This window comes from Vicugna pacos, unplaced genomic scaffold (assembly GCF_048564905.1).
Source record: "Vicugna pacos unplaced genomic scaffold, VicPac4 SAC-SAT, whole genome shotgun sequence".
Taxonomy (NCBI): Eukaryota; Metazoa; Chordata; class Mammalia; order Artiodactyla; family Camelidae; genus Vicugna; species Vicugna pacos.
In genome coordinates this window covers 35267185-35336978 of record NW_027328721.1, presented here as the reverse complement: position 1 = coordinate 35336978, position 69794 = coordinate 35267185, and positions in this window count along the sequence as shown.

The following is a 69794-nucleotide window of genomic DNA, read 5'->3' as shown; positions in this document are numbered from 1 at the left end:
AATGGTTCCGGAATCCTGAGCGTGGGGAGGTTCCACCAACGGTCGGCAGCGCGTGGGTTCTAACGGGATGCCTGAGCTCGCCTCCCCTGAGTGTTTTCCTAATGTCTCTGTGAAAGGGAATGCTAGGGGGGTTTTGCAGGAAGTCCCAGTGACAGAGGCTGCCTCCCCAAGGTCAGGGAAGGTATTTCTCGGACTTCCCCGAAGAGGGAACACCTGTGACTGAAGAGAGCTGCGTGGAGTTGTCTCTCGACCTACCCCACTCACTGACAATGTTTCCGGAATCCTGAGCGTGGGGAGGTTTCACCAACGGTCGGCAGCGCGTGGGTTCTAACGGGATGCTTGAGCTCGTCTCCCCTGAGGGTTTTCCTAATGTCTCTGTGCCAGGGAATGCTAGGGGGGGTTTGCAGGAAATCCCAGTGACAGGGGCTGCCTCCCCAAGTTCAGGGAACGTATTTCTCGGACTTCCCCGAACAGGGAACACCTGTGACTGAAGAGAGCTGCGTGGAGTTGTCTCTCGAGCTCCCCCACGCACTGACAATGGTTCCGGAATCCTGAGCGTGGGGAGGTTCCACCAACGATCGGCGGTGCGTGGGTTCGAACGGGATGCCTGAGCTCGTCTCTCCTGAGGGTTTTCCTAATGTCTCTGTGCCAGGGAATGCTAGGGGGGGTTTGCAGGAAATCCCAGTGACAGAGGCTGCCTCCCCAAGGTCAGGGAAGGTATTTCTCGGACTTCCCCGAACAGGGAACACCTGTGACTGAAGAGAGCTGCGTGGACTTGTCTCTCGAGCTCCCCCACGCACTGACAATGGTTCCGGAATCCGGAGCGTGGGAAGGTTCCACCAACGCTCGGCAGCGCGTGGGTTCTAACGGGATGCCTGAGCTCGTCTCCCCTGAGGTTTTCCCTAATGTCACTGTGCCAGGGAATGCTAGGGGGGTTTGCAGGAAATCCCAGTGACAGAGGCTGCCTCCCCAAGGTCAGGGAATGTATTTATCGGACTTCCCCGAACAGGGAACACCTGTGACTGAAGAGAGCTGCGTGGAGTTGTCTCTCGAGCTCCCCCACGCACTGACAAAGGTTCCGGAATCCTGAACGTGGGGAGGTTCCACCAACGGTCGGCAGCGCGTGGGTTCAAACGGGATGCGTGAGGTCGTCTCCCCTGAGGGTTTTCCAAATATCTCTCTGCCAGGGAATGCTAGGGGGTGTTTGCAGGTAATCCCAGTGTCAGAGGCTGCCTCCCCAAGGTCAGGGAAGGTATTTCTCGGACTTCCCCGAACAGGGAACACCTGTGACTGAAGAGAGCTGCGTGGAGTTGTCTCTCGAGCTCCCCCACGCACTGACAATGGTTCCGGAATCCTGAGCGTGGGGAGGTTCCACCAACGGTCGGCAGCGCGTGGGTTGTAACGGGATGCCTGAGCTCGTCTCCCCTGAGGGTTTTCCTAATGTCTCTGTGCCAGGGAATGCAAGGGGGGGTTTGCAGGAAATCCCAGTGACAGAGGCTGCCTCCACAAGGTCAGGGAAGGTATTTCTCGGACTTCCCCGAACAGGGAACACCTGTGACTGAAGAGAGCTGCGTGGAGTTGTCTCTCGAGCTCCCCCACGCACTGACAATGGTTCCGGAATCCTGAGCGTGAGGTGGTTCCACCAACGTTCGGCAGCGAGTGGGTTCGAACGGGATGCCTGAGCTCGTCTCCCCTGAGGGTTTTCCTAATTTCTCTGTGCCAGGGAATGCTAGGGGGGGTTTGCAGGAAATCCCAGTGACAGAGGCTGACTCCCCAAGGTCAGGGAAGGTATTTCTCGGACTTCCCCGAACAGGGAACACCTGTGACTGAAGAGAGCTGCGTGGAGTTGTCTCTCGAGCTCCCCCACGCACTGACAATGGTTCTGGAATCCTGAGCGTGGGGAGGTACCACCAACGGTCGGCAGCGCGTGGGTTCTAACGGGATGCCTGAGCTCGTCTCCCCTGAGTGTTTTCCTAATGTCTCTGTGCCAGGGAATGCTAGGGAGGGTTTGCAGGAAATCCCAGTGACAGAGGCTGCCTCCCCAAGGTCAGGGAAGTTATTTCTCGGACTTCCCCGAACAGGGAACACCTGTGAATGAAGAGAGCTGCGTGGAGTTGTCTCTCGAGCTCCCCCACGCACTGACAATGGTTCCGAAATCCTGAGCGTGGGGTGCTTCCACCAACGTTCGACAGCGCGTGGGTTCGAACGGGATGCCTGATCTCGTCTCCCCTGAGGGTTTTCCTAATGTCTCTGTGCCAGGGAATGCTAGGGGGGGTTTGCAGGAAATCCCAGTGACAGAGGCTGCCTCCCCAAAGTCAGGGAAGGTATTTCTCGGACTTCCCCCAACAGGGAACACCTGTGACTGAAGAGAGCTGCGTGGACTTGTCTCTCGAGCTTCCCCACGCACTGACAATGGTTCCGGAATCCTGAGCGTGGGGAGGTTCCACCAACGGTCGGCAGCACGTGCGTTCTAACGGGATGCCTGAACTCGTCTCCCCTGAGGGTTTTCCTAATGTCTCTGGGCCAGGGAATGCTAGGGGTGGTTTGCAGGGAATCCCAGTGACAGAGGCTGCCTCCCCAAGGTCAGGGAAGGTATTTCTCGGACTTCCCCGAACAGGGAACACCTGTGACTGAAGAGAGCTGCGTGGAGTTTTCTCTCGAGCTCCCCCACGCACTGACAATGGTTCCGGAATCCTGAGCGTGGGGAGGTTCCACCAACGTTCGGCAGCGTGTGGGTTCTAACTGGATGCCTGAACTCGTCTCCCCTGAGGGTTTTCCTAATATCTCTGTGCCAGGGAATGCTAGGGGGGTTTTGCAGGAAATCCCAGTGACAGAGGCTGCCTCCCCAAGGTCAGGGAAGCTATTTCACGGACTTCCCCGAACAGGGAACACCTGTGACTGAAGAGAGCTACGTGGAGTTTTCTCTCGAGCTCCCCCACGCACTGACAATGGTTCCGGAATCCTGAGCGTGGGGAGGTTCCACCAACGGTCGGCAGCGCGTGGGTTCTAACGGGATGCCTGAGCTCGTCTCCCCTGAGGGTTTTCCTAATGTCTCTGTGCCAGGGAATGCTAGGGGGGGTATGCAGGAAATCCCAGTGAAAGAGTCTGCCTCCCCAAGGTCAGGGAAAGTATTTCTCGGACTTCCCCGAAGAGGGAACACCTGTGACTGAAGAGAGCTGCGTGGAGATGTCTCTCGAGCTCCCCCACGCACTGACAATGGTTCCGGAATCCTGAGCGTGGGGTGGTTCCACCAACGGTCGGCAGCGCGTGGGTTCTAAAGGGATGTCTGAGCTCGTGTCCCCTGAGGGTTTTCCTAATGTCTCTGTGAGAGGGAATGCTAGGTGTGGTTTGCAGGAAATCCCAGTGTCAGAGGCTGCTTCCCCAAGGTCAGGGAAAGTATTTCTCGGACTTCCCCGAACAGGGAACACCTGTGACTGAAGAGAGCTGCGTGGAGTTGTCTCTCGAGCTCCCCCACGCACTGACAATGGTTCCGGAATGATGAGCGTGGGGAGGTTCCTCCAACGGTCGGCAGCGCGTGGGTTCTTACAGGATGCCTGAGCTCGTCTCCCCTGAGGGTTTTCCTAATGTCTCTGTGCCAGGGAATGCTACGGGGGGGTTTGCAGGAAATCCCAGTGACAGAGGCTGCCTCCCCAAGGTCAGGGAAGGTATTTCTCGGACTTCCCCGAACAGGGAACACCTGTGACTGAAGAGAGCTGCGTGGAGTTGTCTCTCGTGCTCCCCCATGCACTGAAAATGTTTCCGGAATCCTGAGCGTGGGGAGGTTTCACCAACGGTCGGCACCGCGTGGGTTCTAACGGGATGACTGAGCTCGTCTCCCCTGAGGGTTTTCCTAATGTCTCTGTGCCAGGAAATGCTAGGGGGGGTTTGCAGGAAATCCCAGTGACAGAGGCTGACTCCCCAAGGTCAGGGAAGTTATTTCTCGGACTTTTCCGTACAGGGAACACCTGTGAATGAAGAGAGCTGCGTGGAGTTGTCTCTCGAGCTCCCCCACGCACTGACAATGGTTCCGGAATCCTGAGCGTGGGGAGGTTCCACCAACGGTCGGCAGCGTGTGGGTTTTAACTGAATGCCTGAACTCGTCTCCCCTGAGGGTTTTCCTAATGTCTCTGTGCCAGGGAATGCTAGGGGGGGTTTGCAGGAAATCAGAGTGACAGAGGCTGCCTCCCCAAGGTCAGGGAAGGTATTTCTCGGACTTCCCCGGACAGGGAACTCCTGTGACTGAAGAGAGCTGCGTGGAGTTGTCTCTCGAGCTCCCACACGCACTGACAATGGATCCGGAATCCTGAGCGTGGGGAGGTTCCAGCAACGGTCGGCAGCGCGTGGGTTCTAACGGGATGCCTGAGCTCGTCTCCCCTGAGGGTTTTCCTAATATCTCTGTGCCAGGGAATGCCAGGGGGGGTTTGCAGGAAATCCCAGTGACAGAGGCTGCCTCCCCAAGGTCAGGGAAGGTATTTCTCGGACTTCCCCGAACAGGGAACACCTGTGACTGAAGAGAGCTGCGTGGACTTTTCTCTCGAGCTCCCCCACGCACTGAAAATAGTTCCGGAATCCTGAGCGTTGGGAGGTTCCACCAACGGTCGGCAGCGCGTGGGATCTAACGGGATGTCTGAGCTCGTCTCCCCTGAGGGTTTTCCTAATGTCTCTGTGCCAGGGAATGCTAGGGGTGGTTTGCAGTAAGTCCCAGTGTCAGAGGCTGCCTCCTCAAGGTCAGGGAAATTATTTCTCGGACTTCCCCGAACAGGGAACACCTGTGACTGAAGAGAGCTGCGTGGAGTTGTCTCTCGAGCTCCCCCTCGCACTGACAATGGTTCCGGAATCTTGAGCGTGGGGAGGTTCCACCAACGGTCGGCAGCGCGTGGGTTCTAACGGGATACCTGAGCTAGACTCCCCTGAGGGTTTTCCTAATTTCTCTGTGCCAGGGAATGCTAGGGGGTGTTTACAGGAAATCCAAGTGACAGTGGCTGCCTCCCCAAGGTCAGGGAAGGTTTTTCTCGGACTTCCCCGAACAGGGAACACCTTTGACTTAAGAGAGCTGCGTGGAGTTGTCTCTCGAGCTCCCCCACGCACTGACAATGGTTCCGGAATCCTGAGCGTGGGGAGGTTCCACCAACGGTCGGCAGCGCGTGGGTTCTAACGGGATGCCTGAGCTCGTGTCCCCTGAGGGTTTTCCTAATGTCTCTGTGCCAGGGAATGCTAGGGGGTGTTTGCAGGAAATCCCAGTGACAGAGGCTGCCTCCCCAAGGTCAGGGAAGGTATTTCTCGGACTTCCCCGAACAGGGAACACCTGTGACTGAAGAGAGCTGCGTGGTGTTGTCTCTCGAGCTCCCCCACGCACTGACAATGGTTCCGGAATCCTGAGCGTGGGGTGGTTCCACCAACGTTCGGCAGCGCGTGGGTTCGAACGGGATGCCTCAGCTCGTCTCCCCTGAGTGTTTTCCTAATGTCTCTGTGCCAGGGAATGCTAGGGGGGGTTTGCAGGAAATCCCAGTGACAGAGGCTGCCTCCCCAAGGTCAGGGAAGGTATTTCTCGGACTTCCCCGAACAGGGAACACCTGTGACTGAAGAGAGCTGCGTGAAGTTGTCTCTCGAGCTCCCCCACGCACTGACAATGGTTCCGGAATCCTGAGGGTGGGGAGGTTCCACCAACGGTCGGCAGCGCGTGGGTTCTAACGGGATGCCTGAGCTCGTCTCCCCTGAGGGTTTTCCTAATGTCTCTCTGCCAGGGAATGCTAGGGGGTGTTTGCAGGTATTCCCAGTGTCAGAGGCTTCCTCCCCAAGGTCAGGGAATGTATTTCTCGGACTTCCCCGAACTGGGAACACCTGTGACTGAAGAGAGCTGCGTGGAGTTGTCTCTCGAACTCCCCCACGCACTGACAATGGTTCCGGAACCCTGAGCGTGGGGAGGTTCCACCAACGGTCGGCAGCGCGTGGGTTCTAACGGGATGCCTGAGCTCGTCTCCCCTGAGGGTTTTCCTAATGTCTCTGTGCCAGGGAATGCTAGGGGGTGTTTGCAGGTAATCCCAGTGACAGAGGCTGACTCCCCAAAGTCAGGGAAGATATTTCTCGGACTTCCCCGAACAGGGAACACCTGTGACTGAAGAGAGCTGCGTGGAGTTGTCTCTCGAGCTCCCCCACGCACTGACAATGGTTCCGGAATCCTGAGCGTGGGGTGGTTCCTCCAACGTTCGGCAGCACGTGGGTTCGAACGGGATGCCTGAGCTCGTCTCCCCTGAGTGTTTTCCTAATATCTCAGTGCCAGGGAATGGTAGGGGGGGTTTGCAGGAAATCCCAGTGACAGAGGCTGCCTCCCCAAGGTCAGGGAAGGTATTTCTCGGACTTCCCCGAACAGGGAACACCTGTGACTGAAGAGAGCTTCGTGGAGTTGTCTCTCGAGCTCCCCCACGCACTGACAATGGTTCCGGAATCCTGAGCGTGGGGAGGTTCCACCAACGGTCGGCAGCGCGTGGGTTCTTACGGGATGACTGAGCTCGTCTCCCCTGAGTGTTTTCCTAATGTCTCTATGCCAGGGAATGCTAGGGGGGGTTTGCAGGAAATCCCAGTGACAGAGGCTGCCTCCCCAAGGTCAGGGAAGTTATTTCTCGGACTTCCCCGAACAGGGAACACCTGTGACTGAAGAGAGCTGCGTGGAGTTGTCTCTCGAGCTCCCGCACGCACTGACAATGGTTCCGGAATCCTGAGCTTGGGGTGGTTCCACCAACGGTCGGCAGCGCGTGGGTTTTAACGGGAAGCTTGAGCTCGTCTCCCCTGAGGGTTTTCCTAATATATCTGTGCCAGGGAATGCTAGGGGGGGGTTTGCAGGAAATCCCAGTGACAGAGGCTGCCTCCCCAAGGTCAGGGAAGGTATTTCTCGGACTTCCCCGAACAGGGAACACCTGTGACTGAAGAGAGCTGCGTGGACTTGTCTCTCGAGATCCCCTACGCACTGACAATGGTTCCGGAATCCTGAGCGTGGGGAGGTTCCAACAACGGTCGGCAGCGCGTGGGTTCTAACGGGATGCGTGAACTCGCCTCCCCTGAGGGTTTTCCTAATATCTCTGTGCCAGGGAATGCTAGGCGGGTTTTGCAGGAAATCCCAGTGACAGAGGCTGCCTCCCCAAGGTCAGGGAATGTATTTCTCGGACTTCCCCGGACAGGGAACACCTGTGACTGAAGAGAGCTACGTGGAGTTTTCTCTCGAGCTCCCCCACGCACTGACAATGTTTCCGGAATCCTGAACGTGGGGAGGTTCCACCAACGGTCGGCAGCGCGTGGGTTCTCACGGGATGCCTGAGCTCGACTCCCCTGAAGGTTTCCCTAATTTCTCTGTGCCAGAGAATGCTAGGGTGATTTTGCAGTACATCCCAGTGACAAAGGCTGCCTCCCCAAAGTCAGGGAAGGTATTTCTCGGACTTCCCCGAACAGGGAACACCTGTGAATGAAGAGAGCTGCGTGGAATTGTCTCTCGAGCTCCCCCACGCACTGACAATGGTTCCGGAATCCTGAGCGTAGGTAGGTTCCACCAACGGTCGGCAGCACGTGGGTTCTAACGGGATGCCTGATCTCGTCTCCCCTGAGGGTTTCACTAATTTCTCTGTGCCAGGGAATGCTAGGGTGGTTTTGCAGGAAATCCCAGTGACAGAAGCTGCCTCCCCAAGTTCAGGGAAGGTATTTTTCGGACTTCCCCGAACAGGGAACAGCTGTGACTGAAGAGAGCTGCGTGGAGTTGTCTCTCGAGATCCCAAACGCACTGACAATGGTTCCGGAATCCTGAGCGTGGGGATTTTCCACCAACGGTCGGCAGCGCGTGGGTTCTAACGGGATGCCTGAGCTCGTCTCCCCTGAGGGTTTTCCTAATGTCTCTGGGCGAGGGAATGCTGGGGGGGGTTTGCAGGAAGTCCCAGTTACAGGGGCTGCCTCCCCAACATCAGGGAAGGTATTTCTCGGACTTCCCTGAACTGGGAACACCTGTGACTGAAGAGAGCTGCGTGGAGTTGTCTCTCGAGCACCCCCACGCACTGACAATGGTTCCGAAATCCTAAGCGTGGGGAGGTTCCACCAACGGTCGGCAGCGCGTGGGTTCGAACGGGATGCCTGAGCTCGTCTCCTCTGAGGGTTTTCCTAATGTCTCTGTGCCAGGGAATGCTAGGGGGGGTTTGCAGGATATCCCAGTGACAGAGGCTGCCTCCCCAAGGTCAGGGAATGTATTCCTCGTAATTCCCCGAACAGGAAACACCTGTGACTGAAGAGGGCTGCGTGGAGTTGTCTCCCGTGCTCACACACGCACTGACAATGGTTCCGGAATCCTGAGCGTGGGGAGGTTCCACCAACGGTCGGCAGCGCGTGGGTTCTAACGGAATGCCTGAGCTCGTCTCCCCTGAGTGTTTTCCTAATATCTCTTTGCCAGGGAATGCTAGGGGCGGTTTGCAGGAAATCCCAGTGACAGAGGCTGCCTCCCCAAGGTCAGGGAAGCTATTTCTCGGACTTCCCCGAACAGGGAACACCTGTGACTTAAGAGAGATGCGTGGAGTTCTCTCTCGAGCTCCCCCACGCACTGACAATGGTTCCGGAATCCTGAGCGTGGGGAGGTTCCACCAACGGTCGGCAGCGCGTGGGTTCTAACGGGATGCCTGAGCTCGCCTCCCCTGAGTGTTTTACTAATGTCTCTGTGAAAGGGAATGCTAGGGGGGTTTTGCAGGAAGTCCCAGTGACAGAGGCTGCCTCCCCAAGGTCAGGGAAGGTATTTCTCGGACTTCCCCGAACAGGGAACACCTGTGACTGAAGAGAGCTGCGTGGAGTTGTCTCTCGACCTCCCCCACTCACTGACAATGTTTCCGGAATCCTGAGCGTGGGGAGGTTTCACCAACGGTCGGCAGCGCGTGGGTTCTAACGGGATGCTTGAGCTCGTCTCCCCTGAGGGTTTTCCTAATGTCTCTGTGCCAGGGAATGCTAGGGGGGGTTTGCAGGAAATCCCAGTGACAGGGGCTGCCTCCCCAAGTTCATGGAACGTATTTCTCGGACTTCCCCGAACAGGGAACACCTGTGACTGAAGAGAGCTGCGTGGAGTTGTCTCTCGAGCTCCCCCACGCACTGACAATGGTTCCGGAATCCTGAGCGTGGGGAGGTTCCACCAACGATCGGCGGTGCGTGGGTTCGAACGGGATGCCTGAGCTCGTCTCTCCTGAGGGTTTTCCTAATGTCTCTGTGCCAGGGAATGCTAGGGGGGGTTTGCAGGAAATCCCAGTGACAGAGGCTGCCTCCCCAAGGTCAGGGAAGGTATTTCTCGGACTTCCCCGAACAGGGAACACCTGTGACTGAAGAGAGCTGCGTGGACTTGTCTCTCGAGCTCCCCCACGCACTGACAATGGTTCCGGAATCCGGAGCGTGGGGAGGTTCCACCAACGCTCGGCAGCGCGTGGGTTCTAACGGGATGCCTGAGCTCGTCTCCCCTGAGGTTTTCCCTAATGTCACTGTGCCAGGGAATGCTAGGGGGGGTTTGCAGTAAATCCCAGTGACAGAGGCTGACTCCCCAAGGTCAGGGAAGATATTTCTCGGACTTCCCCGAACAGGGAACACCTGTGACTGAAGAGAGCTGCGTGGAGTTGTCTCTCGAGCTCCCCCACGCACTGACAATGGTTCCGGAATCCTGAGCGTGGGGAGGTTCCACCAACGGTCGGCAGCGCGTGGGTTCTAACGGGATGCCTGAGCTCGTCTCCCCTGAGGGTTTTCCTAATTTCTCTGTGCCAGGGAATGCTAGGGGGGGTTTGCTGGAAATCCCAGTGACAGAGGCTGCCTCCCCAAGGTAAGGGAAGGTATTTCTCGGACTTCCCCGAACAGGGAACACCTGTGACTGAAGAGAGCTGCGTGGAGTTGTCTCCCGAGCTCCCCCACGCACTGACAATGGTTCCGGAATCCTGAGGGTGGGGAGGTTCCACCAACGGTCGGCAGCGTGTGGGTTCGAACGGGATGCCTGAGCTCGTCTCCCCTGAGGGTTTTCCTAATTTCTCTATGCCAGGGAATTCTAGGGGGGTTTTGCAGGAAATCCCAGTGACAGAGGCTTCCTCCCCAAAGTCAGGGAAGGTATTTCTCGGACTTCCCCGAACAGGGAACACCTGTGATTGAAGAGAGCTGCGTGGAGTTCTCTCTCGAGCTCCCCCACGCACTGACAATGGTTCCGGAATCCTGAGCGTGGGGAGGTTCCACCAACGGTCGGCAGAGCGTGGGTTCTAACGGGATGCCTGAGCTCGTCTCCCCTGAGGGTTTTCCTAATGTCTCTGTGCCAGGGAATGCTAGGGGGGGTTTGCAGGAAATCCTAGTGACACAGGCTGCCTCCCCAAGTTCAGGGAAGGTATTTCACGGACTTCCCCGGACAGGGGACACCTGTGACTGAAGAGAGCTGCGTGGAGTTGTCTCTCGAGCTCCCCCACGCACTGACAATGTTTCCAGAATACTGATCGTGAGGAGGTTCCACCAACGGTCGGCAGCGCGTGGGTTCTAACGGGATGCCTGAGCTCGTCTCCCCTGAGGGTTTTCCTAATATCTCTCTGACAGGGAAGGCTAGGGGGTGTTTGCAGGTAATCCCAGTGTCAGAGGCTGCCTCCCCAAGGTAAGGGAATGTATTTCTCGGACTTCCCCGAACAGGGAACACCTGTGACTGAAGAGAGCTGCGTGGAGTTTTCTCTCGAGCTCCCCCACGCACTGACAATTGTTCCGGAATCCTGAGCGTTGGGAGGTTCCACCAACGGTCGGCAGCGCGTGGGTTATAACGGGATGCCTGAGCTCGCCTCCCCTGAGGGTTTTCCTAATGTCTTTGTGCCAGGGAATGCTGGGGGGGGTTTGCAGGAAATCCCAGTGACAGAGGCTGCCTCCCCAAGGTCAGGGAAGGTATTTCTCGGACTTCCCCGAACAGGGAACACCTGTGACTGAAGAGAGCTGCGTGGAGTTTTCTCTCGAGCTCCCCCACGCACTGACAAAGGTTCCGGAATCCTGAGCGTGGGGAGGTTCCACCAACGGTCGGCAACGCGTGGGTTCTAACGGGATGCATGAGCTCGTCTCCCCTGGGGGTTTTCCTAATATCTCTCTGCCAGGGAATGCTAGGGGGTGTTTGCAGGTAATCCCAGTGTCAGAGGCTGCCTCCCCAAGGTCAGGGAATTTATTTCTCGGACTTCCCCGAACAGGGAACACCTGTGACTGAAGAGAGCTGCCTGGAGTTGTCTCTCGAACTCCCCCACGCACTGACAATGGTTCGGGAATCCTGAGCGTGGGGAGGTTCCACCAACGGTCGGCAGAGCGTGGGTTCTAACGGGATGCCTGAGCTCGTCTCCCCTGAGGGTTTTCCTAATGTCTCTGTGCCAGGGAATGCTAGGGGGGGTTTGCAGGAAATCCTAGTGACACAGGCTGCCTCCCCAAGTTCAGGGAAGGTATTTCACGGACTTCCCCGGACAGGGGACACCTGTGACTGAAGAGAGCTGCGTGGAGTTGTCTCTCGAGCTCCCCCACGCACTGACAATGTTTCCAGAATACTGATCGTGAGGAGGTTCCACCAACGGTCGGCAGCGCGTGGGTTCTAACGGGATGCCTGAGCTCGTCTCCCCTGAGGGTTTTCCTAATATCTCTCTGACAGGGAAGGTTAGGGGGTGTTTGCAGGTAATCCCAGTGTCAGAGGCTGCCTCCCCAAGGTAAGGGAATGTATTTCTCGGACTTCCCCGAACAGGGAACACCTGTGACTGAAGAGAGCTGCGTGGAGTTTTCTCTCGAGCTCCCCCACGCACTGACAATTGTTCCGGAATCCTGAGCGTTGGGAGGTTCCACCAACGGTCGGCAGCGCGTGGGTTCTAACGGGATGCCTGAGCTCGCCTCCCCTGAGGGTTTTCCTAATGTCTTTGTGCCAGGGAATGCTAGGGGGGGTTTGCAGGAAATCCCAGTGACAGAGTCTGCCTCCCCAAAGTCAGGGAAGGTATTTCTCGGACTTCCCCGAACAGGGAACACCTGTGACTGAAGAGAGCTGCGTGGAGTTTTCTCTCGAGCTCCCCCACGCACTGACAAAGGTTCCGGAATCCTGAGCGTGGGGAGGTTCCACCAACGGTCGGCAACGCGTGGGTTCTAACGGGATGCATGAGCTCGTCTCCCCTGGGGGTTTTCCTAATATCTCTCTGCCAGGGAATGCTAGGGGGTGTTTGCAGGTAATCCCAGTGTCAGAGGCTGCCTCCCCAAGGTCAGGGAATTTATTTCTCGGACTTCCCCGAACAGGGAACACCTGTGACTGAAGAGAGCTGCCTGGATTTGTCTCTCGAACTCCCCCACGCACTGACAATGGTTCGGGAATCCTGAGCGTGGGGAGGTTCCACCAACGGTCGGCAGCGCTTGGGATCTAACGGGATGCCTGAGCTCGTCTCCCCTGAGGGTTTTCCTAATGTCTCTGTGCCAGGGAATGCTAGGCGGAGTTTGCAGGAAATCCCAGTGACAGAGGCTGCCTCCCCAAGGTCAGGGAAGGTTTTTCTCGGACTTCCCGAACAGGGAACACCTGTGACTGAAGAGAGCTGCGTGTACTTGTCTCTCGAGCTCCCCCACGCACTGACAATGGTTCCGGAATCCTGAGCGTGAGGAGGTTCCACCAACGGTCGGCAGCGCGTGGGTTCTAACGGGATGCCTGAGCTCGTCTCCCCTGAGGGTTTTCCTAATGTCTCTGTGCCAGGGAATGCTAGGGGGGGTTTGCAGGAAATCCCAGCGACAGAGGCTGCCTCCCCAAGGTCAGGGAAGGTATTTCTCGGACTTCCCCGAACAGGGAACACCTGTGACTGAAGAGAGCTGCGTGGAGTTGTCTCTCGAGCTCCCTCACGCACTGACAATGGTTCCGGAATCCTGAGCTTGGGGAGGTTCCACCAACGGTCGGCAGCGCGTGGGTTCTAACGGGATGCCTGAGCTCGTCTCCCCTGAGGGTTTTCCTAAAGTCTCTGTGCCAGAGAATGCTAGGGGGGGTTTGCAGGAAATCCCAGTGACAGAGGCTTCCTCCCCAAGGTCAGGGAAGGTATTTCTCGGACTTCCCCGAACAGGGAACACCTGTGACTGAAGAGAGCTGCATGGAGTTGTCTCTCGAGCTCCCCCACGCACTGAAAATGGTTCCGGAATCCTGAGCGTGGGGAGGTTCCACCAACGGTCGGCAGCGCGTGGGTTCTAACGGGATGCCTGAGCTCGTCTCCCCTGAGGGTTTTCCTAATGTCTCTGTGCCAGGGAATGCTAGGGGGGGTTTGCAGGAAATCCCAGTGACAGAGGCTGCCTCCCCAAGGTCAGGGAATGTATTTCTCGGACTTCCCCGAACAGGGAACCACTGTGAATGAAGAGAGCTGCGTGGAGTTGTCTCTCGAGCTCCCCCACGCACTGACAATGGTTCGGGAATCCTGAGCGTGGGGAGGTTCCACCAACGGTCGGCAGCGCTTGGGATCTAACGGGATGCGTGAGCTCGTCTCCCCTGAGGGTTTTCCTAATGTCTCTGTGCCAGGGAATGCTAGGGGGGTTTTGCAGGAAATCCCAGTGACAGAGGATGCCTCCCCAAGGTCAGGGAAGGTATTTCTCGGACTTCCCCGAACATTGAACACCTGTGAGTGAAGAGAGCTGCGTGGAGTTGTCTCTCGAGCTCCCCCACGCACTGACAATGGTTCCGGAATCCTGAGAGTGGGGAAGTTCCACCAACGGTCGGCAGCGCGTGGGTTCTAACGGGATGCTTGAGCTAATCTCCCCTGAGGGTTTTCCAAATGTCTCTATGCCAGGGAATGCTAGGGGAGGTTTTCAGGAAATCCCAGGGCCAGAGGCTGCCTCCCCAAGGTCAGGGAAGGTATTTCTCAGACTTCCCCGAACAGGGAACACCTGTGACTGAAGAGAGCTGCGTGGACTTGTCTCTCGAGCTCCCCCACGCACTGACAATTGTTCCGGAATCCTGAGCGTGGGTAGGTTCCACCAACGGTCGGGAGCACGTGGGTTCTAACGGGATGCCTGAGCTCGTCTCCGCTGAGGGTTTTCCTAATGTCTCTGTGCCAGGGAATGCTAGGGGGGGTTTGCAGGAAATCCCAGTGACAGAGGCTGCCTCCCCAAAGTCAGGGAAGGTATTTCTCAGACTTCCCCGAACAGGGAACACCTGTGACTGAAGAGAGCTGCGTGGACTTGTCTCTCGAGCTCCCCCACGCACTGACAATTGTTCCGGAATCCTGAGCTTGGGGAGGTTCCACCAACGGTCGCCAGCGCGTGGGTTCTAACGGGGTGCCTGAGCTCGTCTCCCCTGAGGGTTTTCCTAATTTCTCTGTGCCAGGGAATGCTAGGGGAGGTTTGCAGGAAATCCCAGTGACAGAGGCTTTCTCCCCAAGTTCAGGGAAGTTATTTCTCGGACTTCCCCGAACAGGGAACACCTGTGACTGAAGAGAGCTGCGTGGACTTGTCTCTCGAGCTCCCCAACGCACTGACAATGCTTCCGGAATCCTGAGCGTTGAGACTTTCCACCAACGGTCGGCAGCGCGTGGGTTCTAACGGGATGCGTGAGCTCGTCTCCGCTGAGTGTTTTCCTAATGTCTCTGTGCCAGGGAATGCTAGGGGGGGTTTGCAGGAAATCCCAGGTAAAGAGGCTGCCTCCCCAAGGTCAGGGAAGGTATTTCACGGACTTCCCTGATTAGGGAACACCTGTGACTGAAGAGAGCTGCGTGGAGTTGTCTCTCGAGCTCCCCCACGCACTGACAATGTTTCCGGAATCCTGAGCGTGGGGAGGTTCCACCATCGGTCGGCAGCGCTTGGGTTCTAACGGGATGCCTGAACTCGTCTCCGCTGAGGGTTTTCCTAATGTCTCTGTGCCAGGGAATGCTAGGGGGGGTTTGCAGGAAATCCCAGGTACAGAGGCTGCCTCCCCAAGGTCAGGGAAGTTATTTCACGGACTTCCCTGATTAGGGAACACATGTGACTGAAGAGAGCTGCGTGGAGTTGTCTCTCGAGCTCCCCCACGCACTGACAAAGTTTCCGGAATCCTGAGCGTGGGGAGGTTCCACCAACTGTCGGCAGCGCGTGGGTTCTAACGGGATGCCTGAGCTCGTCTCCCCTGAGGGTTTTCCTAATGTCTCTGTGCCAGGGAATGCTAGGGGGGGTTTGCAGGAAATCCCAGTGACAGAGGCTGCCTCCCCAAGGTCAGGGAAAGTATTTCTCGGACTTCCCCGAACAGGGAAAACCTGTGAATGAAGAAAGCTGCGTGGAATTGTCTCTCGAGTTCCCCCACGCACTGACAATGGTTCCGGAATCCTGAGCGTGGGGAGGTTCCACCAACGGTCGGCAGCGCGTGGGTTCTAACAGGATGCCTGAGCTCGTCTCCCCTGAGGGTTTTCCTAATGTCTCTGTGCCAGGGAATGCTAGGGGGGGTTTGCAGGAAATCCCAGTGACAGAGGCTGCCTCCCCAAGGTCAGGGAAGGTATTTCTCGGACTTCCCCGAACAGGGAACACCTGTGACTGAAGTGAGCTGCGTGGAAATTTCTCTCGTGCTCCCCCAGGCACTGACAGTTGTTCGGGAATCCTGAGCGTGGGGAGGTTCCACCAACGGTCGGCAGCGCGTGGGTTCTAACGGGATGCCTGAGCTCGTCTCCCCTGATTGTTTTCCTAATGTCTCTGTGCCAGGGAATGCTAGGGGGGTTTTGCAGGAAATCCCAGTGAGAGAGGCTGCCTCCCCAAGGTCAGGGAAGGTATTTCTCGGACTTCCCCGAACAGGGAACACCTGTGAGTGAAGAGAGCTGCGTGGACTTGTCTCTCGAGCTCCCCCACGCACTGACAATGGTTCGGGAATCCTGAGCGTGGGGAGGTTCCACCAACGGTCGGCAACGCTTGGGATCTAACGGGATGCATGAGCTCGTCTCCCCTGAGGGTTTTCCTAATGTCTCTGTGCCAGGGAATGCTAGGGGGTTTTTGCAGGAAATCCCAGTGACAGAGGATGCCTCCCCAAGGTCAGGGAAGGTATTTCTCGGACTTCCCCGAACAGGGAACACCTGTGACTGAAGAGAGTTGCGTGGAGTTGTCTCTCGAGCTCCCCCACGCACTGACAATGTTTCCGGAATCCTGAGCGTGGGGAAGTTCCACCAACAGTCGGCAGGGCGTGGGTTCTAACGGGATGCCTGAGCTAATCTCCCCTGAGGGTTTTCCAAATGTCTCTATGCCAGAGAATGCTAGGGGAGGTTTTCAGGAAATCCCAGGGCCAGAGGTTGCCTCCCCAAGGTCAGGGAAGGTATTTCTCGGACTTCCCCGAACAGGGAACACCTGTGACTGAAGAGAGCTGCGTGGAGTTTTCTCACGAGCTCCCCCACGCACTGACAATGGTTCCGGAATCCTGAGCGTGGGGTGGTTCCACCAACGGTCGGCAGCGAGTGGGTTCTAACGGGATGCCTGAGCTCGTCTCCGCTGAGGGTTTTCCTAATGTCTCTGTGCTAGGGAATGCTAGTGGCGGTTTGCAGGAATTCCCAGTGACAGAGGCTGCCTCCCCAAGGTCAGGGAAGTTATTTCTCGGACTTCCCCGAACAGGGAACACCTGTGACTGAAGAGAGCTGCGTGGAGTTGTCTCTCGAGCTCCCCCACGCACTGACAATGTTTCCGGAATCCTGAGCGTGGGGAGGTTCCACCAACGGGTGGCAGTGCGTGGGTTCAAATGGGATGCCTGGCCTCGTCTCCCCTGAGGGTTTTCCTAATTTCTCTTTGCCAGGGAATACTAGTTGGTGTTTGCAGGAAATCCCAGTGACAGAGGCTGCCTCCCCAAAGTCAGGGAAGTTATTTCTCAGACTTCCCTGAACAGGGAACACCTGTGACTGAAGAGAGCTTCGTGGAGTTGTCTCTCGAGCTCCCCCACGCACTGACAATGGTTCCGGAATCCTGAGCGTGAGGAGGTTCCACCAACGGTCGGGAGCACGTGGGTTCTAACGGGATGCCTGAGGTCGTCTCCGCTGAGGGTTTTCCTAATGTCTCTGTGCCAGGGAATGCTAGGGGGGGTTTGCAGGGGATCCCAGTGACAGAGGCTGCCTCCCCAAAGTCAGGGAAGGTATTTCTCAGACTTCCCCAAACAGGGAACACCTGTGACTGAAGAGAGCTGCGTGGACTTGTCTCTCGAGCTCCCCCACGCACTGACAATGTTTCCGGAATCCTGAGCGTGGGGAGGTTCCACCAACGGTCGGCAGCGCGTGGGTTCAAACGGGATGCCTGAACTCGTCTCCGCTGAGGGTTTTCCTAATGTCTCTGTGCCAGGGAATGCTAGGGGGGGTTTGCAGGAAATCCCAGGTACAGAGGCTGCCTCCCCAATGTCAGGGAAGGTATTTCACGGACTTCCCTGATTAGGGAACACCTGTGACTGAAAAGAGCTGCGTGGAGTTGTCTCTCGAGCTCCCCCACGCACTGACAATGTTTCCGGAATCCTGAGCGTGGGGAGGTTCCACCAACGGTCGGCAGCGCGTGGGTTCTAACGGGATGCCTGAGCTCGTCTCCCCTGAGGGTTTTCCTAATGTCTCTGTGCCAGGGAATGTTAGGGGGGGTTTGCAGGAAATCCCAGTGACAGAGGCTGCCTCCCCAAGGTCAGGGAAAGTATTTCTCGGACTTCCCCGAACAGGGAAAACCTGTGAATGAAGAGAGCTGCGTGGAATTTTCTCTCGAGCTCCCCCACGCACTGACAATGGTTCCGGAATCCTGAGCGTGGGGAGGTTCCACCAACGGTCGGCAGCGCGTGGGTTCTAACAGGATGCCTGAGCTCGTCTCCCCTGAGGGTTTTCCTAATGTCTCTGTGCCAGGGAATGCTAGGGGTGTTTTGCAGGAAATCCCAGTGACAGAGGCTGCCTCCCCAAGGTCAGGGAAGGTGTTTCTCGGACTTCGCCGAACAGGGAACACCTGTGACTGAAGAGAGCTGCCTGGAGTTGTCTCTCGAGCTCCCCCACGCACTGACAATGGTTCCGGAATCCTGAGCGTGGGGAAGTTCCACCAACGGTCGGCAGCGCGTGGTTTCTAACGGGATGCCTGAGCTAATCTCCCCTGAGTGTTTTCCAAATGTCTCTATGCCAGGGAATGCTAGGGGGGGTTTGCAGGAAATCCCAGGGCCAGAGGCTGCCTCCCCAAGGTCAGGGAAGGTATTTCTCGGACTTCCCCGAACAGGGAACACCTGTGACTGAAGAGAGCTGCCTGGAGTTGTCTCTCGAGCTCCCCCACGCACTGACAAATGTTCCGGAATCCTGAGCGTGGGGAGGTTCCACCAACGGTCGGCAGCGATTGGGATCTAACGGGATGCCTGAGCTCGTCTACCCTGAGGGTTTTCCTAATGTCTCTGTGCCAGGGAATGCTAGGCGGTGTTTGCAGGAAATCCCAGTGACAGAGGCTGCCTCCCCAAGGTCAGGGAAGGTTTTTCTCGGACTTCCCGAACAGGGAACACCTGTGACTGAAGAGAGCTGCGTGTACTTGTCTCTCGAGCTCCCCCACGCACTGACAATGGTTCCGGAATCCTGAGCGTGAGGAGGTTCCACCAACGGTCGGCAGCCCGTGGGTTCTAACGGGATGCCTGATCTCGTCTCCCCTGAGGTTTTTCCTAATGTCTCTGTGCCAGGGATTGCTAGGGGTGGTTTGCAGGAAATCCCAGTGACAGAGGCTGCCTCCCCAAGGTCAGGGAAGGTATTTCTCGGACTTCCCCGAACAGGGAACACCTGTGACTGAAGAGAGCTTCGTGGAGTTGTCTCTCGAGCTCCCCCACGCACTGACAATGGTTCCGGAATCCTGAGCGTTGGGAGGTTCCACCAACGGTCGGCAGCGCGTGGGTTCTAACGGGATGCCTGAGCTCGTCTCCCCTGAGTATTTTCCTAATGTCTCTGTGCCAGGGAATGCTAGGGGGCGTTTGCAGGAAATCCCAGTGACAGAGGCTGCCTCCCCAAAGTCAGGGAAGGTATTTCTCGGACTTCCCCGAACAGGGAACACCTGTGACTGAAGAGAGCTGCGTGGACTTGTCTCTCGAGCTCCCCCACGCACTGACAATGGTTCGGGAATCCTGAGCGTGGGGAGGTTCCACCAACGGTCGGCAGCGCTTGGGATCTAACGGGATGCCTGAGCTCGTCTCCCCTGAGGGTTTTCCTAATGTCTCTGTGCCAGGGAATGCTAGGGGGGTTTTGCAGGAAATCCCAGTGACAGAGGATGCCTCCCCAAGGTCAGGGAAGGTATTTCTCGGAGTTCCCCGAACAGGGAACACCTGTGACTGAAGAGAGCTGCGTGGAGTTGTCTCTCGAGCTCCCCCACGCACTGACAATGGTTCCGGAATCCTGAGCGTGGGGAAGTTCCACCAACAGTCGGCAGCGCGTGGGTTCTAACGGGATGCCTGAGCTAATCTCCCCTGAGGGTTTTCCAAATGTCTCTATGCCAGGGAATGCTAGGGGAGGTTTTCAGGAAATCCCAGGGCCAGAGGCTGCCTCCCCAAGGTCAGGGAAGGTATTTCTCGGACTTCCCCGAACAGGGAACACCTGTGACTGAAGAGAGCTGCGTGGAGTTGTCTCTCGAGCTCCCCCACGCACTGACAATGGTTCCGGAATCCTGAGCGTTGGGAGGTTCCACCAACGGTCGGCAGCGCGTGGGTTCTAACGGGATGCCTGAGCTCGTCTCCCCTGAGGGTTTTCCTAATGTCTCTGTGCCAGGGAATGCTAGGGGGGGTTTGCAGGAAATCCCAGTGAGAGAGGCTGCCTCCCCAAGGTCAGGGAAGTTATTTCTCGGACTTCCCCGAACAGGGAACACCTGTGACTGAAGAGAGCTGTGTGGAGTTGTCTCTCGAGGTCCCCCACGTACTGACAATGGTTCCGGAATCCTGAGCGTGGGGAGGTTCCACCAACGGTCGGCAGCGCGTGGGTTCTAACGGGATGCCTGAGCTCGTCTCCCCTGAGGGGTTTTCATTATGACTCTGTGCCAGGGAATCTTAGGGGGCGTTTGCAGGAAATCCCAGTGACAGAGGCTGCCTCCCCAAGGTCAGGGAAGGTATTTCTCGGACTTCCCCGAACAGGGAACACCTGTGACTGAAGAGAGCTGCGTGGAGTTTTCTCTCGAGCTCCCCCACGCACTGACAATGGTTCCGGAATCCTGAGCGTGGGGTGGTTCCACCAACGGTCGGCAGCGAGTGGGTTCTAACTGTATGCCTGAGCTCGTCTCCGATGAAGGTTTTCCTAATGTCTCTGTGCCAGGGAATGCTAGGGGGGGTTTGCAGGAAATCCCAGTGACAGAGGCTGCCTCCCCAAAGTCAGGGAATGTATTTCTCAGACTTCCCCGAACAGGGAACACCTGTGACTGAAGAGAGCTGCGTGGAGTTTTCTCTCGAGCTCCCCCACGCACTGACAATGGTTCCGGAATCCTGAGCTTGGGGAGGTTCCACCAACGGTCGGCAGCGCGTGGGTTCTAACGGGATGCCTGAGCTCGTCTCCCCTGAGGGTTTTCCTAATGTCTCTGTGCAAGGGAATGCTAAAGGGGGTTTGCAGGAAATCCCAGTGACAGAGGCTGCCTCCCCAAGGTCAGGGAAGGTATTTCTCGGAATTCCCTGAACAGGGAACAACTGTGACTGAAGAGAGCTGCGTGGAGTTTTCTCTCGAGCTCCCCCACGCACTGACAATGGTTCCGGAATCCTGAGCGTGGGGTGGTTCCACCAACGGTCGGCAGCGAGTGGGTTCTAACTGTATGCCTGAGCTCGTCACCGCTGAGGGTTTTCCTAATATCTCTGTGCCAGGGAATGCTAGTGGGGGTTTGCAGGAATTCCCAGTGACAGAGGCTGCCTCCCCAAAGTCAGGGAAGGTATTTCTCGGACTTCCCCGAACAGGGAAAACCTGTGACTGAAGAGAGCTGCGTGGAATTGTCTCTCGCGCTCCACCACGCACTGACTATGGTTCGGGAATCCTGAGCGTGGGGAGGTTCCACCAACGGTCGGCAGCGCTTGGGTTCAAACGGGATGCCTGAGCTCGTCTCCCCAGAGGGTTTTCCTAATGTCTCTGTGCCAGGGAATGCTAGGGGGGTTTTGCAGGAAATCCCAGTGACAGAGACTTCCTCCCCAAGGTCAGGGAAAGTATTTCTCGGACTTCCCCGAACAGGGAACACCTGTGACTGAAGAGAGCTGCGTGGAGTTTTCTCTCGAGCTCCCCCACGCACTGACAATGGTTCCGGAATCCTGAGCGTGGGGTGGTTCCACCAACGGTCGGCAGCGAGTGGGTTCTAACTGTATGCCTGAGCTCGTCTCCGATGAGGGTTTTCCTAATGTCTCTGTGCCAGGGAATGCTAGGGGGGGTTTGCAGGAAATCCCAGTGACAGAGGCTGCCTCCCCAAAGTCAGGGAAGGTATTTCTCGGACTTCCCCGAACAGGGAACACCTGTGACTGAAGAGAGCTGCGTGGAGTTTTCTCTCGAGCTCCCCCACGCACTGACAATGTTTCCTGAATCCTGAGCGTGGGGAGGTTCCACCAACGGGTGGCAGTGCGTGGGTTCAAATGTGATGCCTGGCCTCGTTTCCCCTGAGGGTTTTCCTAATTTCTCTTTGCCAGGGAATACTAGTTGGTGTTTGCAGGAAATCCCAGTGACAGAGGCTGCCTCCCCAAGGTCAGGGAAGGTATTTCTCAGACTTCCCCGAACAGGGAAGCCCTGTGACTGAAGAGAGCTTCGTGGAGTTGTCTCTCGAGCTCCCCCACGCACTGACAATGGTTCCGGAATCCTGAGCGTGGGGAGGTTACACCAACGGTCGGCAGCGCGTGAGTTCTTACGGGATGCCTGAGCTCGTCTCCCCTGAGGGTTTTCCTAATGTCTCTGTGCTAGGGAATGCTAGGGGGGTTTTGCAGGAAATCCCAGTGACAGAGACTTCCTCCCCAAGGTCAGGGAAAGTATTTCTCGGACTTCCCCGAACAGGGAAAACCTGTGACTGAAGAGAGCTGCGTGGAATTGTCTCTCGCGCTCCACCACGCACTGACTATGGTTCGGGAATCCTGAGCGTGGGGAGGTTCCACCAACGGTCGGCAGCGCTTGGGTTCAAACTGGATGCCTGAGCTCGTCTCCCCAGAGGGTTTTCCTAATGTCTCTGTGCCAGGGAATGCTAGGCGGAGTTTGCAGGAAATCCCAGTGACAGAGGCTGCCTCCCCAAGGTCAGGGAAGGTATTTCTCGGACTTCCCCGAACAGGGAACACCTGTGACTGAAGAGAGCTGCGTGGAGTTTTCTCTCGAGCTCCCCCACGCACTGACAATGGTTCCGGAATCCTGAGCGTGGGGTGGTTCCACCAACGGTCGGCAGCGAGTGGGTTCTAACTGTATGCCTGAGCTCGTCTCCGATGAGGGTTTTCCTAATGTCTCTGTGCCAGGGAATGCTAGGGGGGGTTTGCAGGGAATCCCAGTGACAGAGGCTGCCTCCCCAAAGTCAGGGAATGTATTTCTCAGACTTCCCCGAACAGGGAACACCTGTGACTGAAGAGAGCTGCGTGGAGTTTTCTCTCGAGCTCCCCCACGCACTGACAATGGTTCCGGAATCCTGAGCTTGGGGAGGTTCCACCAACGGTCGGCAGCGCGTGGGTTCTAACGGGATGCCTGAGCTCGTCTCCCCTGAGGGTTTTCCTAATGTCTCTGTGCAAGGGAATGCTAAAGGGGGTTTGCAGGAAATCCCAGTGACAGAGGCTGCCTCCCCAAGGTCAGGGAAGGTATTTCTCGGAATTCCCTGAACAGGGAACAACTGTGACTGAAGAGAGCTGCGTGGAGTTTTCTCTCGAGCTCCCCCACGCACTGACAATGGTTCCGGAATCCTGAGCGTGGGGTGGTTCCACCAACGGTCGGCAGCGAGTGGGTTCTAACTGTATGCCTGAGCTCGTCACCGCTGAGTGTTTTCCTAATGTCTCTGTGCCAGGGAATGCTAGTGGGGGTTTGCAGGAATTCCCAGTGACAGAGGCTGCCTCCCCAAAGTCAGGGAAGGTATTTCTCGGACTTCCCCGAACAGGGAACACCTGTGACTGAAGAGAGCTGCGTGGAGTTGTCTCTCGAGCTCCCCCACGCACTGACAATGTTTCCTGAATCCTGAGCGTGGGGAGGTTCCACCAACGGGTGGCAGTGCGTGGGTTCAAATGTGATGCCTGGCCTCGTCTCCCCTGAGGGTTTTCCTAATTTCTCTTTGCCAGGGAATACTAGTTGGTGTTTGCAGGAAATCCCAGTGACAGAGGCTGCCTCCCCAAGGTCAGGGAAGGTATTTCTCAGACTTCCCCGAACAGGGAAGCCCTGTGACTGAAGAGAGCTTCGTGGAGTTGTCTCTCGAGCTCCCCCACGCACTGACAATGGTTCCGGAATCCTGAGCGTGGGGAGGTTACACCAACGGTCGGCAGCGCGTGAGTTCTTACGGGATGCCTGAGCTCGTCTCCCCTGAGGGTTTTCCTAATGTCTCTGTGCTAGGGAATGCTAGGGGGGTTTTGCAGGAAATCCCAGTGACAGAGACTTCCTCCCCAAGGTCAGGGAAAGTATTTCTCGGACTTCCCCGAACAGGGAAAACCTGTGACTGAAGAGAGCTGCGTGGAATTGTCTCTCGCGCTCCACCACGCACTGACTATGGTTCGGGAATCCTGAGCGTGGGGAGGTTCCACCTACGGTCGGCAGCGCTTGGGTTCAAACGGGATGCCTGAGCTCGTCTCCCCAGAGGGTTTTCCTAATGTCTCTGTGCCAGGGAATGCTAGGCGGAGTTTGCAGGAATTCCCAGTGACAGAGGCTGCCTCCCCAAGGTCAGGGAAAGTATTTCTCGGACTTCCCCGAACAGGGAAAACCTGTGAATTAAGAGAGCTGCGTGGAATTGTCTCTCGAGCTCCCCCACGCACTGACAATGGTTCGGGAATCGTGAGCGTGGGGAGGTTCCACCAACGGTCGGCAGCGCGTGGGTTCTAACGGGATGCCTGAGCTCGTCTCCCCTGAGGGTTTTCCTAATGTCTCTGTGCCAGGGAATGCTAGGGGGTTTTGCAGGAAATCCCAGTGACAGAGGCTGACTCCCCATGTCAGGGAAGGTATTTCTCGGACTTCCCCGAACAGGGAACAAATGTGAATGATGAGAGCTGCGTGGAGTTGTCTCTCGAGCTCCCCCACGCACTGACAATGTTTCCGGAATCCTGAGCGTTGGGAGGTTCCACCAACGGTCGGCAGCGCGTGGGTTCTAACGGGATGCCTGAGCTCGTCTCCGCTGAGGGTTTTCCTAATATCTCTGTGCCAGGGAATTCTAGGGGGGGTTTGCAGGATATCCCAGTGACAGTGGCTGCCTCCCCAAGGTCAGAGAAGGTGTTTCTCGGACTTCCCCAACAGGGAACACCTGTGACTGAAGAGAGCTGCGTGGAGTTGTCTCTCGAGCTCCCCCACGCACTGACAATGGTTCCGGAATTCTGAGCGTGGGGAGGTTCCACCAACGGTCGGCAGCGCGTGCGTTGTAACGGGATGCCTGAGCTCGTCTCCCCTGAGGCTTTTCCTAAAGTCACTGTGCCAGGGAATGCTAGGGGGGGTTTGCAGGAAATCCCAGTGAGAGAGGCTGCCTCCCCAAGGTCAGGGAAGGTATTTCTCGGACTTCCCCGAACAGGGAACACCTGTGACTGAAGAGAGCTGCGTGGAATTGTCTCTCGAGCTCCCCCACGCACTGACAATGGTTCCAGAATCATGAGCATGGGGATGTTCCACCAACGGTCGGCAGCGCGTGGGTTCTAACGGGATGCCTGAGCTCGTCTCCCATGAGGGTTTTCCTAATTTCTCTGTGCCACGGAATGCTAGGGGGGGTTTGCAGGAAATCCCAGTGACAGAGGCTGCCTCCCCAATGTAGGGAAGGTATTTCTCGGACTTACCCGAACAGGGAACAGCTGTGACTGAAGAGAGCTGCGTGGAGATGTCTCTCGAGGTCCCCCACGCACTGACTATGGTTCCGGAATCCTGAGCGAGGGGAGGTTCCACCAACGGTCGGCAGCGCGTGGGTTCTTACGGGATGCCTGAGCTCGTCTCCCCTGAGGGTTTTCCTAATGTATCTGTGCCAGGGACTGCTAGGGGGTGTTTGCAGGAAATCCCAGTGACAGAGGCTGCATCCCCAAGGTCAGGGAAGGTATTTCTCGGACTTCCCGGAACAGGGAACACCTGTGACTGAAGAGAGCTGCGTGGAGTTGTCTCTCGAGCTCCCCCACGCACTGACAATGGTTCGGGAATCCTGAGCGTGGGGAGGTTCCACCAACGGTCGGTAGCGCTTGGGTTCTAACGGGATGCCTGAGCTCGTCTCCCCTGAGGGTTTTCCTAATGTCTCTGTGCCAGGGAATGCTAGGCGGGGTTTGCAGGAAATCCCAGTGACAGAGGCTGCCTCCCCAAGGTCAGGGAAGGTATTTCTCGGACTTCCCCGAACAGGGAAAACCTGTGACCGAAGAGAGCTGCGTGGACTTGTCTCTCGAGCTCCCCCACGCACTGACAATGGTTCCGGAATCCTGAGCGTGGGGAGGTTCCACCAACGGTCGGCAGCGCGTTGGTTCTAACGGGATGCATGAGCTCGTCTCCGCTGAGGGTTTTCCTAATGTCTCTTGCCAGGGAATGCTAGGGGTGGTTTGCAGGAAATCCCAGTGACAGAGGCTGCCTCCCCAAGGTCAGGGAAGGTATTTCTCGGTCTTCCCCGAACCGGGGACACCTGTGAATTGAGAGAGCTGCGTGGAGTTGTCTCTCGAGCTCCCCCACGCACTGACAATGGTTCCGGAATCCTGAGCGTGGGGTGGTTCCACCAAAGGTCGGCAGCGCGTGGGTTCTAACGGGATGCCTGAGCTCGTCTCCGCTGATGGTTTTCCTAATATCTCTGTGCCAGTGAATGCTAGGGGGGGTTTGCAGGAAATCCCAGTGACAGAGGCTGCCTCCCCAAGGTCAGGGAAGGTGTTTCTCGGACTTCCCTGGACAGGGAACACCTGTGACTGAAGAGAGCTGCGTGGAGTTGTCTCTCGATCTCCCCCACGCACTGACAATGGTTCCGGAATCCTGAGCGTGGGGAGGTTCCACCAACATTCGGCAGCGCGTGGGTTCTTACGGGATGCCTGAACTCGTCTCCCCTGAGGGTTTTCCTAATGTCTCTGTGCCAGGGAATGCTAGGGGTTGTTTGCAGGAAATCCCAGTGACAGAGACTGCCTCCCCAAGGTCAGGGAAAGTATTTCTAGGACTTCCCCGAACAGGGAACACCTGTGACTGAAGAGAGCTGCGTGGAGATATCTCTCGAGCTCCCCCACGCACTGACAATTGTTCCGGACTCCTGAGCGTGGGGAGGTTACACCAATGGTCGGCAGCGCGTGGGTTCTAACGGGATGCATGAGCTCGTCTCCCCTGAGGTTTTTCCTTATGTCTCTGTGCCAGGGAATGCTAGGGGGGGTTTGCAGGAAATCCCAGTGACAGAGGCTGCCTCCCCAAGGTCAGGGAAGGTATTTCTCGGACTTCCCCGAACAGGGAACACCTGTGACTTAAGAGAGCTTCGTGGAGTTGTCTCTCGAGCTCCCCCACGCACTGACAATGGTTCCGGAATTCTGAGCGTGGGGAGGTTCCACCAACGGTCGGCAGCGCGTGGGTTCTTACGGGATGCCTGAGCTCGTCTCCCCTGAGGGTTTTCCTAATGTCTCTGTGCCAGGGAATGCTAGGGGGGGTTTGCAGAATATCCCAGGGACAGAGACTGCCTCCCCAAGGTCAGGGAAGGTATTTCTCGGACTTCCCCGAACAGGGAACACCTGTGAGTGAAGAGAGCTGCGTGGACTTGTCTCTCGAGCTCCCCCACGCACTGAAATTTTTCCGGAATCTTGAGCGTTGTGAGGTTCCACCAACGGTCGTCAGCGCAAGGGTTCTAACGGAATGCCTGAGCTCGTCTCCGCTGAGGGTTTTCCTAATCTCTCTTTGCCAGGGAAGGCTAGGGGGGTTTTGCAGGAAATCACAGTGACAGAGGCTGCCTCCCCAAGGTCAGGGAAGGTATTTCTCGGACTTCCCCAATTAGGGAACACCTGTGACTGAAGAGAGCTGCGTGGAGTTGTCTCTTGAGCTCCCCCACGCACTGACAATGATTCCGGAATCGTGTGCGTGGGGAGGTTCCACCAACGGTCGACAGCGCATGGGTTCTAACGGGATGCCTGAGCTCGTCTCCCCTGAGTGTTTTAATAATGTCTCTGTGCCAGGGAATGCTAGGGGGGGTTTGCAGGAAATCCCAGTGACAGAGGCTGCCTCCCCAAGTTCAGGGAAGGTATTTCTCGGACTTCCCCGAACAGGGAACACCTGTGAATGAAGAGAGCTTCGTGGAGTTGTCTCTCGAGCTCCCCCACGCACTGACAATGGTTCCGGAATCCTGAGCGTTGGGAGGTTCCACCAACGGTCGGCAGCGCGTGGGTTCTAACGGGATGCCTGAGCTCGTCTCCCCTGAGGTTTTCCTAATGTCTCTGTGCCAGGGAATGCTAGGGGGGGATTGCAGGAAATCCCAGTGACAGAGGCTGCCTCCCCAAGGTCAGGGAAGGTATTTCTCGGACTTCCCCAGACAGGGAACACCTGTGACTGAAGAGAGCTGCGTGGAGTTGTCTCTCGAGCTCCCCCACACACTGACAATGGTTCCGGAATCCTGAGCGTGGGGAGGTTCCACCAACGGTCGGCAGCATGTGGGTTCTAACGGGAAGCCTGAGCTCGTCTCCCCTGAGGGTTTTCCTAATGTCTCTGTGCCGGAAAATGCTAGGGGGCGGGTTGCAGGAAATCCCAGTGACAGAGGCTGCCTCCCCAAGTTCAGGGAATGTATTTCTCGGACTTCCCCGAAAAGGGAACACCTTGATGGAAGAGAGCTGCGTGGAGTTTTCTATCGAGCTCCCCCACGCACTGACAAATTTTCCGGAATCATGAGCGTGGGGAGGTGCCACCAACGGTCGGCAGCGCGTGGGTTCGAACGGGATGCCTGAGCTCGTCTCCCCTGAGGGTTTTCCTAATGTCTCTGTGCCAGGGAATGCTAGGGGGTTTTGCAGGAAATCCCAGTGATAGAGGCTGCCTCCCCAAGGTCAGGGAAGATATTTCTCGGACTTCCCCGAACAGGGAACACCTGTGACTGAAGAGAGCTGCCTAGAGTTGTCTCTCGAGCTGCCCCACGCACTGACAATGGTTCCGGAATCCTGAGCGTGGGGAGGTTCCTCCAAAGGTCGGCAGCACGTGGGTTCTAACGGGATGCCTGAGCTCGTCTCCCCTGAGTGTTTTCCTAATGTCTCTGTGCCAAGGAATGCTAGGGGGTGTTTGCAGGAAATCCCAGTGACAGAGGCTGCCTCCCCAAGGTCAGGGAATTATTTCCCGGACTTCCCCGAACAGGGAACACCTGTGACTGAAGAAGCTGCCTAGAGTTGTCTCTTGAGCTGCCCCACGCCCTGACAATGGTTCCGGAATCCTGAGCTTGGGGAGGTTCCTCCAACGGTCGGCAGCACGTGGGTTCTAACGGGATGCCTGAGTTCGTCTCCCCTGAGGGTTTTCCTAATATCTCTGTGCCAGGGAATGCTAGGGGGTGTTTGCAGGAAATCCCAGTGACAGAGACTGCATCCCCAAGGTCAGGGATGGTATTTCTCGGATTTCCCAGAACAGGGAACACCTGTGACTGAAGAGAGCTGCGAGGAGTTTTCTCTCGAGCTCCGCCACGCACTGACAATGGTTCCAGAATCCTGAGCGTGGGGAGGTTCCACCAACGGTCGGCAGCGCGTGGGTTCTAACGGGATGCCTGAGCTCGTCTCCCCTGAGTGTTTTCCTTATGTCTCTGTGCCAGGGAATGCTAGGGGGGTTTTGCAGGAAATTCCAGGGACAGAGGCTGCCTCCCCAAGGTCAGGGATAGTATTTCTCGGACTTCCCCGGACAGGGAACTCCTGTGACTGAAGAGAGCTGCGTGGAGATTTCTCTCGAGCTCCCCCACGCACTGACAATGGTTCCGGAATCCTGAGCGTGATGAGGATCCACCAACGGTCGGCAGCGCGTGGGTTCTAACGGGATGCCTGAGCTCGTCTCCCCTGAGGGTTTTCCTAATGTCTCTGTGCCAGGGAATGCTAGGGGGGGTTTGCAGGAAATCCCAGTGACAGAGGCTGTCTCCCCACGGTCAGGGAAGGTATTTCTCGGACTTCCCCGAACAGGGAACTCCTGTGACTGAAGAGAGCTGCGTGGAGTTGTCTCTCGCGCTCCCCCACGCACTGACAATGATTCCGGAATCGTGTGCGTAGGGAGGTTCCACCAACGGTCGACAGCGCGTGGGTTCTAACGGGATGCCTGAGCTCGTCTCCCCTGAGTGTTTTAATAATGTCTCTGTGCCAGGGAATGCTAGGGGGGGTTTGCAGGAAATCCCAGTGACAGAGGCTGCCTCCCCAAGGTCAGGGAAGGTATTTCTCGGACTTCCCCGAACAGGGAACACCTGTGAATGAAGAGAGCTTCGTGGAGTTGTCTCTCGAGCTCCCCCACGCACTGACAATGGTTCCGGAATCCTGAGCGTTGGGAGGTTCCACCAACGGTCGGCAGCGCGTGGGTTCTAACGGGATGCCTGAGCTCGTCTCCCCTGAGGTTTTCCTAATGTCTCTGTGCCAGGGAATGCTAGGGGGGGGATTGCAGGAAATCCCAGTGAAAGAGGCTGCCTCCCCAAGGTCAGGGAAGGTATTTCTCGGACTTCCCCGGACAGGGAACACCTGTGACTGAAGAGAGCTGCGTGGAGTTGTCTCTCGAGCTCCCCCACGCACTGACAATGGTTCCGGAATCCTGAGCGTGGGGAGGTTCCACCAACTGTCGGCAGCGTGTGGGTTCTAACGGGAAGCCTGAGCTCGTCTCCCCTGAGGGTTTTCCTAATGTCTCTGTGCCGGAAAATACTAGGGGGCGGGTTGCAGGAAATCCCAGTGACAGAGGCTGCCTCCCCAAGTTCAGGGAATGTATTTCTCGGACTTCCCCGAAAAGGGAACACCTTGATTGAAGAGAGCTGCGTGGAGTTTTCTATCGAGCTCCCCCACGCACTGACAAAGTTTCCGGAATCCTGAGCGTGGGGAGGTTCCACCAACGGTCGGCAGCGCGTGGGTTCGAACGGGATGCCTGAGCTCGTCTCCCCTGAGGGTTTTCCTAATGTCTCTGTGCCAGGGAATGCTAGGGGGTTTTGCAGGAAATCCCAGTGATAGAGGCTGCCTCCCCAAGGTCAGGGAAGATATTTCTCGGACTTCCCCGAACAGGGAACACCTGTGACTGAAGAGAGCTGCCAAGAGTTGTCTCTCGAGCTGCCCCACGCACTGACAATGGTTCCGGAATCCTGAGCGTGGGGAGGTTCCTCCAAAGGTCGGCAGCACGTGGGTTCTAACGGGATGCCTGAGCTCGTCTCCCCTGAGTGTTTTCCTAATGTCTCTGTGCCAGGGAATGCTAGGGGGTGTTTGCAGGAAATCCCAGTGACAGAGGCTGCCTCCCCAAGGTCAGGGAATTATTTCTCGGACTTCCCCGAACAGGGAACACCTGTGACTGAAGAGAGCTGCGTGGAGTTGTCTCTCGAGCTCCCCCACGCACTGACAATGGTTCCGGAATCCTGAGCGTGGGGAGGTTCCACCAACGGTCGGCAGCACGTGGGTTCTAATGGGATGCCTGAGCTCGTCTCCCCTGAGGGTTTTCCTAATATCTCTGTGCCAGGGAATGCTGGGGGGGTTTGCAGGAAATTCCAGTGACAGAGGCTGCCTCCCCAAGGTCAGGGAAGGTATTTCTCGTACTTCCCCGAACAGGGAACACCTGTGACTGAAGAGAGCTGCGTGGACTTGTCTCTCGAGTTCCCCACGCACTGACAATGGTTCCGGAATCCTGAGCGTGGGGAGGGTCCACCAACGGTCGGCAGCGCGTGGGTTCTAACGGGATGCCTGAGCTCGTCTCCCCTGATGGTTTTCCTAATGTCTCTGTGCCAGGGAATGCTAGGGGGGTTTTGCAGGAAATCCCAGTGACAGAGGCTGCCTCCCCAAGTCAGGGAAGTTATTTCTCGGACTTCCCCGAACAGGGAACTCCTGTGATTGAAGAGAGCTGCGAGGCGTTGTCTCTCGATCTCCCCCACGCGCTGACAATTTTTCCGGAATCCTGAGCGTGGGGAGGTTCCACCAAAGGTCGGCAGCGCGTGGGTTCTAACGGGATGCCTGAGCTCGTCTCCCCTGAGGGTTTTCCTAATGTCTCTGTGCAGGGAATGCTAGGGGGGGTTTGCAGGAATTACCAGTGACAGAGGCTGCCTCCCCAAGGTCAGGGAAGGTATTTCTCGGACTTCCCCGGACAGGGAACACCTGTGACTGAAGAGAGCTGCGTGGAGTTGTCTCTCGGGCTCCCCTACGCAGTGACAATGGTTCCGGAATCCTGAGCGTGGGGAGGTTCCACCAACGGTCGGCAGCCCGTGGGTTCTAACGGGAAGCCTGAGCTCGTCTCCCCTGAGGGTTTTCCTAATGTCTCTGTGCCAGGGAATGCTAGGGGGCTTTTGCAGGAAATCCCAGTGACAGAGGCTGCCTCCCCAAGGTCAGGGAAGTTATTTCTCGGACTTCCCCGAACAGGGAACTCCTGTGATTGAAGAGAGCTACGAGGAGTTGTCTCTCGATGTCCCCCACGCGCTGACAATTGTTCCGGAATCCTGAGCGTGGGGAGGTTCCACCAACGGTCGGCAGCGCGTGGGTTCTAACGGGATGCCTGAGCTCGACTCCCCTGAGGGTTTTCCTAATGTCTCTGTGCCAGGGAATGCTAGGGGGTGTTTGCAGGAAATCCCAGTGACAGAGGCTGCCTCCCCAAGTTCAGGGAATGTATTTCTCGGACTTCCCCGAAAAGGGAACACCTTGATTGAAGAGAGCTGCGTGGAGTTTTCTATCGAGCTCCCCCACGCACTGACAAAGTTTCCGGAATCCTGAGCGTGGGGAGGTTCCACCAACGGTCGGCAGCGCGTGGGTTCGAACGGGATGCCTGAGCTCGTCTCCCCTGAGGGTTTTCCTAATGTCTCTGTGCCAGGGAATGCTAGGGGGTTTTGCAGGAAATCCCAGTGATAGAGGCTGCCTCCCCAAGGTCAGGGAAGATATTTCTCGGACTTCCCCGAACAGGGAACACCTGTGACTGAAGAGAGCTGCCTAGAGTTGTCTCTCGAGCTGCCCCACGCACTGACAATGGTTCCGGAATCCTGAGCGTGGGGAGGTTCCTCCAAAGGTCGGCAGCACGTGGGTTCTAACGGGATGCCTGAGCTCGTCTCCCCTGAGTGTTTTCCTAATGTCTCTGTGCCAGGGAATGCTAGGGGGTGTTTGCAGGAAATCCCAGTGACAGAGGCTGCCTCCCCAAGGTCAGGGAATTATTTCTCGGACTTCCCCGAACAGGGAACACCTGTGACTGAAGAGAGCTGCGTGGAGTTGTCTCTCGAGCTCCCCCACTCACTGACAATGGTTCCGGAATCCTGAGCGTGGGGAGGTTCCACCAACGGTCGGCAGGACGTGGGTTCTAATGGGATGCCTGAGCTCGTCTCCCCTGAGGGTTTTCCTAATGTCTCTGTGCCAGGGAATGCTGGGGGGTTTTGTAGGAAATTCCAGTGATAGAGGCTGCCTCCCCAAGGTCAGGGAAGTTATTTCTCGGACTTCCCCGAACAGGGAACTCCTGTGATTGAAGAGAGCTGCGAGGAGTTGTCTCTCGATCTCCCCCACGCGCTGACAATGTTTCCGGAATCCTGAGCGTGGGGAGGTTCCACCAAAGGTCGGCAGCGCGTGGGTTCTAACGGGATGCCTGAGCTCGTATCCCCTGAGGGTTTTCCTAATGTCTCTGTGCAGGGAATGCTAGGGGGGGTTTGCAGGAATTCCCAGTGACAGAGGCTGCCTCCCCAAGGTCAGGGAAGGTATTTCTCGGACTTCCCCGGACAGAGAACACCTGTGACTGAAGAGAGCTGCGTGGAGTTGTCTCTCGGGCTCCCCTACGCAGTGACAATGGTTCCGGAATCCTGAGCGTGGGGAGGTTCCACCAACGGTCGGCAGCCCGTGGGTTCTAACGGGAAGCCTGAGCTCGTCTCCCCTGAGGGTTTTCCTAATGTCTCTGTGCCAGGGAATGCTAGGGGGCTTTTGCAGGAAATCCCAGTGACAGAGGCTGCCTCCCCAAGGTCAGGGAAGTTATTTCTCGGACTTCCCCGAACAGGGAACTCCTGTGATTGAAGAGAGCTACGAGGAGTTGTCTCTCGATGTCCCCCACGCGCTGACAATTGTTCCGGAATCCTGAGCGTGGGGAGGTTCCACCAACGGTCGGCAGCGCGTGGGTTCTAACGGGATGCCTGAGCTCGACTCCCCTGAGGGTTTTCCTAATGTCTCTGTGCCAGGGAATGCTAGGGGGTGTTTGCAGGAAATCCCAGTGACAGAGGCTGCCTCCCCAAGGTCAGGGAAGGTATTTCTCGGACTTCCCCGGACAGGGAACACCTGTGACTGAAGAGAGCTGCGTTGAGTTGTCTCTCGAGCTCCCCCACGCACTGACAATGGTTCCGGAATCCTGAGCGTGGGGAGGTTCCACCAACGGTCGGCAGCGCGTGGGTTCTAACGGGAAGCCTGAGCTCGTCTCCCCTGAGGGTTTTCCTAATATCTCTGTTCCGGAAAATGCTAGGGGGCGGGTTGCAGGAAATCCCAGTGACAGAGGCTGCCTCCCCAAGGTCAGGGAAGGTATTTCTCGGACTTCCCCGAACAGGGAAAACCTGTGACCGAAGAGAGCTGCGTGGAGTTGTCTCTCGAGCTCCCCCACGCACTGACAATGGTTCCGGAATCCTGAGCGTGGGGAGGTTCCACCAACGGTCGGCAGCGCGTTGGTTCTAACGGGATGCCTGAGCTCGTCTCCGCTGAGGGTTTTCCTAATGTCTCTTGCCAGGGAATGCTAGGGGTGGTTTGCAGGAAATCCCAGTGACAGAGGCTGCCTCCCCAAGGTGAGGGAAGGTATTTCTCTGTCTTCCCCGCACCGGGAACACCTGTGACTTGAGAGAGCTGCGTGAAGTTTTCTCTCGAGCTCCCCCATGCACTGACAATGGTTCCGGAATCCTGAGCGTGGGGTGGTTCCACCAAAGGTCGGCAGCGCGTGGGTTCTAACGGGATGCCTGTGCTCGTCTCCGCTGAGGGTTTTCCTAATATCTCTGTGCCAGTGAATGCTAGGGGGGGTTTGCAGGAAATCCCAGTGACAGTGGCTGCCTCCCCAAGGTCAGGGAAGGTGTTTCTCGGACTTCCCTGGACAGGGAACACCTGTGACTGAAGAGAGCTGCGTGGAGTTGTCTCTCGATATCCCCCACGCACTGACAATGGTTCCGGAATCCTGAGCGTGGGGAAGTTCCACCAACAGTCGGCAGCGCGTGGGTTCTTACGGGATGCCTGAGCTCGTCTCCCCTGAGGGTTTTCCTAATGTCTCTGTGCCAGGGAATGCTAGGGGTGGTTTGCAGGAAATCCCAGTGACAGAGACTGCCTCCACAAAGTCAGGGAAGGTATTTCTCGGACTTCCCCGAACAGGGAACACCTGTGACTGAAGAGAGCTGCGTGGAGATATCTCTCGAGCTCCCCCACGCACTGACAATTTTTCCGGAATCCTGAGCGTTGTGAGGTTCCACCAACGGTCGTCAGCGCAAGGGTTCTAACGGATTGCCTGAGCTCGTCTCTGCTGATGGTTTTCCTAATCTCTCTTTGCCAGGGAAGGCTAGGGGGGTTTTGCAGGAAATCACAGTGACAGAGGCTGCCTCCCCAAGGTCAGGGAAGGTATTTCTCGGACTTCCCAAAATAGGGAACACCTGTGACTGAAGAGAGCTGCGTGGAGTTGTCTCTTGAGCTCCCCCATGCACTGACAATGATTCCGGAATCGTGTGCGTGGGGAGGTTCCACCAACGGTCGACAGCGCGTGGGTTCTAACGGGATGCCTGAGCTCGTCTCCCCTGAGTGTTTTAATAATGTCTCTGTGCCAGGGAATGCTAGGGGGGGTTTGCAGGATATCCCAGTTACAGAGGCTGCCTCCCCAAGGTCAGGGAAGGTATTTCTCGGACTTCCCCGAACAGGGAACACCTGTGAATGAAGAGAGCTGCGTGGAGTTGTCTCTCGAGCTCCCCCACGCACTGACAATGTTTCCGGAATCCTGAGCGTTGGGAGGTTCCACCAACGGTCGGCAGCGCGTGGGTTCTAACGGGATGCCTGAGCTCGTCTCCCCTGAGGTTTTCCTAATGTCTCTGTGCCAGGGAATGCTAGGGGGGGATTGCAGGAAATCCCAGTGACAGAGGATGCCTCCCCAAGGTCAGGGAAGGTATTTCTCGGACTTCCCCGGACAGGGAACACCTGTGACTGAAGAGAGCTGCGTGGAGTTGTCTCTCGAGCTCCCCCACGTACTGACAAGTGTTCCGGAATCCTGAGCGTGGGGAGGTTCCACCAACGGTCGGCAGCGCGTGGGTTCTAACGGGATGCCTGAGCTCGTCTCCCCTGAGGTTTTCCTAATGTCTCTGTGCCAGGGAATGCTAGGGGGGGATTGCAGGAAATCCCAGTGACAGAGGCTGCCTCCCCAAGTTCAGGGAATGTATTTCTCGGACTTCCCCGAAAAGGGAACACCTTGATTGAAGAGAGTTGCGTGGAGTTTTCTATCGAGCTCCCCCACGCTCTGACAAAGTTTCCGGAATCCTGAGCGTGGGGAGGTTCCACCAACGGTCGGCAGCGCGTGGGTTCAAACGGGATGCCTGAGCTCGTCTCCCCTGAGGGTTTTCCTAATGTCTCTGTGCCAGGGAATGCTAGGGGGTTTTGCAGGAAATCCCAGTGATAGAGGCTGCCTCCCCAAGGTCAGGGAAGATATTTCTCGGACTTCCCCGAACAGGGAACACCTGTGACTGAAGAGAGCTGCCTAGAGTTGTCTCTCGATCTGCCCCACGCACTGACAATGGTTCCGGAATCCTGAGCGTGGGGAGGTTCCTCCAAAGGTCGGCAGCACGTGGGTTCTAACGGGATGCCTGAGCTCGTCTCCCCTGAGTGTTTTCCTAATGTCTCTGTGCCAGGGAATGCTAGGGGGTGTTTGCAGGAAATCCCAGTGACAGAGGCTACCTCCCCAAGGTCGGGGAATTATTTCTCGGACTTCCCCGAACAGGGAACACCTGTGACTGAAGAGAGCTGCGTGGAGTTGTCTCTCGAGCTCCCCCACGCACTGACAATGGTTCCAGAATCCTGAGCGTGGGGAGGTTCCACCAACGGTCGGCAGCACGTGGGTTCTAATGGGATGCCTGAGCTCGTCTCCCCTGAGGGTTTTCCTAATGTCTCTGTGCCAGTGAATGCTGGGGGGGTTTGCAGGAAATCCCAGTGACAGAGGCTGCCTCCCCAAGGTCAGGGAAGGTATTTCTCGTACTTCCCCGAACAGGGAACACCTGTGACTGAAGAGAGCTGCGTGGACTTGTCTCTCGAGCTCCCCCACACACTGACAATGGTTCCGGAATCCTGAGCGTGGGGAGGGTCCACCAACGGTCGGCAGCGCGTGGGTTCTAACGGGATGCCTGAGCTCGTCTCCCCTGATGGTTTTCCTAATGTCTCTGTGCCAGGGAATGCTAGGGGGGTTTTGCAGGAAATCCCAGTTACAGAGGCTGCCTCCCCAAGGTCAGGGAAGTTATTTCTCGGACTTCCCCGAACAGGGAACTCCTGTGATTGAAGAGAGCTGCGAGGAGTTGTCTCTCGATCTCCCCCACGCGCTGACAATGTTTCCGGAATCCTGAGCGTGGGGAGGTTCCACCAAAGGTCGGCAGCGCGTGGGGTCTAACGGAATGCCTGAGCTCGTCTCCCCTGAGGGTTTTCCTAATTTCTCTGTGCAGGGAATGCTAGGGGGGGTTTGCAGGAATTCCCAGTGACAGAGGCTGCCTCCCCAAGGTCAGGGAAGGTATTTCTCGGACTTCCCCGGACAGGGAACACCTGTGACTGAAGAGAGCTGCGTGGAGTTGTCTCTCGGGCTCCCCTACGCAGTGACAATGGTTCCGGAATCCTGAGCGTGGGGAGGTTCCACCAACGGTCGGCAGCCCGTGGGTTCTAACGGGAAGCCTGATCTCGTCTCCCCTGAGGGTTTTCCTTATGTCTCTGTGCCAGGGAATGCTAGGGGGCTTTTGCAGGAATTCCCAGTGACAGAGGCTGCCTCCCCATGGTCAGGGAAGTTATTTCTCGGACTTCCCCGAACAGGGAACTCCTGTGATTGAAGAGAGCTACGAGGAGTTGTCTCTCGATGTCCCCCTCGCGCTGACAATTGTTCCGGAATCCTGAGCGTGGGGAGGTTCCACCAACGGTCGGCAGCCCGTGGGTTCGAACGGGATGCCTGAGCTCGACTCCCCTGAGGGTTTTCCTAATGTCTCTGTGCCAGGGAATGCTAGGGGGTGTTTGCAGGAAATCCCAGTGACAGAGGCTGCCTCCCCAAGTTCAGGGAATGTATTTCTCGGACTTCCCCGAAAAGGGAACACCTTGATTGAAGAGAGCTGCGTGGAGTTTTCTATCGAGCTCCCCCACGCACTGACAAAGTTTCCGGAATCCTGAGCGTGGGGAGGTTCCACCAACGGTCGGCAGCGCGTGGGTTCGAACGGGATGCCTGAGCTCGTCTCCCCTGAGGGTTTTCCTAATGTCTCTGTGCCAGGGAATGCTAGGGGGTTTTGCAGGAAATCCCAGTGATAGAGGCTGCCTCCCCAAGGTCAGGGAAGATATTTCTCGGACTTCCCCGAACAGGGAACACCTGTGACTGAAGAGAGCTGCCTAGAGTTGTCTCTCGAGCTGCCCCACGCACTGACAATGGTTCCGGAATCCTGAGCGTGGGGAGGTTCCTCCAAAGGTCGGCAGCACGTGGGTTCTAACGGGATGCCTGAGCTCGTCTCCCCTGAGTGTTTTCCTAATGTCTCTGTGCCAGGGAATGCTAGGGGGTGTTTGCAGGAAATCCCAGTGACAGAGGCTGCCTCCCCAAGGTCAGGGAATTATTTCTCGGACTTCCCCGAACAGGGAACACCTGTGACTGAAGAGAGCTGCGTGGAGTTGTCTCTCGAGCTCCCCCACGCACTGACAATGGTTCCGGAATCCTGAGCGTGGGGAGGTTCCACCAACGGTCGGCAGCCCGTGGGTTCTAACGGGAAGCCTGAGCTCGTCTCCCCTGAGGGTTTTCCTAATGTCTCTGTGCCAGGGAATGCTAGGGGGCTTTTGCAGGAAATCCCAGTGACAGAGGCTGCCTCCCCAAGGTCAGGGAAGTTATTTCTCGGACTTCCCCGAACAGGGAACTCCTGTGATTGAAGAGAGCTACGAGGAGTTGTCTCTCGATGTCCCCCACGCGCTGACAATTGTTCCGGAATCCTGAGCGTGGGGAGGTTCCACCAACGGTCGGCAGCGCGTGGGTTCTAACGGGATGCCTGAGCTCGACTCCCCTGAGGGTTTTCCTAATGTCTCTGTGCCAGGGAATGCTAAGGGGTGTTTGCAGGAAATCCCAGTGACAGATGCTGCCTCCCCAAGGTCAGGGAAGGTATTTCTCGGACTTCCCCGGACAGGGAACACCTGTGACTGAAGAGAGCTGCGTTGAGTTGTCTCTCGAGCTCCCCCACGCACTGACAATGGTTCCGGAATCCTGAGCGTGGGGAGGTTCCACCAACGGTCGGCAGCGCGTGGGTTCTAACGGGAAGCCTGAGCTCGTCTCCCCTGAGGGTTTTCCTAATATCTCTGTTCCGGAAAATGCTAGGGGGCGGGTTGCAGGAAATCCCAGTGACAGAGGCTGCCTCCCCAAGGTCAGGGAAGGTATTTCTCGGACTTCCCCGAACAGGGAAAACCTGTGACCGAAGAGAGCTGCGTGGAGTTGTCTCTCGAGCTCCCCCACGCACTGACAATGGTTCCGGAATCCTGAGCGTGGGGAGGTTCCACCAACGGTCGGCAGCGCGTTGGTTCTAACGGGATGCCTGAGCTCGTCTCCGCTGAGGGTTTTCCTAATGTCTCTTGCCAGGGAATGCTAGGGGTTGTTTGCAGGAAATCCCAGTGACAGAGGCTGCCTCCCCAAGGTCAGGGAAGGTATTTCTCGGTCTTCCCCGCACCGGGAACACCTGTGACTTGAGAGAGCTGCGTGGAGTTGTCTCTCGAGCTCCCCCACGCACTGACAATGGTTCCGGAATCCTGAGCGTGGGGTGGTTCCACCAAAGGTCGGCAGCGCGTGGGTTCTAACGGGATGCCTGAGCTCGTCTCCCCTGAGGGTTTTCCTAATGTATCTGTGCCAGGGAATAATAGGCGGGGTTTGCAGGAAATCCCAGTGACAGAGGCTGCCTCCCCAAGGTCAGGGAATGTATTTCTCGGACTTCCCCGAACAGGGAACACCTGTGACTGAAGAGAGCTGCGTGGAGTTGTCTCTCGAACTCCCCCACGCACTGACAATGGTTCCGGAATCCTGAGCGTGGGGAGGTTCCACCAACGGTCGGCAGCGCGTGGGTTCTTACGGGATTCCTGAGCTCGTCTCCCCTGAGGGTTTTCATAATGTATCTGTGCCAGGGAATGCTAGGGGGGTTTTGCAGGAAATCCCAGTGACAGAGGCTGCCTCCCCAAGTCAGGGAAGGTATTTCTCGGACTTCCCCGATCAGGGAACACCTGTGACTGAAGAGAGCTGCGTGGAGTTGTCTCTCGAGCTCCCTCACGCACTGACAATGGTTCCGGAATCCTGAGCGTGGGGAAGTTCCCCCGACGGTCGGCAGCGCGTGGGTTCTAACGGGATGCCTGAGCTAATCTCCCCTGAGGTTTTTCCAAATGTCTCTATGCCAGGGAATGCTAGGGGGGGTTTGCAGGAAATCCCAGGTCCAGAGCCTGCCTCCCCAAGGTCAGGGAAGGTTTTTCTCGGACTTCCCCGAACAGGGAACACCTGTGACTGAAGAGAGCTGCGTGGAGTTGTCTCTCGAGCTCCCCCACGCACTGACAATGGTTCGGGAATCGTGAGCGTGGGGAGGTTCCACCAACGGTCGGCAGCCCGTGGGTTCTAACGGGATGCCTGAGCTCGTCTCCCCTGAGGGTTTTCCTAATGTCTCTGTGCCAGGGAATGCTAGGGGGTTTTGCAGGAAATCCCAGTGACAGAGGCTGACTCCCCATGGTCAGGGAAGGTAATTCTCGGACTTCCCCGAACAGGGAACACCTGTGAATGAAGAGAGCTGCGTGGACTTGTCTCTCGAGCTCCCCCACGCACTGACAATGTTTCCGGAATCCTGAGCGTTGGGAGGTTCCACCAAAGGTCGGCAGCGCGTGGGTTCTAACGGGATGCCTGAGCTCGTCTCCGCTGAGGGTTTTCCTAATATCTCTGTGCCAGGGAATGCTAGGGGGGGTTTGCAGGAAATCCCAGTGACAGAGGCTGACTCCCCGAGGTCAGAGAAGGTGTTTCTAGGACTTCCCCAACAGGGAACACCTGTGACTGAAGAGAGCTGCGTGGACTTGTCTCTCGAGCTCCCCCTCGCACTGACAATGGTTCCGGAATCCTGAGCGTGGGGAGGTTCCAACAACGTTCGGCAGCGCGTGGGTTCTAACGGGATGCCTGAGCTCGTCTCCCCTGAGGCTTTTCCTAAAGTCACTGTGCCAGGGAATGCTAGGGGGGGTTTGCAGGAAATCCCAGTGACAGAGGCTGCCTCCCCAAGGTCAGGGAAGGTATTTCTCGGACTTCCCCGAAAAGGGAACACCTGTGACTGAAGAGAGCTCCGTGGACTTGTCTCTCGAGCTCCCCCACGCACTGACAATGGTTCCAGAATCATGAGCGTGGGGATGTTCCACCAACGGTCGGCAGCGTGTGGGTTCTAACGGGATGCCTGAGCTCGTCTCCCCTGAGGGTTTTCCTAATTTCTCTGTGCCACGGAATGCTAGGGGGGGTTTGCAGGAAATCCCAGTGACCGAGGCTGCCTCCCCAATGTCAGGGAAAGTATTTCTCGGACTTCCCCGAACAGGGAACAGCTGTGACTGAAGAGAGCTGCGTGGACTTGTCTCTCGAGCTCCCCCACGCACTGACAATGGTTCCGGAATGCTGAGCGTGGGGAGGTTCCACCAACGGTCGGCAGCGCGTGGGTTTTTACGGGATGCCTGAGCTCGTCTCCCCTGAGGGTTTTCCTAATGTCTCTGTGCCAGGGAATGCTAGGGGGGGTTTGCAGGAAATCCCAGTGACAGAGGCAGCATCCCCAAGGTCAGGGAAGGTATTTCTCGGACTTCCCGGAACAGGGAACACCTGTGACTGAAGAGAGCTGCGTGGAGTTGTCTCTCGAGCTCCCCCACGCACTGACAATGGTTCGGGAATCCTGAGCGTGGGGAGGTTCCACCAACGGTCGGCAGCGCTTGGGTTCTAACGGGATGCCTGAGCTCGTCTCCCCTGAGGGTTTTCCTAATGTCTCTGTGCCAGGGAATGCTGGGCGGGGTTTGCATGAAATCCCAGTGACAGAGGCTGCCTCCCCAAGGTCAGGGAAGGTATTTCTCGGACTTCCCCGAACAGGGAACACCTGTGACTGAAGAGAGCTGCGTGGAGTTGTCTCTCGAGCTCCCCCACGCACTGACAATGGTTCCGGAATCCTGAGCGTGGGGAGGTTCCACCAACGGTCGGCAGCGCGTGGGATCTAACGGGATGCCTGAGCTCGTCTCCCCTGAGTGTTTTCCTAATTTCTCTGTGCCAGGTATTGTTAGGGGGGATTTGCCGGAAATCCCAGTGACAGAGGATGCCTCCCCAAGGTCAGGGGAGTATTTCTCGGACTTCCCCGAACAGGGAACACCTGTGAATGAAGAGAGCTGCGTGGAGTTGTCTCTCGAGCTCCCACACGCACTGACAATGGTTCCGGAATCCTGAGGGTGGGGAGGTTCCACCAACGGTCGGCAGCGCGTTGGTTCTAACGGGATGCCTGAGCTCGTCTCCGCTGAGGGTTTTCCTAATGTCTCTTGCCAGGGAATGCTAGGGGTGGTTTGCAGGAAATCCCAGTGACAGAGGCTGCCTCCCCAAGGTCAGGGAAGGTATTTCTCGGTCTTCCCCGAACCGGGAACACCTGTGACTTGAGAGAGCTGCGTGGAGTTGTCTCTCGAGCTCCCCCACGCACTGACAATGTTTCCGGAATCCAGAGCGTGGGGAGGTTCCACCAACGGTTGGCAGTGCGTGGGTTCAAATGGGATGCCTGGCCTCGTCTCCCCTGAGGGTTTTCCTGATTTCTCTTTGCCAGGGAATACTAGTTGGTGTTTGCAGGAATTCCCAGTGACAGAGGCTGCCTCCCAAAGGTCAGGGAATGTATTTCTCGGACTTCCCCGTACAGGGAACACCTGTGACTGAAGAGAGCTTCGTGGAGTTGTCTCTCGAGCTCCCCCACGTACTGACAATGGTTCCGGAATCCTGAGCGTGGGGAGGTTCCACCAACGGTCGGCAGCGCGTGGGTTCTTACGGGATGCCTGAGCTCGTCTCCCCTGAGGGTTTTCATAATGTATCTGTGCCAGGGAATGCTAGGGGGGTTTTGCAGGAAATCCCAGTGACAGAGGCTGCCTCCCCAAGTCAGGGAAGGTATTTCTCGGACTTCCCCGAACAGGGAACACCTGTGACTGAAGAGAGCTGCGTGGAGTTGTCTCTCGAGCTCCCCCACGCACTGACAATGGTTCCGGAATCCTGAGCGTGGGGAAGTTCCACCGACAGTCGGCAGCGCGTGGGTTCTAACGGGATGCCTGAGCTAATCTCCCCTGAGGTTTTTCCAAATGTCTCTATGCCAGGGAATGCTAGGGGGGGTTTGCAGGAAATCCCAGGGCCAGAGCCTGCCTCCCCAAGGTCAGGGAAGGTTTTTCTCGGACTTCCCCGAACAGGGAACACCTGTGACTGAAGAGAGCTGCGTGGAGTTGTCTCTCGAGCTCCCCCACGCACTGACAATGGTTCGGGAATCGTGAGCGTGGGGAGGTTCCACCAACGGTCGGCAGCGCGTGGGTTCAAACGGGATGCCTGAGCTCGTCTCCCCTGATTGTTTTCCTTATGTCTCTGTAACAGGGAATGCTAGGGGGGGTTTGCAGGAAATCCCAGGGACAGAGGCTGCCTCCCCAAGGTCAGGGAAGGTATTTCTCGGACTTCCCCGAACAGGGAACACCTGTGACTGAATAGAGCTGCATGGAGTTGTCTCTCGAGCTCCCCCACGCACTGACAATTGTTCCGGAATCCTGAGCGTGGGGAGGTTCCACCAACGGTCGGCAGTGCATTGGTTCTAACGGGATGCCTGAGCTCGTCTCCCCTGAGGGTTTTCCTAATGTCTCTGTGCCAGGGAGTGCAAGGGGGGGTTGCAGGAAATCCCAGTGACAGAGGCTTCCTCCCCAAGGACAGGGAAGGTATTTATCGGACTTCCCCGAACAGGGAACACCTGTGACTGAAGAGAGCTGCGTGGAGTTGTCTCTCGAGCTCCCCCACGCACTGACAATGGTTCCGGAATCCTGAGCGTGGGGAGGTTGCACCTACGGTCCGCCGCGCGTGGGTTCTAACGGGATGCCTGAGCTCGTCTCCCCTGAGGGTTTTCCTAATGTTTCTGTGCCAGGGAATGCTATGGGGGTTTGCAGGAATTCCCAGTGACAGAGGCTGCCTCCCCAAGGTCAGCGAATATATTTCTCGGACTTCCCCGAACAGGGAACACCTGTGACTGAAGAGAGTTGCGTGGAGTTGTCTCTCGAGCTCCCCCACGCACTGACAATGGTTCCGGAATGCTGAGCGTGGGGAGGTTCCACCAACGGTCGGCAGCGCGTGGGTTCTAACGGGATGCCTGAGCTCGTCTCCCCTGAGGGTTTTCCTAATGTCTCTGTGCCAGGGAATGCTATGGGGGTTTGCAGGAATTCCCAGTGACAGAGGCTGCCTCCCCAACGTCAGGGAAGGTATTTCTCGGACTTCCCCGAACAGGGAACACCTGTGACTGAAGAGAGCTGCGTGGACTTGTCTCTCGAGCTCCCCCACGCACTGACAATGGTTATGGATTCCTGAGCGTTGGAGGGTTCCACCAACAGTCGGCAGCGCGTGGGTTCTAACGGGATGGCTGAGCTCGTCTCCCCTGAGGGTTTTCCTAATGTCTCTCTGCCAGGGAATGCTAGGGGTGGTTTGCAGGAAATCCCAGTGTCAGAGGCTGCCTCCCCAAGGTCAGGGAAGTTATTTCTCGGACTTCCCTGAACAGGGAACACCTGTGACTGAAGAGAGCTGCGTGGACTTGTCTCTCGAGCTCCCCCTCGCACTGACAATGGTTCCGGAATCCTGAGCGTGGGGAGGTTCCACCAACGGTCGACAGCGCGTGGGTTCTAACGGGAAGCCTGAGCTCGTCTCCCCTGAGGGTTTTCCTAAAGTCTCTGTGCCAGGGAATGCTAGGGGTGGTTTGCAGGATATCCCAGTGTCAGAGGATGCCTCCCCAAGGTCAGGGAAAGTATTTCTCGGACTTCCCCGAACAGGGAACACCTGTGACTGAAGAGAGCTGCGTGGAGTTGTCTCTCGAGCTCCCCCTCACACTGACAATGGTTCCGGAATCCTGAGCGTGGGGAGGTTCCACCAACGGTCGGCAGCGCGTGGGTTCTAACGGGATACCTGATCTCATCTCCCCTGAGGGTTTTCCTAATGTCTCTGTGCCAGGGAATGCTATGGGGGTTTGCAGGAATTCCCAGTGACAGAGGCGGCCTCCCCAAGGTCAGCGAAGGTATTTCTCGGACTTCCACGAACAGGGAACACCTGTGACTGAAGAGAGCTGCGTGGACTTGTCTCTCGAACTCCCCCACGCACTGACAATGGTTCCGGAATCCTGAGCGTTGGGAGGTTCCACCAACGGTCGGCAACGCGTGGGTTCTAACGGGATGTCTGAGCTCGTCTCCCCTGAGGGTTTTCCTAATGTCTCTGTGCCGGGGAATGCTAGGGGTGGTTTGCAGGAAATCCCAGTGTCAGAAGCTGCCTCCCCAAGGTCAGGGAAAATATTTTTGGACTTCCCCGAACAGGGAACACCTGTGACTGAAGAGAGCTGCGTGGAGTTGTCTCTCGAGCTCCCCCAAGCACTGACAAAGGTTCCGGAATCCTGAGCGTGGGGAGGTTCCACCAACCGTCGGCAGCCCGTGGGTTCTAACGGGATGCCTCAGCTCGTCTCTCCTGAGGGTTTTCCTAATGTCTCTCTGCCAGGGAATGCTAGGGGGTGTTTGCAGGTAATCCCAGTGTCAGAGGCTGCCTCCCCAAGGTCAGGGAATGTATTTCTCGGACTTCCCCGAACAGGGAACACCTGTGACTGAAGAGAGCTGCGTGGAGTTGTCTCTCGAGCTCCCCCACGCACTGACAATGGTTCCGGAATTCTGAGCGTGGGGAGGTTCCACCAACGGTCGGCAGCGCGTGGGTTCTAACGGGATGGCTGAGCTCGTCTCCCCTGAGGGTTTTCCTAATGTCTCTGTGCCAGGGAATGCTAGGGGTGGTTTGCAGGAAATCCCAGTGTCAGAGGCTGCCTCCCCAAGGTCAGGGAAATTATTTCTCGGACTTCCCTGAACAGGGAACACCTGTGACTGAAGAGAGCTGCGTGGAGTTGTCTCTCGAGCTCCCCCTCGCACTGACAATGGTTCCGGAATCCTGAGCGTGGGGAGGTTCCACCAACGGTCGGCAGCGCGTGGGTTCTAACGGGATGCCTGAGCTCGTCTCCCCTGAGGGTTTTCCTAATTTCTCTGTGCCAGGGAATGCTATGGGGGTTTGCAGGAATTCCCAGTGACAGAGGCTGCCTCCCCAAATTCAGCGAAGGTATTTCTCGGACTTCCACGAACAGGGAACACCTGTGACTGAAGAGAGCTTCGTGGACTTGTCTCTCGAACTCCCCCACGCACTGACAATGGTTCCGGAATCCTGAGCGTTGGGAGGTTCCACCAAAGGTCGGCAACGCGTGGGTTCTAACGGGATGTCTGAGCTCGTCCCCCTGAGGGTTTTCCTAATGTCTCAATGCCGGGGAATGCTAGGGGTGGTTTGCAGGAAATCCCAGTGTCAGAGGCTGCCACCCCAAGGTCAGGGAAAATATTTCTTGGACTTCCCCGAACAGGGAACACCTGTGACTGAAGAGAGCTGCGTGGAGTTGTCTCTCGAGCTCCCCCACGCACTGAAAATGGTTCCGGAATCCTGAGCGTGGGGAGGTTCCACCAACGGTCGGCAGCGCGTGGGTTCTAACGGGATGCCTGAGCTCGTCTCCCCTGAGGGTTTTCCTAATGTCTCTGTGCCAGGGAATGCTAGGGGGGTTTTGCAGGAAATCCCAGTGACAGAGGCTGCCTCCTCAAGGTCAGGGAAGTTATTTCTCGGACTTCCCCGGACAGGGAACACCTGTGACCGAAGAGAGCTACGTGGAGTTTTCTCTCGAGCTCCCCCACGCACTGACAATGGTTCCGGAATCCTGAGCGTGGGGAGGTTCCACCAACTGTCGACAGCGCGTGTGTTCTAACGGGATGCCTGAGCTCGTCTCCCCTGAGGGTTTTCCTAATGTCTCTGTGCCAGGGAATGCTAGGGGGGTTTGCAGGAATTCCCAGTGACAGAGGCTGCCTCCCCAAGGTCAGGGAAGGTATTTCTCGGACTTCCCTGAACAGGGAACACCTGTGACTGAAGAGAGATGCGTGGAGTTGTCTCTCGAGCTCCCCCACGCACTGACAATGGTTATGGAATCCTGAGCGTTGGGAGGTTCCACCAACGGTCGGCAGCGCGTGGGTTCTAACGGGATGGCTGAGCTCGTCTCCCCTGAGGGTTTTCCTAATATCTCTGTGCCAGGGAATGCTAGGGGTGGTTTGCAGGAAATCCCAGTGTCAGAGGCTGCCTCCCCAAGGTCAGCGAAAGTATTTCTCGGACTTCCCTGAACAGGGAACACCTGTGACTGAAGAGAGCTGCGTGGAGTTGTCTCTCGAGCTCCCCCACGCACTGATAATGGTTCCGGAATTCTGAGCGTGGTGAGGTTCCACCAACGGTCGGCAGCGCGTGGTTTCTAACGGGATGCCTGAGCTCGTATCCCCTGAGGGTTTTCCTAATGTCTCTGTGCCAGGGAATGCTAGGGGTTGTTTGCAGGAAATCCCAGTGACAGAGGCTGCCTCCCCAAGGTCAGGGAAGGTATTTCTCGGACTTCCCCGAACAGGGAACACCTGTGACTGAAGAGAGCTGCGTGGAGTTGTCTCTCGAGCTCCCCCACGCACTGACAATGGTTCCGGAATCCTGAGCGTGGGGAGGTTTCACCAACGGTCGGCACCGCGTGTGTTCTAACGGGATGACTGAGCTCGTCTCCCCTGAGGGTTTTCCTAATGTCTCTGTGCCAGGAAATTCTAGGGGGGGTTTGCAGGAAATCCCAGTGACAGAGGCTGCCTCCCCAATGTCAGGGAAGGTATTTCTCGGACTTCCCCGTACAGGGAACACCTGTGACTGAAGAGAGCTGCGTGGAGTTGTCTCTCGAGCTTCCCCACGCTCTGACAATGGTTCCGGAATCCTGAGCGTGGGGAGGTTCCACCAACGGTCGGCAGCGTGTGGGTTTTAACGGGATGCCTGAACTCGTCTCCCCTGATGGTTTTCCTAATGTCTCTGTGCCAGGGAATGCTAGGGGGGGTTTGCAGGAAATCCCAGTGACAGAGGCTGCCTCCCCAAGGTCAGGGAAGGTATTTCTCGGACTTCCCCGGACAGTTAACTCCTGTGACTGAAGAGAGTTGCGTGGAGTTGTCTCTCGAACTCCCTCACGCAGTGACAATGTTTCCGGAATCCTGAGCGTGGGGAGGTTCCACCAACGGTCGGCAGCGCGTGGGTTCTAACGGGATGCCTGAGCTCGTCTCCCCTGAGGGTTTTCCTAATGTCTCTGTGCCAGGGAATGCCAGGGGGGGTTTGCAGGAAATCCCAGTGACAGAGGCTGCCTCCACAAGGTCAGGGAAGGTATTTCCCGGACTTCCGCGAACAGGGAACACCTGTGAATGAAGAGAGCTTCGTGGACTTGTCTTTCGAGCTTCCCCACGCACTGACAATGGTTCCGGAATCCTGAGCGTTGGGAGGTTCCACCAACGGTCGACAGCGCGTGGGTTCTAACGGGATGTCTGAGCTCGTCTCCCCTGAGGGTTTTCCTAAAGTCTCTGTGCCAGGGAATGCTAGGGGTGGTTTGCAGGAAATCCCAGTGTCAGAGGATGCCTCCCCAAGGTCAGGGAAAGTATTTCTCGGACTTCCCCGAACAGGGAACACCTGTGACTGAAGAGAGCTGCGTGGAGTTGTCTCTCGAGCTTCCCCTCGCACTGACAATGTTTCCGGAATCCTGAGCGTGGGGAGGTTCCACCAACGGTCGGCAGCGCGTGGGTTCTAACGGAATGCCTGATCTCATCTCCCCTGAGGGTTTTCCTAATGTCTCTGTGCCAGGGAATGCTAGGGGGGGTTTGCAGGAAATCCCAGTGACAGAGGCTGCCTCCCCAAGGTCAGGGAAGTTATTTCTCGGACTTCCCCGGACAGGGAACTCCTGTGACTGAAGAGAGCTGCGTGGAGTTGTCTCTCGAGCTCCCCGACGCACTGACAATGGTTCCGGAATCCTGAGCGTGGGGTGGTTCCACCAACGGTCGGCAGCGCGTGGGTTCTAACGGGATGCCTGAGCTCGTCTCCCCTGAGGGTTTTCCTAATGTCTCTGTGAAAGGGAATGCCAGGGGGGTTTGCAGGAAATCCCAGTGACAGAGGCTGCCTCCGCAAGGTCAGGGAAGGTATTTCTCGGACTTCCCCGAACAGGGAACACCTGTGACTGAAGAGAGCTGCGTGGACTTGTCTCTCGAGCTCCCCCACGCACTGACAATGGTTCCGGAATCCTGAGCGTGGTGAGGTTCCACCAACGGACGGCAGCGCGTGGGTTCTAACCTGAATACCAGAGCTCGTCTCCCCTGAGGGTTTTCCTAATTTCTCTGTGCCAGGGAATGCTAGGGGGGGTTTGCAGGAAATCCCAGTGACAGAGGCTGCCTCCCCAAGGCCAGGGAAGGTATTTATCGGACTTCCCCGAACAGGGAACACCTGTGACTGAAGAGAGCTGCGTGGAGTTGTCTCTCGAGCTCCCCCACGCACTGACAATGGTTCCGGAATCCTGAGCGTGGGGAGGTTCCACCAACGGTCGGCAGCGCGTGGGTTGTAACGGGATGCCTGAGCTCGACTCCCCTGAGGGTTTTCCTAATGTCTCTGTGCCAGGGAATGCAAGGGGGGGTTTGCAGGAAATCCCAGTGACAGAGGCTGCCTCCCCAAGGTCAGGGAAGGTATTTCTCGGACTTCCCCGAACAGGGAACACCTGTGAATGAAGAGAGCTGCGTGGACTTGTCTCTCGAGCTCCCCCACGCACTGACAATGGTTCCGGAATCCTGAGCGTGGGGAGGTTCCACCAACGGTCGGCAGCGCGTGGGTTCTAACGGGATGCCTGAGCTCGTCTGCCCTGAGGGTTTTCCTAATGTCTCTGGGCCAGGGAATGCTAGGGGTGGTTTGCAGGGATCCCAGTGACAGAGGCTGCCTCCCCAAGGTCAGGGAAGTTATTTCTCGGACTTCCCCGAACAGGGAACACCTGTGAATGAAGAGAGCTGCGTGGAGTTTTCTCTCGAGCTCCCCCACGCACTGACAATGGTTCCGGAATCCTGAGCGTGGGGAGGTTCCACCAACGGTCGGCAGCGCGTGGGTTATAACTGGATGGATGAACTCGTCTCCCCTGAGTGTTTTCCTAATATCTCTGTGCCAGGGAATGCTAGGGGGGTTTTGCAGGAAATCCCAGTGACAGAAGCTGCCTCCCCAAGGTCAGGGAAGGTATTTCTCGGACTTCCCCGAACAGGGAACACCTGTGACTGAAGAGAGCTACGTGGAGTTTTCTCTCGAGCTCCCCCACGCACTGAAAATGGTTACGGAATCTTGAGCGTGGGGAGGTTCCACCAACGGTCGGCAGCGCGTGGGTTCTAACGGGATGCCTGAGCTCGTCTCCCCTGAGGGTTTTCCTAATGTCTCTGTGCCAGGGAATGCTAGGGGGGGTTTGCAGGAAATCCCAGTGAAAGTGGCTGCCTCCCCAAGGTCAGGGAAAGTATTTCTCGGACTTCCCCGAAGAGGGAACACCTGTGACTGAAGAGAGCTGCGTGGAGATGTCTCTCGAGCTCCCCCACGCACTGACAATGGTTCCGGAATCTTGAGCGTGGGGAGGTTCCACCAACGTTCGGCAGCGCGTGGGTTCTAACGGGATGTCTGAGCTCGTGTCCCCTGAGGGTTTTCCTAATGTCTCTGTGCCAGGGAATGCTAGGTGTGGTTTGCAGGAAATCCCAGTGTCAGAGGCTGCTTCCCCAAGGTCAGGGAAAGTATTTCTCGGACTTCCCCGAACAGGGAACACCTGTGACTGAAGAGAGCTGCGTGGAGTTGTCTCTCGAGCTCCCCCACGCACTGACAATGGTTCCGGAATTCTGAGCGTGTGGAGGTTCCACCAACGGTCGGCAGCGCGTGGGTTCTAACGGGATGCCTGAGCTCGTCTCCCCTGAGGGTTTTCCTAATGTCTCTGTGCCAGGGAATGCTAGGGGGGGTTTGCAGGAAATCCCAGTGACAGAGGCTGCCTCCCCAAGGTCAGGGAAGGTATTTCTCGGACTTCCCCGAACAGGGAACACCTGTGACTGAAGAGAGCTGCGTGGAGTTGTCTCTCGAGCTCCCCCACGCACTGACAATGGTTCCGGAATCCTGAGCGTGGGGAGGTTTCACCAACGGTCGGCACCACGTGGGTTCTAACGGGATGACTGATCTCGTCTAACCTGAGGGTTTTCCTAATGTCTCTGTGCCAGGGAATGCTAGGGGGGGTTTGCAGGAAATCCCAGTGACAGAGGCTGACTCCCCAAGGTCAGGGAAGTTATTTCTCGGACTTCCCCGTACAGGGAACACCTGTGCATGAAGAGAGCTGCGTGGAGTTGTCTCTCGAGCTCCCCCACGCACTGACAATGGTTCCGGAATCCTGAGCGTGGGGAGGTTCCATCAACGGTCGGCAGCGCGTGGGTTCTAACGGGATACCTGAGCTCGTATCCCCTGAGGGTTTTTCTAATTTCTCTGTGCCAGGGAATGCTAGGGGGTGTTTGCAGGAAATCCCAGTGACAGAGGCTGCCTCCCCAAGGTCAGGGAATGTATTTCTCGGACTTCCCCGAACAGGGAACACCTGTGACTGAAGAGAGCTGCGTGGAGTTGTCTCTCGAGCTCCCCCACGCACTGACAAATGTTCCGGAATCCTGAGCGTGGGGAGGTTCCACCAACGGTCGGCAGCGCGTGGGTTCTAACGGGATGCCTGAGCTCGTCTCCCCTGAGGGTTTTCCTAATGTCTCTGTGCCAGGGAATGCCAGGGGGTGTTTGCAGGAAATCCCAGTGACAGAGGCTGCCTCCGCAAGGTCAGGGAAGGTATTTCTCGGACTTCCCCGAACAGGGAACACCTGTGACTGAAGAGAGCTGCGTGGACTTGTCTCTCGAGCTCCCCCACGCACTGACAATGTTTCCGGAATCCTGAGCGTTGGGAGGTTCCACCAACGGTCGACAGCGCGTGGGTTATAACGGGATGCCTGAGCTCGTCTCCCCTGAGGGTTTTCCTAATGTCTCTGTGCCAGAGAATGCTAGGGGAGGTTGGCAGGAAATCCCAGTGTCAGAGGCTGCCTCCCCAAGGTCAGGGTAAGTTTTTCTCGGACTTCCCCGAACAGGGAACACCTGTGACTGAAGAGAGCTGCGTGGAGTTGTCTCTCGAGCTCCCCCTCGCACTGACAATGGTTCCGGAATCCTGAGCGTGGGGAGGTTCCACCAATGGTCGGCAGGGCGTGGGTTCTAACGGGAATACCAGATCTCGTCTCCCCTGAGGGTTTTCCTAATTTCTCTGTGCCAGGGAATGCTAGGGGGGTTTGCAGGAAATCCCAGTGACAGAGGCTGCCTCCCCAAGGTCAGGGAAGATATTTATCGGACTTCCCCGAACAGGGATCACCTGTGACTGAAGAGAGCTGCGTGGAGTTGTCTCACGAGCTCCCCCACGCACTGACAAAGGTTCCGGAATCCTGAGCGTGGGGAGGTTCCACCAACGGTCGGCAGCGCGTGGGTTCTAACGGGATGCCTGAGCTCGTCTCCCCAGAGGGTTTTCCTAATATCTCTCTGCCAGGGAATGCTAGGGGGTGTTTACAGGTAATCCCAGTGTCAGAGGCTGCCTCCCCAAGGTCAGGGAATGTATTTCTCGGACTTCCCCGAACAGGGAACACCTGTGACTGAAGAGAGCTGCGTGGAGTTGTCTCTCGAGCTCCCCCACGCACTGACAATGGTTCCGGAATCCTGAGCGTGGGGAGGTTCCACCAACGGTCGGCAGCGCGTGGGTTGTAACGGGATGCCTGAGCTCGTCTCCCCTGAGGGTTTTCCTAATGTCTCTGTGCCAGGGAATGCAAGGGGGGGTTTGCAGGAAATCCCAGTGACAGAGGCTGCCTCCCCAAGGTCAGGGAAGGTATTTCTCGGACTTCCCCGAACAGGGAACACCTGTGACTGAAGAGAGCTGCGTGGAGTTGTCTCTCGAGCTCCCCCACGCACTGACAATGGTTCCGGAATCCTGAGCGTGAGGTGGTTCCACCAACGTTCGGCAGCGCGTGGGTTCGAACGGGATGCCTGAGCTCGTCTCCCCTGAGGGTTTTCCTAATGTCTCTGTGCCAGGGAATGCTAGGGGGGGTTTGCAGGAAATCCCAGTGACAGAGGCTGCCTCCCCAAGGTCAGGGAAGGTATTTCTCGGACTTCCCCGAACAGGGAACACCTGTGACTGAAGAGAGCTGCGTGGAGTTGTCTCTCGAGCTCCCCCACGCACTGACAATGGTTCCGGAATCCTGAGCGTGGGGAGGTACCACCAACGGTCGGCAGCGCGTGGGTTCTAACGGGATGCCAGAGCTCGTCTCCCCTGAGAGTTTTGCTAATGTCTCTGTGCCAGGGAATGCTAGGGGGGGTTTGCAGGAAATCCCAGTGACAGAGGCTGCCTCCCCAAGGTCAGGGAAGTTATTTCTCGGACTTCCCCGAACAGGGAACACCTGTGACTGAAGAGAGCTTCGTGGAGTTGTCTCTCGAGCTCCCCCACGCACTGACAATGGTTCCGGAATCCTGAGCGTGGGGTGCTTCCACCAACGTTCGACAGCGCGTGGGTCCGAACGGGATGCCTTATCTCGTCTCTCCTGAGGGTTTTCCTAATGTCTCTGTGCCAGGGACTGCTAGGGGGGGTTTGCAGGAAATCCCAGTGACAGAGGCTGCCTCCCCAAGGTCAGGGAATGTATTTCTCGTAATTCCCCGAACAGGAAACACCTGTGACTGAAGAGAGCTGCGTGGAGTTGTCTCTCGAGTTCCCCCACGCACTGACAATGGTTCCGGAATCCTGAGCGTGGGGAGGTTCCACCAACGGTCGGCAGCGCGTGGGATCTAACGGGATGCCTGAGCTCGTCTCCCCTGAGGTTTTCCCAAATGTCTCTGTGCCAGGGAATGCTAGGGGGGGTTTGCAGGAAATCCCAGTGACAGAGGCTGCCTCCCAAAGTTCAGGGAAGGTATTTCTCGGACTTCCCCGAACAGGGAACACCTGTGACTGAAGAGAGCTGCGTGGAGTTGTCTCTCGAGCTCCCCCACGCACTGACAATTGTTCCGGAATCCTGAGCGTGGGTAGGTTCCACCAACGGTCGGCAGCGCGTGGGTTCTAACGGGATGCCTGAGCTCATCTCCCCTGAGGGTTTCCCTAATGTCTCTGTGCCAGGGAATGCTAGGGGGGTTTTGCAGTAAATCCCAGTGACAGAGGCTTCCTCCCCAAGGTCAGGGAAGGTATTTCTCGGACTTCCCCGAACAGGGAACACCTGTGACTGAAGAGAGCTGCGTGGAGTTGTCTCTCGAGCTCCCCCTCGCACTGACAATGGTTCCGGAATCCTGAGCGTGGGGAGGTTCCACCAACGGTCGGCAGCGCGTGGGTTCTAACGGGATACCTGAGCTCGTATCCCCTGAGGGTTTTCCTAATTTCTCTGTGCCAGGGAATGCTAGGGGGTGTTTGCAGGAAATCCCAGTGACAGAGGCTGCCTCCCCAAGGTCAGGGAAGATATTTCTCGGACTTCCCCGAACAGGGAACACCTGTGACTGAAGAGAGCTGCGTGGAGTTGTCTCTCGAGCTCCCCCACGCACTGACAAATGTTCCGGAATCCTGAGCGTGGGGAGGTTCCACCAACGGTCGGCAGCGCGTGGGTTCCTACGGGATGCCTGAGCTCGTCTCCCCTGAGGGTTTTCCTAATGTCTCTGTGCCTGGGAATGCCAGGGGGGGTTTGCAGGAATTCCCAGTGACAGAGGCTGCCTCCGCAAGGTCAGGGAAGGTATTTCTGGGACTTCCCCGAACAGGGAACACCTGTGACTGAAGAGAGCTGCGTGGAGTTGTCTCACGAGCTCCCCCTCGCACTGACAATGGTTCCGGAAACCTGAGCGTGGGGAGGTTCCACCAACGGTCGGCAGCGCGTGGGTTCTAACGGGAATACCAGAGCTCGTCTCCCCTGAGGGTTTTCCTAATTTCTCTGTGCCAGGGAATGCTAGGGGGGTTTGCAGGAAATCCCAGTGACAGAGGCTGCCTCCCCAAGGTCAGGGAAGGTATTTATCGGACTTCCCCGAACAGGGAACACCTGTGACTGAAGAGAGCTGCGTGGAGTTGTCTCTCGAGCTCCCCCACGCACTGACAAAGGTCCGGAATCCTGATCGTGGGGAGGTTCCACCAACGGTCGGCAGCGCGTGGGTTCAAACGGGATGCCTGAGCTCGTCTCCCCTGAGGGTTTTCCAAATATCTCTCTGCCAGGGAATGCTTGGGGGTGTTTGCAGGTAATCCCAGTGTCAGAGGCTGCCTCCCCAAGGTCAGGGAATGTATTTCTCGGACTTCCCCGAACAGGGAACACCTGTGACTGAAGAGAGCTGCGTGGAGTTGTCTCTCGAGCTCCCCCACGCACTGACAATGGTTCCGGAATCCTGAGCGTGGGGAGGTTCCACCAACGGTCGGTAGCGCGTGGGTTCTAACGGGATGCCTGAGCTCGTCTCCCCTGAGGGTTCTCCTAATGTCTCTGTGCCAGGGAATGCAAGGGGGGGTTTGCAGGAAATCCCAGTGACAGAGGCTGCCTCCACAAGGTCAGGGAAGGTATTTCTCGGACTTCCCCGAACAGGGAACAACTGTGACTGAAGAGAGCTGCGTGGAGTTGTCTCTCGATCTCCCCCACGCACTGACAATGGTTCCGGAATCCTGAGCGTCGGGTGCTTCCACCAACGTTCGACAGCGCGTGGGTTCGAACGGGATGCCTGATCTCGTCTCCCCTGAGGGTTTTCCTAATGTCTCTGTGCCAGGGAATGCTAGGGGGGGTTTGCAGGAAATCCCAGTGACAGAGGCTGCCTCCCCAAAGTCAGGGAAGGTATTTCTCGGACTTCCCCCAACAGGGAACACCTGTGACTGAAGAGAGCTGCGTGGACTTGTCTCTCGAGCTCCCCCACGCACTGACAATTGTTCCGGAATACTGAGCGTGGGGTGCTTCCACCAACGTTCGACAGCGCGTGGGTTCGAACGGGATGCCTGATCTCGTCTCCCCTGAGGGTTTTCCTAATGTCTCTGTGCCAGGGAATGCTAGGGGGGGTTTGCAGGAAATCCCAGTGACAGAGGCTGCCTCCCCAAGGTCAGGGAAGGTATTTCTCGGACTTCCCCGAACAGGGAACACCTGTGACTGAAGAGAGCTGCGTGGAGTTGTCTCTCGAGCTCCCCCACGCACTGACAATGGTTCCGGAATCCTGAGCGTGGGGAGGTACCACCAACGGTCGGCAGCGCGTGGGTTCTAACGGGATGCCTGAGCTCGTCTCCCCTGAGTGTTTTCCTAATGTCTCTGTGCCAGGGAATGCTAGGGAGGGTTTGCAGGAAATCCCAGTGACAGAGGCTGCCTCCCCAAGGTCAGGGAAGTTATTTCTCGGACTTCCCCGAACAGGGAACACCTGTGACTGAAGAGAGCTGCGTGGAGTTGTCTCTCGAGCTCCCCCACGCACTGACAATGGTTCCGGAATCCTGAGCGTGGGGTGCTTCCACCAACGTTCGACAGCGCGTGGGTTCGAACGGGATGCCTGATCTCGTCTCCCCTGAGGGTTTTCCTAATGTCTCTGTGCCAGGGAATGCTAGGGGGGGTTTGCAGGAAATCCCAGTGACAGAGGCTGCCTCCCCAAAGTCAGGGAAGGTATTTCTCGGACTTCCCCCAACAGGGAACACCTGTGACTGAAGAGAGCTGCGTGGACTTGTCTCTCGAGCTCCCCCACGCACTGACAATGGTTCCGGAATCCTGAGCGTGGGGAGGTTCCACCAACGGTCGGCAGCACGTGCGTTCTAACGGGATGCCTGAACTCGTCTCCCCTGAGGGTTTTCCTAATGTCTCTGGGCCAGGGAATGCTAGGGGTGGTTTGCAGGGAATCCCAGTGACAGAGGCTGCCTCCCCAAGGTCAGGGAAGGTTTTTCTCGGACTTCCCCGAACAGGGAACACCTGTGACTGAAGAGAGCTGCGTGGAGTTTTCTCTCGAGCTCCCCCACGCACTGACAATGGTTCCGGAATCCTGAGCGTGGGGAGGTTCCACCAACGGTCGGCAGCGTGTGGGTTCTAACTGGATGCCTGAACTCGTCTCCCCTGAGGGTTTTCCTAATATCTCTGTGCCAGGGAATGCTAGGGGGGTTTTGCAGGAAATCCCAGTGACAGAGGCTGCCTCCCCAAGGTCAGGGAAGCTATTTCTCGGACTTCCCCGAACAGGGAACACCTGTGACTGAAGAGAGCTACGTGGAGTTTTCTCTCGAGCTCCCCCACGCACTGACAATGGTTCCGGAATCCTGAGCGTGGGGAGGTTCCACCAACGGTCGGCAACGCGTGGGTTCTAACGGGATGCCTGAGCTCGTCTCCCCTGAGGGTTTTCCTAATGTCTCTGTGCCAGGGAATGCTAGGGGGGGGTTTGCAGGAAATCCCAGTGACAGAGGCTGCCTCCCCAAGGTCAGGGAAGGTATTTCTCGGACTTCCCCAAACAGGGAACACCTGTGACTGAAGAGAGCTGCGTGGAGTTTTCTCTCGTGCTCCCCCACGCACTGAAAATGGTTCCGGAATCCTGAGCGTGGGGAGGTTTCACCAACGGTCGGCACCGCGTGGGTTCTAACGGGATGACTGAGCTCGTCTCCCCTGAGGGTATTCCTAATGTCTCTGTGCCAGGAATTGCTAGGGGGGGTTTGCAGGAAATCCCAGTGACAGAGGCTGACTCCCCAAGGTCAGGGAAGTTATTTCTCGGACTTTCCCGTACAGGGAACACCTGTGACTGAAGAGAGCTGCGTGGAGTTGTCTCTCGAGCTCCCCCACGCACTGACAATGGTTCCGGAATCCTGAGCGTGGGGAGGTTCCACCAACGGTCGGCAGCGTGTGGGTTTTAACTGGATGCCTGAACTCGTCTCCCCTGAGGGTTTTCCTAATGTCTCTGTGCCAGGGAATGCTAGGGGGGGTTTGCAGGAAATCAGAGTGACAGAGGCTGCCTCCCCAAGGTCAGGGAAGGTATTTCTCGGACTTCCCCGGACAGGGAACACCTGTGACTGAAGAGAGCTGCGTGGAGTTGTCTCTCGAGCTCCCACACGCACTGACAATGGTTCCGGAATCCTGAGCGTGGGGAGGTTCCAGCAACGGTCGGCAGCGCGTGGGTTCTAACGGGATACCTGAGCTCGACTCCCCTGAGGGTTTTCCTAATTTCTCTGTGCCAGGGAATGCTAGGGGGTGTTTACAGGAAATCCCAGTGACAGAGGCTGCCTCCCCAAGGTCAGGGAAGGTTTTTCTCGGACTTCCCCGAACAGGGAACACCTTTGACTTAAGAGAGCTGCGTGGAGTTGTCTCTCGAGCTCCCCCACGCACTGGCAATGGTTCCGGAATCCTGAGCGTGGGGAGGTTCCACCAACGGTCGGCAGCGCGTGGGTTCTAACGGGATGCCTGAGCTCGTGTCCCCTGAGGGTTTTCCTAATGTCTCTGTGCCAGGGAATGCTAGGGGGTGTTTGCAGGAAATCCCAGTGACAGAGGCTGCCTCCCCAAGGTCAGGGAAGGTATTTCTCGGACTTCCCCGAACAGGGAACACCTGTGACTGAAGAGAGCTGCGTGGAGTTGTCTCTCGAGCTCCCCCACGCACTGACAATGGTTCCGGAATCCTGAGCGTGGGGTGGTTCCACCAACGTTCGGCAGCGCGTGGGTTCAAACGGGATGCCTGAGCTCGTCTCCCCTGAGTGTTTTCCTAATGTCTCTGTGCCAGGGAATGCTAGGGGGGGTTTGCAGGAAATCCCAGTGACAGAGGCTGCCTCCCCAAGGTCAGGGAAGGTATTTCTCAGACTTCCCCGAACAGGGAACACCTGTGACTGAAGAGAGCTGCGTGAAGTTGTCTCTCGAGGTCCCCCACGCACTGACAAAGGTTCCGGAATCCTGAGGGTGGGGAGGTTCCACCAACGGTCGGCAGCGCGTGGGTTCTAACGGGATGCCTGAGCTCGTCTCCCCTGAGGGTTTTCCTAATGTCTCTCTGCCAGGGAATGCTAGGGGGTGTTTGCAGGTATTCCCAGTGTCAGAGGCTTCCTCCCCAAGGTCAGGGAATGTATTTCTCGGACTTCCCCGAACAGGGAACACCTGTGACTGAAGAGAGCTGCGTGGAGTTGTCTCTCGAACTCCCCCACGCACTGACAATGGTTCCGGAACCCTGAGCGTGGGGAGGTTCCACCAACGGTCGGCAGCGCGTGGGTTCAACGGGATGCCTGAGCTCGTCTCCCCTGAGGGTTTTCCTAATGTCTCTGTGCCAGGGAATGCTAGGGGGTGTTTGCAGGTAATCCCAGTGACAGAGGCTGACTCCCCAAAGTCAGGGAAGATATTTCTCGGACTTCCCCGAACAGGGAACACCTGTGACTGAAGAGAGCTGCGTGGAGTTGTCTCTCGAGCTCCCCCACGCACTGACAATGGTTCCGGAATCCTGAGCGTGGGGTGGTTCCTCCAAGGTTCGGCAGCGCGTGGGTTCGAACGGGATGCCTGAGCTCGTCTCCCCTGAGTGTTTTCCTAATATCTCAGTGCCAGGGAATGGTAGGGGGGGTTTGCAGGAAATCCCAGTTACCGAGGCTGCATCCCCAAGGTCAGGGAAGGTATTTTTCGGACTTCCCCGAACAGGGAACACCTGTGACTGAAGAGAGCTGCGTGGAGTTGTCTCTCGAGCTCCCCCACGCACTGACAATGGTTCCGGAATCCTGAGCGTGGGGAGGTTCCACCAACGGTCGGCAGCGTGTGGGTTCTTACGGAATGACAGAGCTCGTCTCCCCTGAGGGTTTTCCTAATGTCTCTATGCCAGGGAATGCTAGGGGGGGTTTGCAGGAAATCCCAGTGACAGAGGCTGCCTCCCCAAGGTCAGGGAAGTTATTTCTCGGACTTCCCCGAACAGGGAACACCTGTGACTGAAGAGAGCTGCGTGGAGTTGTCTCTCGAGCTCCCGCACGCACTGACAATGGTTCCGGAATCCTGAGCTTGGGGTGGTTCCACCAACGGTCGGCAGCGCGTGGGTTTGAACGGGAAGCCTGAGCTCGTCTCCCCTGAGGGTTTTCCTAATATATCTGTGCCAGGGAATGCTAGGGGGGGGTTTGCAGGAAATCCCAGTGACAGAGGCTGCCTCCCCAAGGTCAGGGAAGGTATTTCTCGGACTTCCCCGAACAGGGAACACCTGTGACTGAAGAGAGCTGCGTGGACTTGTCTCTCGAGATCCCCCACGCACTGACAATGGTTCCGGAATCCTGAGCGTGGGGGGGTTTCACCAACGGTCGGCAGCACGTGGGTTCTAACGGGATGCCTGAACTCGTCTCCCCTGAGGGTTTTCCTAATGTCTCTGGGCCAGTGAATGCTAGGGGTGGTTTGCAGGGAATCCCAGTGACAGAGGCTGCCTCCCCAAGGTCAGGGAAGGTATTTCTCGGACTTCCCCGAACAGGGAACACCTGTGACTGAAGAGAGCTACGTGGAGTTTTCTCTCGAGCTCCCCCACGCACTGACAATGGTTCCGGAATCCTGAGCGTGGGGAGGTTCCAACAACGGTCGGCAGCGCGTGGGTTCTAACGGGATGCGTGAACTCGCCTCCCCTGAGGGTTTTCCTAATATCTGTGTGCCAGGGAATGCTAGGCGGGTTTTGCAGGAAATCCCAGTGACAGAGGCTGCCTCCCCAAGGTCAGGGAATGTATTTCTCGGACTTCCCCGGACAGGGAACACCTGTGAATGAAGAGAGCTGCGTGGAATTGTCTCTCGAGCTCCCCCACGCACTGACAATGGTTCCGGAATTCTGAGCGTAGGTAGGTTCCACCAACGGTCGGCAGCGCGTGGGTTCTAAAGGGATGCCTGAGCTTGTCTCCCCTGAGGGTTTTCTAATTTCTGTGTGCCAGGGAATGCTAGTGGGGTTTTGCAGGAAATCCCAGTGACAGAGGCTGCATCCCCAAGGTCAGGGAAGGTATTTCTCGGACTTCCCCGAACAGGGAACACCTGTGACTGAAGAGAGCTGCGTGGAGTTGTCTCTCGAGCTCCCCCACGCACTGACATTGGTTCCGGAATCCTGAGCGTGGGGAGGTTCCACCAACGGTCGGCAGCGCGTGGGTTCGAACGGGATGCCTGAGCTCGTCTCCCCTGAGGGTTTTCCTAATATCTCTGTGCCAGGGAATGCTAGGGGGGGTTTGCAGGAAATCCCAGTGACAGAGGCTGCCTCCCCAAGGTCAGGGAAGGTATTTCTCGGCCTTCCCCGAACAGGGAACTCCTGTGACTGAAGAGAGCTGCGTGGAATTTTCTCTCGAGTTCACCCTCGCACTGACAATGGTTCCGGAATCCTGAGCGTGGGGAGGTTCCACCAACGGTCGGCAGCGCGTGGGTTCTAACGGGATGCATGAGCTCGTCTACCCTGAGGGTTTCCCTAAATTCTCTGTGCCAGGGAATGCTAGGGGGGGGTTTGCAGGAAATCCCAGTGACAGAGGATTCATCCCTAAGGTCAGGGAAGGTATTCCTCGGACTTCCCCTAACAGGGAACACCTGTGACTGAAGAGAGCTGCGTGGAGTTGTCTCTCGAGCTCCCCCACGCACTGACAATGGTTCCGAAATCCTGAGCGTGGGGAGGTTCCACCAACGGTCGGCGGTGCGTGGGTTCGAACGGGATGCCTGAGCTCGTCTCTCCTGAGGGTTTTCCTAAAGTCTCTGTGCCAGGGAATGCTAGGGGGGGTTTGCAGGAAATCCCAGTGACAGAGGCTGCCTCCCCAAGGTCAGGGAAGGTATTTCTCGGACTTCCCCGAACAGGGAACACCTGTGACTGAAGAGAGCTGCGTGGACTTGTCTCTCGAGCTCCCCCACGCACTGACAATGGTTCCGGAATCCGGAGCGTGGGGAGGTTCCACCAACGCTCGGCAGCGCGTGGGTTCTAACGGGATGCCTGAGCTCGTCTCCCCTGAGGTTTTCCCTAATGTCACTGTGCCAGGGAATGCTAGGGGGGGTTTGCAGTAAATCCCAGTGACAGAGGCTGCCTCCCCAATGTCAGGGAAGATATTTCTCGGACTTCCCCGAACAGGGAACACCTGTGACTGAAGAGAGCTGCGTGGAGTTGTCTCTCGAGCTCCCCCACGCACTGACAATGGTTCCGGAATCCTGAGCGTGGGGAGGTTCCACCAACGGTCGGCAGCGCGTGGGTTCTAACGGGATGCCTGAGCTCGTCTCCCCTGAGGGTTTTCCTAATTTCTCTGTGCCAGGGAATGCTAGGGGGGGTTTGCAGGAAATCCCAGTGACAGAGGCTGCCTCCCCAAGGTAAGGGAAGGTATTTCTCGGACTTCCCCGAACAGGGAACACCTGTGACTGAAGAGAGCTGCGTGGAGTTCTCTCTCGAGATCCCCCACGCACTGACAATGGTTCCGGAATCCTGAGCGTGGGGAGGTTCCACCAACGGTCGGCAGCGCGTGCGTTCTAACGGGAAACCTGAGCTCGTCTCCCCTGAGGGTTTTCCTAATGTCTCTGTGCCAGGGAATGCTAGGGGGGGTTTGCAGGAAATCCTAGTGACACAGGCTGCCTCCCCAAGTTCAGGGAAGGTATTTCACGGACTTCCCCGAACAGGGGACACCTGTGACTGAAGAGAGCTGCGTGGAGTTGTCTCTCGAGCTCCCCCACGCACTGACAATGTTTCCAGAATACTGATCGTGAGGAGGTTCCACCAACGGTCGGCAGCGCGTGGGTTCTAACGGGATGCCTGAGCTCGTCTCCCCTGAGGGTTTTCCTAATGTCTCTGTGCCAGGAAAGCTAGGGGGGTTTTGCAGGAAATCCCAGTGACAGAGGCTGCCTCCCCAAGGTCAGGGAATGTATTTCTCGGACTTCCCCGAACAGGGAACACCTGTGACTGAAGAGAGCTGCGTGGAGTTGTCTCTCGAGCTCCCCCACGCACTGACAGTGTTTCCGGAATGCTGAGCGTGGGGAGGTTCCACCAACGGTCGGCAGTGCGTGGGTTCTAACGGGATGCCTGAGCTCGTCTCCCCTGAGGGTTTTCCTAATGTCTCTGTGCCAGAGAATGCTAGGGGGTGTTTGCAGGAAATCCCAGTGACAGAGGCTGCCTCCCCAAGTCAGGGAAGTTATTTCTCGGACTTCCCCGAACAGGGAACACCTGTGACTGAAGAGAGCTGCTTGGAGTTGTCTCTCGAGCTCCCCCACGCACTGACAATAGTTCCGGAATCCTGAGCGTGGGGAGGTTCCACCAACGGTCGGCAGCGTGTTGGTTCTAACGGAATGCCTGAGCTCGTCTCCCCTGAGGGTTTTCCTAATATCTTTGTGCCAGGGAATGCTAGGGGGGGTTTGAAGGAAATCCCAGTGACAGAGGCTGCCTCCCCATGGTCAGGTATGGTATTTCTCAGACTTCCCCGAACAGGGAACACCTGTGACTGAAGAGAGCTGCGTGGAGTTGTCTCTCGAGCTCCCCCACGCACTGACAATCGTTCCGGAATCATGAGCGTGGGGAGGTTCCACCAACGGTCGGCAGCGCGTGGGTTCTAACGGGATACCTGAGCTCGTCTCCCCTGAGGGTTTTCCTAATGTCTCTGTGCCAGGGAATGCTAGGGGGGGTTTGCAGGAAATCCCAGTGACAGAGGCTGCCTCCCCAAGGTCAGGGAAGGTATTTCTCGGACTTCCCCGATCAGGGAACACCTGTGACTGAAGAGAGCTTCGTGGAGTTGTCTCTCGAGCTCCCCCACGCACTGACAATGGTTCCTGAATCCTGAGGGTGGGGAGCTTCCACCAACGGTCGGCAGCGCGTGGGTTTGAACGGGATGCCTGAGCTCGTCTCCCCTGAGTGTTTTCCTAATGTCTCTGTGCCAGTGAAAGCTAGGGGGGGTTTGCAGGAAATCCCAGTGACAGGGGCTGCCTCCCCAAGATCAGGGAAGGTATTGCTCGGACTTCCCCGAACAGGGAACACCTGTGACTGAAGGGAGCTGCGTGGAGTTGTCTCTCGAGCTCTCCCACGCACTGACAATGGTTCCAGAATCCTGAGCGTGGGGAGGTTCCACCAACGGTCGGCAGCGCGTGGGTTCGAACGGGATGCCTGAGCTCGTATCCACTGAGGGTTTTCCTAATGTCTCTGTGCCAAGGAATGCTAGGGGGTGTTTGCAGGAAATCCCAGTGACAGAGGCTGCCTCCCCAAGGTCAGGGAAAGTATTTCTCGGACTTCCCCGAACAGGGAACACCTGTGACTTAAGAGAGCTGCGTGGAGTTTTCTCTCGAGATCCCCCACGCACTGACAATGGTTCCGGAATCCTGAGCGTGGGGAGGTTCCACCAACGGTTGGAAGCGCGTGGGATCTAACGGGATGCCTGAACTCGTCTCCCCTGAGTATTTTCCTAATTTCTGTGTGCCAGGGAATGCTAGTGGGGTTTTGCAGGAAATCCCAGTTACAGAGGCTGCATCCCCAAGGTCAGGGAAGGTATTTCTCGGACTTCCCTGAACAGGGAACACCTGTGACTGAAGAGAGCTGCGTGGACTTGTCTCTCGAGCTCCCCCACGCACTGACAATGTTTCCGGAATCCTGAGCGTGGGGAGGTTCCACCAACGGTCGGCGGTGCGTGGGTTCGAACGGGATGCCTGAGCTCGTCTCCCCTGAGGGTTTTCCTAATGTCTCTGTGCCAGGGAATGCTAGGGGGGGTTTGCAGGAAATCCCAGTGACAGAGGCTGCCTCCCCAAGGTCAGGGAAGGTATTTCTCGGACTTCCCCGAACAGGGAACACCTGTGACTGAAGAGAGCTGCGTGGACTTGTCTCTCGAGCTCCCCCACGCACTGACAATGGTTCCGGAATCCGGAGCGTGGGGAGGTTCCACCAACGCTCGGCAGCGCGTGGGTTATAACGGGATGCCTGAGCTCGTCTCCCCTGAGGTTTTCCCTAATGTCTCTGTGCCAGGGAATGCTAGGGGGGGTTTGCAGGAAATCCCAGTGACAGAGGCTGCCTCCCCAAGGTCAGGGAAGGTATTTCTCGGACTTCCCCGAACAGGGAACACCTGTGACTGAAGAGAGCTGCGTGGAGTTGTCTCTCGAGCTCCCCCACGCACTGACAATGGTTCCGGAATCCTGAGCGTGGGGAGGTTCCACCAACGGTCGGCAGCGCGTGGGTTCTAACGGGATGCCTGAGCTCGTCTCCCCTGAGGGTTTTCCTAAATTCTCTGTGCCAGGGAAAGCTAGGGGGGGTTTGCAGGAAATCCCAGTGACAGAGGCTGCCTCCCCAAGGTCAGGGAAGGTATTTCTCGGACTTCCCCGAACAGGGAACACCTGTGACTGAAGAGAGCTGCGTGGAGTTGTCTCTCGAGCTCGCCCACGCACTGAAAATGGTTCCGGAATCCTGAGCGTGGGGAGATTCCACCAACGGTCGGCAGCGCGTGGGTTCGAACGGGATGCCTGAGCTCGTCTCCCCTGAGGGTTTTCCTAATTTCTCTATGCCAATGAATTCTAGGGGGGTTTTGCAGGAAATCCCAGTGACAGAGGCTTCCTCCCCAAAGTCAGGGAAGGTATTTCTCGGACTTCCCCGAACAGGGAACACCTGTGACTGAAGAGAGCTGCGTGGAGTTCTCTCTCGAGCTCCCCCACGCACTGACAATGGTTCCGGAATCCTGAGCGTGGGGAGGTTCCACCAACGGTCGGCAGCGCGTGGGTTCTAACGGGATGCCTGAGCTCGTCTCCCCTGAGGGTTTTCCTAATGTCTCTGTGCCAGGGAATGCTAGGGGGGGTTTGCAGGAAATCCCAGTGACACAGGCTGCCTCCCCATGTTCAGGGAAGGTATTTCTCGGACTTCCCCGAACAGGGAACACCTGTGACTGAAGAGAGCTGCGTGGAGTTCTCTCTCGAGCTCCCCCACGTACTGACAATGGTTCCGGAATCCTGAGCGTGGGGAGGTTCCACCAACGGTCGGCAGTGCGTGGGTTCCAACGGGATGCCTGAGCTCGTCTCCCCTGAGGGTTTTCCTAATGTCTCTGTGCCAGGGAATGTTAGGGGGGGTTTGCAGGAAATCCCAGTGACACAGGCTGCCTCCCCAAGTTCAGGGAAGGTATTTCTCGGACTTCCCCGAACAGGGGACACCTGTGACTGAAGAGAGCTGCGTGGAATTGTCTCTCGAGCTCCCCCACGCACTGACAATGGTTCCGGAATCCTGAGCGTAGGTAGGTTCCACCAACGGTCGGCAGCGCGTGGGTTCTAACGGGATGCCTGAGCTCGTCTCCCCTGAGGGTTTTCCTAACGTCTCTGTGCCAGGGAATGCTAGGGGGTGTTTGCAGGAAATCCCAGTGACAGAGGCTGCCTCCCCATGGTCAGGTATGGTATTTCTCTGACTTCCCCGAACAGGGAACACCTGTGACTTAAGAGAGCTGCGTGGATTTTTCTCTCGAGATCCCCCACGCACTGACAATGGTTCCGGAATCCTGAGCGTGGGGAGGTTCCACCAACGGTCGGCAGCGTGTGGGATCTAACGGGATGCCTGAGCTCGTCTCCCCTGAGGGTTTTCCTAATGTCTCTGTGCCAGGAAAGCTAGGGGGGTTTTGCAGGAAATCCCAGTGACAGAGGCTGCCTCCACAAGGTCAGGGAATGTATTTCTCGGACTTCCCCGAACTGGGAACACCTGTGACTGAAGAGAGCTGCGTGGAGTTGTCTCTCGAGCTCCCCCACGCACTGACAATGTTTCCGGAATGCTGAGCGTGGGGAGGTTCCACCAACGGTCGGCAGCGCGTGGGTTCTAACGGGATGCCTGAGCTCGTCTCCCCTGATGGTTTTCCTAATGTCTCTGTGCCAGGGAATGCTAGGGGGTGTTTGCAGGAAATCCCAGTGACAGAGGCTGCCTCCCCAAGTCAGGGAAGTTATTTCTCGGACTTCCCCGAACAGGGAACACCTGTGACTGAAGAGAGCTGCTTGGAGTTGTCTCTCGAGCTCCCCCACGCACTGACAATAGTTCTGGAATCCTGAGCGTGGGGAGGTTCCACCAACGGTCGGCAGCGCGTGGGTTCTAACGGAATGCCTGAGCTCGTCTACCCTGAGGGTTTTCCTAATGTCTCTGTGTCAGGGAATGCTAGGGGGGGTTTGCAGGAAATCCCAGTGTCAGAGGCTGCCTCCACATGGTCAGGTATGGTATTTCTCTGACTTCCCCGAACAGGGAACACCTGTGACTGAAGAGAGCTGCGTGGAGTTGTCTCTCGAGCTCCCCCACGCACTGACAAAGGTTCCGGAATCCTGAGCGTGGGGAGGTTCCACCAACGGTCGGCAGCGCGTGGGTTCTAACGGGATGCCTGAGCTCGTCTCCCCTGAGGGTTTTCCTAATGTCTCTGTGCCAGGGAATGCTAGGGGGGTTTGCAGGAAATCCCAGTGACAGAGGCTGACTCCCCAAGTTCAGGGAAGCTATTTCTCGGACTTCCCCGAACAGGGAACACCTGTGACTGAAGAGAGCTGCGTGGAGTTGTCTCTCGAACTCCCCCACACACTGACAATGGTTCCTGAATCCTGAGAGTGGGGAGGTTCCCCCAACGGTCGGCAGCGCGTGGGTTTGAACGGGATGCCTGAGCTCGTCTCCCCTGAGTGTTTTCCTAATGTCTCTGTGCCAGTGAGAGCTAGGGGGGGTTTGCAGGATATCCCAGTGACAGGGGCTGCCTCCCCAAGATCAGGGAAGGTATTGCTCGGACTTCCCCGAACAGGGAACACCTGTGACTGAAGAGAGCTGCGTGGAGTTGTCTCTCGAGCTCCCCCACGCACTGACAAATGTTCCGGAATCCTGAGCGTGGGGAGGTTCCACCAACGGTCGGCAGCGCGTGGGTTCTAACGGGATGCCTGAGCTCGTGTCTCCTGAGGGTTTTCCTAATGTCTCTCTGCCAGGGAATGCTAGGGGGTGTTTGCAGGTAATCCCAGTGTCAGAGGCTGCCTCCCCAAGTTCAGGGAAAGTATTTCTCGGACAACCCCGAACAGGGAACACCTGTGACTGAAGAGAGCTGCGTGGAATTGTCTCTCGAGCTCCCCCACGCACTGACAATGGTTCCGGAATTCTGAGCGTGGGGAGGTTCCACCAACGGTCGGCAGCGCGTGGGTTCTAACGGGATGCCTGAGCTCGTCTCCCCTGAGGGTTTTCCTAATTTCTCTATGCCAGGGAATTCTAGGGGGGTTTTGCAGGAAATCCCAGTGACAGAGGCTTCCTCCCCAAAGTCAGGGAAGGTATTTCTCGGACTTCCCCGATCAGGGAACACCTGTGACTGAAGAGAGCTGCGTGGAGTTCTCTCTCGAGCTCCCCCACGCACTGACAATGGTTCCGGAATCCTGAGCGTGGGGAGGTTCCACCAACGGTCTGCAGCGCGTGGGTTCTAACGGGATGCCGGAGCTCGTCTCCCCTGATGGTTTTCCTAATGTCTCTGTGCCAGGGAATGCTAGGGGGTGTTTGCAGGAAATCCCAGTGACAGAGGCTGCCTCCCCAAGTCAGGGAAGTTATTTCTCGGACTTCCCCGAACAGGGAACACCTGTGACTGAAGAGAGCTGCGTGGAGTTGTCTCTCGAGCTCCCCCACGCACTGACAATAGTTCTGGAATCCTGAGCGTGGGGAGTTTCCACCAACGGTCGGCAGCGCGTGGGTTCTAACGGAATGCCTGAGCTCGCCTACCCTGAGGGTTTTCCTAATGTCTCTGTGCCAGGGAATGCTAGGGGGGGTTGCAGGAAATCCCAGTGTCAGAGGCTGCATCCACATGGTCAGGTATGGTATTTCTCTGACTTCCCCGAACAGGGAACACCTGTGACTGAAGAGAGCTGTGTGGAGTTGTCTCTCGAGCTCCCCCACGCACTGACAAAGGTTCCGGAATCCTGAGCGTGGGGAGGTTCCACCAACGGTCGGCAGCGCGTGAGTTCTAACGGGATGCCTGAGTTCGTCTCCCCTGAGGGTTTTCCTAATGTCTCTGTGCCAGGGAATGCTAGGGGGGGTTTGCAGGAAATCCCAGTGACAGAGGCTGACTCCCCAAGTTCAGGGAAGGTATTTCTCTGACTTCTCCGAACAGGGAACACCTGTGACTGAAGAGAGCTGCGTGGAGTTGTCTCTCGAGCTCCCCCACGCACTGACAATGGTTCCTGAATCCTGAGCGTGGGGAGGTTCCCCCAACGGTCGGCAGCGCGTGGGTTCGAACGGGATGCCTGAGCTCGTCTCCCCTGAGGGTTTTCCTAATTTCTCTATGCCAGGGAATTCTAGGGGGGTTTTGCAGGGAATCCCAGTGACAGAGGCTTCCTCCCCAAAGTCAGGGAAGGTATTTCTCGGACTTCCCCGAACAGGGAACACCTGTGACTGAAGAGAGCTGCGTGGAGTTCTCTCTCGAGCTCCCCCACGCACTCACAATGGTTCCGGAATCCTGAGCGTGGGGAGGTCCCACCAACGGTCGGCAGCGCGTGGGTTCTAACGGGATGCCTGAGCTCGTGTCCCCTGAGGGTTTTCCTAATATCTCTGTGCCAGGGAATGCTAGGGGGGGTTTGCAGGAAATCCCAGTGACACAGGCTGCCTCCCCAAGTTCAGGGAAGGTATTTCTCGGACTTCCCCGAACAGGGGACACCTGTGACTGAAGAGAGCTGCGTGGAGTTATCTCTCGAGCTCCCCCACGCACTGACAATGGTTCCGGAATCCTGAGCGTGGGGAGGTTCCACCAACGGTCGGCAGCGCGTGGGTTCTAACGGGATGCCTGAGCTCGTCTCCCCTGAGGGTTTTCCTCATTTCTCTGTGCCAGGGAATGCTAGGGGGGGTTTGCAGGAAATCCCAGAGACAGAGGCTGCCTCCCCAAGGTCAGGGAAGGTATTTCTCGGACTTCCCCGAACAGGGAACACCTGTGACTAAAGAGAGCTGCGTGGAGTTGTCTCTCGAGCTCCCCCACGCACTGACAATAGTTCCGGAATCCTGAGCGTGGGGAGGTTCCACCAACGGTCGGCAGCGCGTGGGTTTGAACGGGATGCCTGAACTCGTCTCCCCTGAGGGTTTTCCTAATTTCTCTATGCCAATGAATTCTAGGGGGGTTTTGCAGGAAATCCCAGTGACAGAGGCTTCCTCCCCAAAGTCAGGGAAGGTATTTCTCGGACTTCCCCGAACAGGGAACACCTGTGACTGAAGAGAGCTGCGTGGAGTTCTCTCTCGAGCTCCCCCACGCACTGACAATGGTTCCGGAATCCTGAGCGTGGGGAGGTTCCACCAACGGTCGGCAGCGCTTGGGTTCTAACGGGATGCCTGAGCTCGTCTCCCCTGAGGGTTTTCCTAATATCTCTCTGCCAGGGAATGCTAGGGGGTGTTTGCAGGTAATCCCAGTGTCAGAGGCTGCCTCCC